The sequence below is a fragment of the Mobula birostris genome, chromosome 5, assembly GCF_030028105.1.
Source record: "Mobula birostris isolate sMobBir1 chromosome 5, sMobBir1.hap1, whole genome shotgun sequence".
Taxonomy (NCBI): Eukaryota; Metazoa; Chordata; class Chondrichthyes; order Myliobatiformes; family Myliobatidae; genus Mobula; species Mobula birostris.
The window spans coordinates 155,202,648-155,274,736 of record NC_092374.1 but is presented as its reverse complement, the minus strand read 5'-3'; the positions used below and the strand labels follow the sequence as shown (position 1 = coordinate 155,274,736).

At 42.8% G+C, this 72,089-nt stretch overlaps 1 protein-coding gene across 2 annotated transcripts; it reads right to left on the bottom strand.

Moving 5' to 3' along the window:
- Positions 1-19,370: 19,370 nt before the first annotated feature.
- On the bottom strand, positions 19,371-68,291 carry obi1 (ORC ubiquitin ligase 1). Of its 2 annotated transcripts, none has more exons than XM_072257296.1 (6): positions 68,165-68,291; positions 66,205-66,340; positions 61,708-61,799; positions 47,447-47,698; positions 35,108-35,196; positions 19,371-21,917 (listed from the first exon to the last, which is right to left on the bottom strand). In XM_072257296.1, the coding sequence occupies exons 1-6, from the start codon at positions 68,246-68,248 to the stop codon at positions 20,426-20,428; spliced, it is 2,145 nt and encodes a 714-aa protein (XP_072113397.1). In that variant the 5' UTR covers positions 68,249-68,291; the 3' UTR covers positions 19,371-20,425. The 2 variants fall into 2 exon arrangements, with proteins under 2 accessions (XP_072113397.1, XP_072113398.1); XM_072257297.1 differs by lacking the exon at positions 68,165-68,291 and adding an exon at positions 66,992-67,154.
- Positions 68,292-72,089: the final 3,798 nt, after the last annotated feature.

Sequence of the window (72,089 nt, the reverse complement as noted above, 5' to 3'; positions counted from 1 at the left end):
TACTTTTACAAGAGCTGGGATGCTTTATAAGACACTGTTGAGGCTTCACTTTGAGTATTGTGAACAGTTAGAAAAGGTGTACTGGCATTGGAGAGGTTGCAGAGGAGGCTCATAAGGATGATTCCAGGAATGAAAGGGTGATCATACAAGGAACATTTGATGGCTCTGGGACTGTACTGGCTGGAATTCAGGAGGATGGGTGGGGGGGGGGGGGACCTCATTGAAGCCTTTCAAATGTTGAAGGGCCTAGACAGAGTATATGTGGAAAGGATGTTTCCCATGGTGAGAGAGTCTAGGACAAGATGGCACAACTTCAGGATAGAGGGATGCCCTTTCAAAACAGAGATGTGGAGAAATTTCTTTAGCCAAGGGTGGTGAATTTGTGGAATCTGTGCCGCATGCAGCTGTGGAGGCCAGGTCGTTGGGTGTATTTAAGGCAGAGATTGATAGGTTCTTGATTGGACATGACATCAAAGGTTACAGGGAGAAAGCTGGGAACTGGGGTTGAGGAGGAGAGAGAAAAAGGATCAGCCATGATTTGATGGAGCAGACCCGATGGGCCAAATGGCCTAATTCTGATCCTATGCCTTATGGTCTTTTAAATCTCCTTTATACCCTCTCTATAGTATCCACATCCATCCTATGGTGAGGTGACCAGAACTGAACACAGTACTCCAAGAGTGGTCTAACCATTGTCTTATATGTTCTATGTTCTAACTCCTTTGCACTCTTCCTGAATGCCAACATCACAAAAGGAATCGCTTACATTAAATCCCAGACCACTCGACTTTACATTGCCCTACTAACACAGAAAAAAGCACCCCAAGGTGCTTCACATCTTTCACAATTCCAGGAACCTGGGTTCAGCCCTGACCTCAGGTGCTTTTTGGGTGGAGTTTGCAAATTTTCTCTGTGACCAAGTTGAATTCTCGTAGGGTGCTACAGGCTCCTTCACCATCCTAAAGAAGCATGGATCAGTAGTGTGACTGGCCACTGGGGTAGGGTAACAGAAGGAGGAATCAAAGATGCATTGATGGCTAAGAATGAGAGAGAATGAGTAGCAGGGATACTGAGAACTGAGGAGAGGAGAACAGGAGTAATGGGATTGATCATGGCCTAAATGGCTCTCTTTCATGTAGATATTAGTATACAATTATCCAATGAGATGTGGAACTGAGTCACATGATGCTGGAATACTGGTACTAAATGGTTGGTCAAGATAAAACTGCTGGAGAAATCCGGTGGCCCAGGCAGTATCTATAGAGAAATGGACAGTAAATTTGTTTTGTGCTGTGTCCTTTCATCTGAACTGAAAGATGATCAGAGATGGCCAGCAATGTTCCCTCTAATTTGTAATGACTTATGTGTGCAAAAATCTTGTGCTTTGCAATTTGATATATAGGGAAATTCATTCTAACAGCTAACAAAACACTGTCAATAAGAACTTTTATCTGCTCTGTGTTTGATTGTTTTCACTCATGTTCATCTTCACTCTCACAAAACATACCTAGCAGGCTTATAGTGGCTAATGAAGGATTTTCTCGTGGAGCTTTTGCATATCATCCATATGTGATTTGCTTGCTAAATGATGTTTTAAAAAGTCAAGATTCCAAATATCACTCCACTTCTTCCCACTTGCAAATTCTCCAGCAACTTTTGCATCGCGGCAGTGCATGCAGGTAATGCCAGTTTCTTCATCGTCAAGAAATATTTCTCATGGCTTCACATTTCTGACCTCATGAGCTTTCGCTGTAGCAGTTTCTATTGTTTCATTCAGTCATTCCACTTTAAATGAACAAGCAGTTCTTTTGCACTTCATGCCCTTTGCTTCTTTGGAATTTGACGTAATGAATCAATAATTTCTTCAATAAAAACAGTACAAATAACTCAGTTCTAAAATCTGCAGACAAATTATCACAAACTCCATGTTCTCAACACTGTCCACATCAAAAACCAGAAAAGGAAATATGATTGTATACAATCATGAAGTTTACTTAACATGCCAATGAAGTACAAGATGATAACCTTTTGAGTACAGTTTAAATTCCCTTGTGTGCTGGTAGCAAACGGTGTGCGCATGCACACACTTGCACACCTTAGAGGGAACATTGATAACCTTCATAAAGAGGTAACGGGAAGGGATAAAGCAAGACCTAGCCAGTTATAGGTGAATCCAAGTGAGGAAGGATGGCAGGCAGATGGAGAGGGAAGAGTGAAATAGTGACAAATTCTCAGAGGTGATAGGTGTGGCAACAAATTGCTCCAGATGACTGAACCTCATAGGAAAAGGAGGTGGAACGTGGGACCAAATAAGGGAGGTGGGGAGGGCAGATGGTAACAGTGGAAACATTGGGAGGATACCCAATGGAACAGTGTGTGAATGTTTGGCAAATGGAATGAGGCTCAATTAACCTATCACATGAATACATATATTAGCATTAGACTGTCACCTTACCATCAATGTTAGAAACATAGAAAAGCAACAGCACAATACAGGCCCTTCAGCCCACAAAGCTGTGCCGAACATGTCCTTACCTTAGAACTACCTAGGCTTACTCATAGCTCTCTATTTTTCTAAGCTCCGTGTATCCATCCAGGAGTCTCTTAAAAAACCCTATTGTTTCCACCTCCACCACCGCCACCGGCAGCCCATTCCATGCACTCACCACTCTCTGCGTAAAAAACTTAACCCTGATATCTCCTCTGTACCAACTTCCAAGCACCTTAAAACTATGCCATCTTGTGCTAGCCATTTCTCGGAAAAAGCCTCTGACTACCCACACGATCAATGCCTCTCATTACCTTGTACACATCTATCAGACCACCTCTCATCCTCCATCGCTCCAAGGAGAAAAGGCCTAGTTCACTCAACCTGTTCTCATAAGGCATGCTCTCCAATCCAGGAAACAACCTTGTAAATCTCCTCTGCATCCTTTCTATGTTTCCACATCCTTCCTATGGTGAGGCGACCAGAACTGAGCATAGCACTCCAAGCGGGGTCCGACCAGGGTCCTACAGAGCTGCAACATTACCTCTCGGCTCTTAAACTCAATCCCACGATTGATGAATGCCAATGCACTGTATGCCTTCTTAACCACAGAGTCAACCTGCATAGCAGCTTTGAGTGTCTTATGGACTTGGACCCCAAGTTCCCTCTGATCCTCCACATTGCCAAGAGTCTTGCCATTAATGCTATATTCTGCCATCATATTTGAGCTACCAAAATAAACCACCTCACGCTTATCTGGGTTGAAATCCATCTGCCACTTCTCAGCCCAGTTTTGCATCCTATCAATGTCCTGCTGTAAACTCTGACAGCCCTCCACACTATCCACAACACCCCCAACCTTTGTGTCATCAGCAAATTTACTAACCCATCCCTCCACTTCCTCATCCAGGTCATTTATAAAAATTACAAAGAGGAGGGGTCCCAGAACTGATCCCTGAGGACCAACCTCCATGCAGAATATGACCCATCTACAACCACTCTTTGCTTTCTGTGTGCAAGCCAGTTCTGGATCCTCAGAGCAATGTCCCCTTGGATCACATGCCTCCTTACTTTCTCAATAAGCCTTGCATGGGGTACCTTATCAAGTGCCTTGCTAAAATCCATATACACTACATTTACAGCTCTACCTTCATCAATGTGTTCAGTCACATCAATGTGTTGACTGTGTCATTTATGCTCCGGTGCGTATGTATCCACAAGGTCCAATTTTGTGAGTGGCTAGCAATATCCTGAGCCAATGGAAGCCATCTTGCAGCTCTTAATGAATCTTAAGTTATTTACGATCCTTAGCCCATCTCCTTAATCAACCTCTTTTACAGGTGTAAGCATGCACCTCTTGAGCAATTAGTGATGGCAATAAATGTTGCTATTGCAATAATATTCATCCTATTATATGAATTTAAAACAATTATAATAGATTGAAGTTGTTGTCATGTGTGTCCTAGGAACACATTTTGTAGAGCATTGTGCTTATCTAGCAGTGCTTGTTGATAGCTTATGCCTAATGTCTTCACTGATCTTGATAGAAATGTCATTGGGTATCCACAAACCACAAGTCAAGGTGAACGCAGGTGAGGCAATTAACAAGTTCATCTCACTGCAAAGGGGTTTGTTTTCAAGACCTAGGATGTTATACTCTAAGTCCTTTTTGAGACCACACCTAGAGTATTGAGTACAATGTTGGTTTTCTTTCCCAACTATTGACTTACATGGTATAAAGAGAACACAGCAATGATTTATCAAACAGGTTCCTGGGATGGTAGATCTATCATATGATAATAATTATGTGCAATAGGCCTCTCTTCTGCTGAGTATAGAAGAAATGAAGTGACCTCATTGAAACACAGAAAATCTTGCAGAGAGTGATGTTGGAAGATTGTTTCTCAGACTAGAGACCTGTGACTAGTAATGAGCCACAGGGATCAGTGCTGGGGCATTTTCTGTTTGTTAGTTATATGAATGATTTGGACGAGAATGTACAAGGCATGATTAAAGTTTGCAAATGATACCAAAATGGCTGGTATAATAAATAGGCATGGTACAGAAGACGGTTGCCTACCCAGCGCTGTGGTTGAGAACATTTCCTGCGGCTGGAGAAGAACTTGTATTGGGAAGGATGGAGACAGTTATCATGATCCTTGCAGGAACCAACTCGGAATGAGGATCCACTGAGAGATTTTGAGAAGCAAGGGAACAAATTAAAATATTGAAGCCAAGTGGTAATAATCTCTGAAATTTTACTCTCCATCACAATCACCATCAACACAAGGCTGTGTGCTTGGCCCCCTCTACTCACATTATACTTATGGCTGTGAGGCTCAGTTCACCTCCAATGCCACATTTAAGATTGCTGACAACACCACTGTTGTTAGTCGAATGAAAGGTAGTGATAAATCAGGTATCAGGAAATGTAGTGGAGGCTTGACTCAAATGCAGAGCAGCAGAGACGATTTAGCAGTGAGTGATAACTTTAATAACAAGCTGCAAAATAACGTCTCGGAGGGGGCATCACAAAACAGGAGAGAACTCACTTAACACGATAGGACTGCAAGGTAACTGAAGGCTAGGAGTGCAACTGGTTGAGATTGGCTGGTTCAATGAGTGAACAAAGATTGTGGATGCGAGCTGGGTTTAAATAGGCTGCAGGTGATGAGTTGGGACTGAGTGGCAGGTGACTCCTGATAGTGGGTTAGAGACTGGGGGGTGCCTGCCTGACAGAGGAAGATTGAAAATCTAGCTGAATGGTCTAACAAACTCTCACTCCATGTCAGCAGAATAAACAAATCTCATTATTAACTTCAGGAAACCAGAGATCCATGAGCCAGTCTTCATCAAGGGATCAGAGGTGGAGAGGGACAGCAATTTTAAATTCTTCAGCATAATCATTACAGAGGATCTGTCGTGCGTCCAGTACATAAGTGCCATTACGAAGAAAGCATGGCAGTGCATCTACTTTCTTAGAAGTCTACAGAGATTTGGCATATCACCCAAAATGTTGACAAAATTCTATAGATGCACAGTGGAGAGTATATAGTCTGGTTGCATCATGGCCTGGTATGGAACCACCTTGGAAAAGCCTACAAAAGGTAGTGGATACAATCCAGTTCATCACGGGTAAAACCCTCCCGGCTGTTAAGCACATCTACGTGGAGTGTTATCACACAGCTGAGACATTAAACTTGTAATTTTGTAATTACATTAATTTTGTAATCTTATTTGTAGAAAGCACTGTGCATGTGGCAGATCTGGAGATAACAGGATCCAGTAATTTGGGGAGCTTAAAGTAATTAAAACCACTGGAGGGAAAATACTGGAAGAATTAAAAGGACCTGAAGCCTCAAGACAAATCACTAGATTCCAAATTGAAGGCATTGATACCTCCTCGTGCAACTGCATCCTTGATTTCCTCACCAGCAAATCCCAGTCATACAGATTGGCAACAACATCTCCTCCACAATCACCATCAGCACAGGAGCACCACCAGGCTATGGACTTAGCCCCATGCACTACTTGCTTTATATTTCTGACTGCATAGCTAAGTTCAAGTCCAATGCTATATTCAGGTTTGCTGATGACATCACTGTTGATGGCCGAATCAAAGGTGGTGACAGATTGGCATATGGGAGGGAGATTGAAAATCTGGTTGAATGGTGCCACAACAACCTCTCAGGAGATTAGTGTGCAAACTTAAAGCACACGGTATTGGGGGTAAGGTATTGGTGTGGGTGGAGAGTTGGTTAGCAGACAGGAAGCAAAGAGTGGAAATAAACGGGACCTTTTCAGAATGGCAGGCGGTGACTAGTGGGGTACCGCAAGGCTCAGTGCTGGGACCCCAGTTGTTTACAATATATATTAATGACTTGGATGAGGGAATTAAATGCAGCATCTCCAAGTTTGTGGATGACGCGAAGCTGGGGGGCAGTGTTAGCTATGAGGAGGATGCTAAGATGATGCAGGGTGACTTGGATAGGTTGGGTGAGTAGGCAAATTTCATGGCAGATGCAATTTAATGTGGATAAATGTGAAGTTATCCACTTTGGTGGCAAAAATAGGAAAACAGATTATTATCTGAATGGTGGCCGATTAGGAAAAGGGGAGGTGCAATGAGACCTGGGTGTCATTATACACCAGTTATTGAAAGTGGGCATGCAGGTACAGCAGGCGGTGAAAAAGGCGAATGGTATGCTGGCATTTATAGCGAGAGGATTCGAGTACAGGAGCAGGGAGGTACTACTACAGTTGTACAAGGCCTTGGTGAGACCACACGTGGAGTATTGTGTGCAGTTTTGGTCCCCTAATCTGAGGAAAGACATCCTTGCCATAGAGGGAGTACAAAGAAGGTTCACCAGATTGATTCCTGGGATGGCAGGACTTTCATATGAAGAAAGACTGGATGAACTGGGCTTGTACTCGTTGGAATTTAGAAGATTGAGGGGGGATCTGATTGAAACGTATAAGATCCTAAAGGGATTGGACAGGCTAGATGCAGGAAGATTGTTCCCGATGTTGGGGAAGTCCAGAACGAGGAGCCACAGTTTGAGGATAGAGGGGAAGCCTTTTAGGACCGAGATTAGGAAAAACTTCTTCACACAGAGAGTGGTGAATCTGTGGAATTCTCTGCCACAGGAAGCAGTTGAGGCCAGTTCATTGGCTATATTTAAGAGGGAGTTAGATATGGCCCTTGTGGCTATGGGGGTCAGGGGGTATGGAGGGAAGGCTGGGGCGGGGTTCTGAGTTGGATGATCAGCCATGATCATAATAAATGGCGGTGCAGGCTCCAAGGGCCGAATGACCTACTCCTGCACCTATTTTCTATGTTTCTATGTTTAATATCAGCAAAACCAAAGAGCTGATTATTGACTACAGGACAAAGAAGCTGAAGGTCCATGAGCCATTCCTTGTTGGGGGAATTGGAGGTGGAGAGGATCAGTAACTTTAAATTTCTTGACATTATCATATCAGAGGGTCTGTCCTGAGTCCAAAATATGTCTTTACAAAGAAGGCACAACAATGTCTCTACTTTCTTAGAAATTTGCACAGATTTGGCATATCACCTAAAACTCCGATAAACTTCTGTAGATGCAAATTTAAGAGTATCTTGATAACCTGGTCTGGAAACACCAAAGCTCAAGAATGGAAAAGCCTACAAAAATTGATGGACACAGCCCAATCCATCACAGGCAAAGCCATCCCCACCATTGAGCAAATCTACAAAGAGCATTGGCACAAGAAAGCAGCATCGATTATTAAGGACCCCCACCATCTAGGCCATGCTGTCTTCTCTTGGCTGCATTCGTGAAGAAGGTATGTGTGCATTTGATCCCATACCACCAGGTTCAGAAATTGTTATTTCCCTGAAACCATCAGGCTCCTGAACCAGCATGGATAACTTCATTTACCTCAACTCTGAACTAATTCCACAACATACAGACTCACATTCAATGACTCTGCAACTCACCTTCTCAGTGTTATTTATCTACCTATTTGAACTTTTGTTTTGCACAGAGGTTGTTTGTCAGTCTTTGTGTATAATTTTTCATTGATTTTATTTTTCTGCCCTGCTGTGAATGCCTGAAAGAAAATAAATTTCAAGTATCTATATACTTTATCAAGTAAACTTTGATAATAAGTTTACTTTGAACTTTGAACTTTAGGAGAAGATAAATCTCTTGGCTCTGGTAGACTCCATGTCAGGGATTGGAACAAAGAAGCTACAGGGATAAAAGATGTATTAAGTTAGAGTCATAGTCATAGAGGAAGCAAACAGCATCTTTGGTGCAACTCATCATGCTAAGTCTGCAATCTAAGCTAGTCCCATTGCTCGCATTTGACCTATATCCTTCTCAACCTTTCATATCCATGTGCACTTCCAAGTGTCTTTCAGTATTCCCTTGATTGAGGAAGAGTACCAGGAGAACACAGTTATTTTTAGAAAGGAGGAAGAGAAAGAAATACTTATTTATTGAGATGCAGTATGGAATATACCCTTCAGGCCCTTCGACTCATGCTGCCCAGCAACCCCTGATTTAACTCTAGCCTAATCAGGGGACAATTTAAAAGGGCCAATTAATCTACCAACTGGGACATCTTTGGAATGTGGCAGGAAACCCATCAGTCACAGGAAGAACATATAAACTCATTACAGACAGCGGCAGGAATAGAAACAATATACCAGTTAGCCTTGATTCATTGTGGTTAGGTACTGGGATTTGTCTTTGCAAAGTAGTAACTTGGCACCTGAAAATTCATAATATGATTGACAGAGTCAACGTGATTGTTTCTGGAGTGAAAATTGTTTTGGACAAATTGAATGGTTTTCTGAGTGGGTACCAAAATGCAGCATATTTAAATTTTTAACAGGCTCCTTATAAGGTGCCACAAAAGGGTTGCTTTGCAGAATAAGAGTTTTTATGGATTGCAGTCTTGTGGTCTTAAGAGACATCCAAGATCCTGAGAGGCATAAACAGGAGAAAGTAGGCTATTTTCTCTAACTTGAGTGTTCAGAACTACAGATGATAGTCTCAGGATGAGGGCCATTTGGGAGAAATACTGAAAATCGTAAGGAATTTTCACATCAGAGGACTACATTTGTTCAGTCAATGCACTTTCAAGGCTGAGATTGATAGATTTTTTGGATTTACAGATACAGGATCTTATTGAGTGGTGGAGCAAGGCCTGGGCTTTTCCTCCCTCTGTTCATTACATTCTTACATTACTTTGATAGATTGAAGTACCTTCACCAAGAGATTTTTCTTTTATATGAAAATCTGAAATACAATCAATGCCAACAGCAATAAACCAAGAACCTGTCTGTTAACTCTGCAGTCAGGAGATTGCTGCCAATTATGAGGGCAGCAGCCTCATAGCAAGCAGCTGAACAGAGTTTACTGACTAGAAGATTCCATTATAAGGATACTCGTATGCTAGCAGCTTAGGAGAGGAACATAAGGATGTTTTGTAGATGTAGAGGAGTCAGATAAAGATTGCAGTGAAGATTGCAGTGAAGCAGTTCATGCTATGTGTGCACTTAATACTTGAAGAAATGTCAGGCTACCTGACGCTACTCCAAAACAAGCCTATTATAGCCATAAAGTCCTTTGTGAGTGTTTATGGTGATGAATATTTCCGATTCTTCTTCCATTTCTATCTGCAGGTAGGCCATTTGCTAAGTCCACTTTGCTGAGGGACCTCCCTCCAGAGAGATTTGCAAAGATATCCTCTATCCTGGGCAGAGTTTATTTATCTACTTTCAGCACTGGGTTGATGGCGACCTTAACATCACCACAAATCCTGGCAGACCCATTTTTCTTGGCTACTGGCACCACTGATGTTGCACTCAACGCAGAAAAGAATTCCTTTAGCCTCCAAGTGATCTAGCTCACTGGCTACTTTATCATGGATGGTAAGGGAACTGGACTGGCTTTGTAAAATTTGATTGTGGCATTTTCATTTAATGATATTTTACCCTTGCTATGTTTGAGTTTTCCAAGGCCATCCTTGAACACTGCTGTGCCATCCCCCAGTCTGCTTTCAGTTGACTTTATTGCAGGGGATGTGGCATGCAAATAGTGGAAGGATCTCCAATCCAGTTGTGGTTGTCTCAGCCAATCAGAGGACCACAATGCTGGCACTCTTGTTTTTAACTACATACAAGCCCAATGTGGCTTGTTGGTTGTTGAATTTCACTGTTACCAATATTATTCCCACAGCTGTTATACTTTCTCCAGTATAATTTCTAGGCTGGATAGCTGCAGGCTTCAGTTCAGTATTTTTGTAAATGCCATTTGAACTCATTTTGTATAATGACTAAATCAGATAAGCCAGTGACTAATTCCATTTTAATTCATTTGTCATTCACTCTGGTGTAAGCCATATTGCTCATCTCTTGTGGTTTTCACATAGTAAATCTCAAGTCTACTCAGTCCTGTGTCATTATCAGATTTTTCCTCAACAGCATGCAGATTAGCACTCTTTTTGAAACTGCACATTGACTTTGTTATATTTTTCTCTTCCCTGTGCAGTCCATTTATTTTTGGCTGTCCAACCTGCTCTTTGTATGTGTCCTTGGTTGCATTTTCTTCAAGTTTTACCTTTAAACCTGCATGCGCGTGCATGCGTGTGCGTGTGTCCCTGCTTCAACAATAACACAATTTGTTTGGCCAGGCAGGTTTCTACTTAGAAACTGCTGTTTTATTTGTGCTCACTTTCATTTGCAACTGCTACTCATTTACATCTCTGGCTGCTGTTTCCATTGATACAATTTTAACTGCTGTTGTAGTTGTGAGCTGTACAGCCCTTAGGAACCATCTTTGAATGATATTTTGTAAGATTCCACAAACTAAACAATCTCTTAGTGCATCATTAAGCCCATCACTAAACTAAGGTTGAATAATTTCTTCAATTCACCCACGTAAGTTAAAATAGACTCCCATTCCTTTTGATTCCCTTTATGACACCTAAAGCATTCTGCAATGAACAATAATTTCAGTTCTAAATGTTCCTGCATTACACTGATGATGTCAGCAAAGCTCATTTTGGCTGGTTTGGTTGAAGCTATTAACATCTAAGGCAAATATATGCTTTCCCTGTCATTGCACACAGCAACACTGCCAGTCATTTTTCATCGACTATTTTATTTACTAAAATATGCTCAATTTGTTCAGTATAATCATCTGTATCAGTTTATCTGTTGTACACTTCTATCTTTCTGATGTAGCCAGTCATTTCTCCTTTTTAAAGAATTTATTATTATTATCACCTGGTACTATCACCTGTTTATGAAGCAGTGGGCATATTTGTTGCTTGTTAATTTCATCTATTTTCTGGCTATTTTTAAAAACTCAAACTTTGCTCTCTCTTGGGAAGAAAACCATTCTGTGCTTCAACATGTATGTGGTCGTCTTGCGTTCATTTTAAAACTTACTCATTACTACCATTATGTTTTGTAACTCCAGAAACTAACTGAAGGAAAAACACAGGAGTCAGAATTCTTACCTACTTAGTTTTTCTTTTCCCCCTTTTTTTTTTAGTGTGGCAGTCACATATGGTGTGGTGGCATAACGACATATGCCATTCACTTACTTTTACATATAACCCTTAATGAATTATGTGAACTAAGGAATGCGTAACAAACAATGTTTTTATAATAGTGCTCAAATATTAGTTAATTTTGAATACACTATAGATGCCAGGAAGATTTATAAATTAATGATAAGGGTAGAGAATTGCTGTCATAAAATTTGTTGTTGAGAGATAGTAATGCAGTGTTAGATATATAAAATAATTACCCAGATACAAATAAATAAATAGTGCAAAAGCAGAACAGTGAGGTAGTGTTCATGGAGCACTCAGAAATCTGATGCTAGAGGGGAAAATGCTATTCTTAAAACGCTGCATGGACGTTAATCATACTGGTACCCAAGAACACAGCTTTATAAATAAAGTTATCGAGTACAAAAACAAGGAATACATGATAAAGCTTTATAAATTTCTGGAGTGACAAACAATCTAGTGGAGGAACTCGCTGGGCCATGCGGGGGATTGGGAGCAGTGGGAGGAGATGGCTGCATCTTCCATTTTTGGCTGCTGCCACTTGACTGCACCCCATCCCCCCCCCCACCAACCTAACTCAATCTGCTATTTAACTGCCTCACCACTCCCAGTCTCATCTTTAATCTTCACCCTCAGCCCTGATACAACTTTTTGACAATTTCTGCCCAAAGATGCTGCCAAGCTCCCCAGCAAATGATTCCAAAATCTGCATCTCATGTTTCCATTTATAAAACTCTGATTGGGCCACATCAGTATTGTGTGGATTTCTGGACACCTCTGTTTCTACGTTTGTAAAATATACAAAGGCTTTAGAAGGGTGATTTACCAAAGTGATTCCAAAGATGAGTGACTTTAGTTTTTAGGACAGACAGGAGAAGCCGGTACTGTTTTCCTTTAAACAAAAGAGATTGCAAGCAAATTAGATGGAAATATTTAAAATCATGATACAGAGGATGTATGAGTGGAGAAGAAACAGACAACAATGAAAGCAATTGAAAAAAGAACAAAAATAACAGGCAGAAAACTTCATACTGTGAGTGGTAATTGGTATATTATCGTCATATGTACCAAGATGCAGTAAAATCTGCCATCCAGTTAGATCATTCCAACCATAAACACACTGAGGAGATACAAAGGAAGAAGCGGTAACAGAATGCAGAATATCGTGTTACAAAGGACGTGCAGTACAAGAAGACAACTAAGGTGCAAGGGCCATCGGGAGAGAGTGGGTAATTGGAACTAGCTGAATTGAAGGATCTCAACCCAAAATGTCCATTGTTAACTTCCCTCCACAGATGTTGCCTCACCTGGAGTTCCTCCAGCAGTGTGGTTTTGCTCCAGATATCAGCATCTGCAGCCTCGTGTGTCACCAGTTTGAACTTGACAGGCTGAATGGTTCTTCTTTCATGTAACCATTCTTTAACAATGTGAAGTTAGCGCCCCCATCCATTTGCAGCACAGCAGGGTGTGTAGTTGCTTGCACTGGCAGCAGAATGTTGATCCAGCAACAAGGACTAAGCAGAAATATATTCCCAAAACAGAATATAATGTGACTCAGGTGATAATCTAATTACCTAATACTGCCAAAGAGGCTACAGGAGAGTTTGTAAATCGAAGGATTACCAGTGATAGAATAGTACAGTGCAGACCCTTTAACCTACTCCAAGATCGATCACTTCCCTCTTACAAAGCCCTCCATTTTTCTTTCACCCATGTCCCCATCTAAAAGCCTTTGTCCAAAAGGTACTGACAGTCCACTCCATCTTACTACAAGAACAATTCGGGGGCAGGATATTCTGGGACGAGGGTCTCAGCCATTGAGACCCAAGTGCTTTTCCATCATCTCTGAGGTACAAGTACAGAATTCAATGGAATTCTTTCCACCTCCCTGGATGAGCTGTTCCAACAGCACCCAGTAAAGTCAGCCTTATCCCAAATATAGCAATTTGTTTGATTGGCATCCCATCTGTCTCTCTGGTCATGCATAGGCACAGGACAGCTATTGATCAGAGATCCAGTGAAGGGGAAGCTGATAAATCCCAAGTACAAGTAGTCAGGTTGCCTCACACCTTGGTGCTTGTGTGCTACTTATGTTGTTTCTTTTCATTGCCCGAGCCTGAATATTATGCTGGCCCTACTGCATACTGGCATGAACAGCTTCATTACCTAAGGCTTAATAACTTGCCTCAGGCATGTCACAAATACTACAAGGAGATTGTTCTATCCCTCACACTGTGTATTATCAGAGTTCATAGATTTGCCAAATAACATAAAAGAAACCACTACACGGACATACCACTTTTGACTAGCTTGTACTAACAGGGACTTTATTTAAATTGTAATTTTCTTTGTGAAATGTTTAATGTATGCTTTTGTGAATGCTGCTTATATGCTATATCTGTGATGCTGTTGTACATACATGCACATGACAATAAACTTGACTTTGATCATTTGAACACACTGATCCTCCACCTCCTCATTTCCTCATCTTTCTCTCCAGCTGTGTGGAAGGGCAATGCACATATGCGTGGAGATACATAAATAGTCACCATGAAGTAGGACTTTTTTTTTACACTTTGTGGGTGTGTGCAGCTCTCGTCCAGGCTAGGCGCTGGCGGTATCCACAATCTTCCAGAACTGCAAGCCCACTTGTAGTATAGACTCTGCTGTAAAGGAGGCACTCTTTAATCTCAACTGGCCCCAGTATATCTGGTGTGCTGACAGGTAGCCATAGCTAATAACGTGACTCATTCGTGCAAACTTCCCAGCAACCTAGAAGTCACCACAAAGGTTTTCTAGTTGTAGTTACATGTGATGTTATACAATGAAATCCCTTGCAGTCCCAGCAGATCATGTGTTGAATCTTTCAAGGTGATTTGGATGCAACCAACTACTCTCTGAACCAAAGGAAGCCTAAGTTCTCAGAAAAAAACCCACAGGCATGCTCCTTGCTACTCTGTTCTATTCCCTTTACTTCAGCACAGAGCTACGAGCTTTACGCTACATGCACCACTAAAAAAAAGCCTATTCTTACCCATAAAGACTTTGCAAAGCATCACTTAGAAGATACTGTAAAGATGTGAAAGGGGGTCTTGTGGTCAGATGAGGCTAAAGTGGAACATTTTGGTCTCAACACTAAAGAGTATGTGTGATATAAATCTAATACTGTGTATCATCCAGGTAACATCAACCCTACTGAAAAGTATGTTGATAGTAGCACCATGTTATGGAGAAGCTTTTCAGAAGCAGGGTCTGGAAATCTGGTCAGGTTTGATGGGAAGATGAATGCTGCTAAATACAGGGAGATCCTGGATAAAAACCTGCTACCCTCTGCCAGAAAACTTAAACTGGGGAGGAAGTTGGTCTTTCAGCAGGACAATAACCCAAAGCACGCTGTCAGAACCACCATGGAGTGGCTTCAAATGAAGAAAATTTGACATCCTCAAGTGGCCCAGTCAGAGCCCTGACCTTATCCCGATTGAACATCTTTGGCAAGACCTCAAGATTGCTGCTCACTGCCGCTTCCCAACTAACCTGGCACAACTTAAGCAATTTTGCAGGGAGGAATGGATAAATCTTGCTCCATCACATTATGCAAAGCTAATAGAGACGTACCCTAAAAGACCACTGGCTGTAATGGCAGTGAGAGGTGGTTCAACTAAGTACTGAGCAAAGGGGGATGAATACTTTTGAAGTGCTGACATTTCAGTTTGTGATCTTTTAGTTTTTTCATATTTTTCCTGCTTTTTCAGCTCCACTGTGAAACAAAGAAGCATGTGATTCACAAATAAAAATTCTCAGTTGAATTGGTCAAAATCCCATTTGTAATACTCATTTATGTGAACAAAAGGGTTGGGGAGGGGTGAATACTTACAAGGCTCTGTATGTGATGCTTTGTGTTTCATTGCTTACATCTTGGCTATCGAATGTCTGCATTACTTTTGTTCCAAGTTCAAATGCTCAAAAGCAGAACATTTTCAAAACAGGCAGGAAGTACTGTAATCAGAAAACCACACACCTCCATTAAAAAAATGTGGCAATATTCCTACATTATATATATATATAATCCATTTAAATTTTAATATGGATTGTGTACTGATTAATCAGAGACCTTTAAAGGGCCACTGCTGATGAGTTCTGCTTTTACAAATCTTCTCCTGAATGTGGGATACACATACTTCATCCTGGTTTCTTGTAGTATCAAAGGCCTTGCCAATCCACATCCCATTTCACACACCTTCCCTCTAGCCCCCTTTGCCTTGTTCCTGCTTAATATTTTGACTTTCTCATTCTGTTGTAGCAGAGGTCAGTACAAAAAATTAATGGTGGATTTTATACCATTGTTCACACAGGATAGGAGCGATTCCGCCAAACTGAGGCAGTAAGCAAAATGCTTGGGTTTTTTAACAAGTTAAAATATTTCCCCATATTGAAGAATATATCTTTACCGTTCCATATCTAACTAGCCTGAATTGCGATTCTAAGTGTTGCCTGCTAATCTTAACCACCATCATCTGTACTGCAATTCAGGCAGCATCTGTAGAAAGAGAAACAATCACTGATTCGTCTAAAATTCTTCTGAATGCAATAAACGTAATGGTTGGAACAAAGCCAGTGTCTCTGAAACAATTTACCTGTTAAAGAGCAGTTAAGCCCCTTCATTTAACGTGTTGTAAATGTTCTAAATTCTGTGTAATATTCCACAGTGTGGGCTACTGGGAAAGCCAAGGCTCAACAATACAAATGAGTAAAGGTCATGTTGGAGGGAGGAGGAAGTGGAGAATGGAGAGAGTATTCTGTGTGGATTATGTGCATGTTCTTCCTGTGTCAGAGCTGAGGTGAGGAAAGATCTTGGAAAGGTCAGGAACTGGCCTTATCGAGGTGGCAGACCCAAAGCCAATGGGCAATCTAAAGCGCCAGACTAGATTGAAATAGCCAGTCAGAGGTGAGAGATTGGCCGGTTTGGCTTGCCCCTCCACAGGGTTTGCTGAACTGTGTGCTGGACCGAGGCCTTCTGAACCAGCTGCAGTGATGCCTGGCATTGAGAACTTCAGTTCTGAATTCTGTTTGCTAGCTTTATTCTTTACATAATTTTGTTTCTTTCTCTCTATCTGCACATTAGATGTTTGATGGCCTTTTGTTTTTAATGGATTCTATTGAGGTTTTTTGTTTCATGGCTGCCTGTAAGGAGACAGGTTTCAAGGTTGTATAAAGTATACATACTTCGATAAAATGTACTTCGATTGCTTGGTTTTTCTCCAAGTACTCTGGCTTTCTCCTACATCCAAAGATGTGCAGGTTGGTAGGTTAACTAGTCACTGTAAATTGCCTCCGGTGTTGGTGGCTGACTCTAGCATAAAATAGATTGTGAGCAGTGAAAAATCAATAGGCTTAAGGACCATTTTGGTGTTGCACAACTCTATAAATTCAAATGGATTAAAATGATTAAAGATTGATTCTGTTCCTTCCAATATTTCCACCTCAATATGTATTTCTGTTACTAATTATCTTACTTATGATGAATTCTTGTGATCACACCAGAAATCCTGTCATCTGAATGACAGAATATTGTGGACACCAGTAATATCTACTGTACAGGCCTGTAACTAATTGCTAGCATTACGAAGTACTCTTGGACATGGTAAAACAGGATTGCAAGATCAGTAGACAGAGGGCAGCCATATTCATGGAATATGTTTGAAAAGAAATGATAAGAAGTTGGAGAAAATCCAACTTAACCAATAAAAGTTAAGATTTTTTGAAGAGATCTTTTCTGCGTGAATATATTGAATTGAAACTGAATTTTGTCCTCAGTTGTCCGTGATCATTGATGCTGGCCCTCAACCACATCGCCTCCATTTCCCAGATATCTGCACTTATTCCATCTTCCTAGCGCCTTAATAGGGGTAAAGTTCTTCTTGTTTTTATCTACCACCCCCATAAGCCTCTGCATCCAGCACATCATTCTCCACAACATCTACCATCTTCAGTGGGATCCTACTGCAAATCATATCTTTACATTCTCCCATCCTCCACATCCTCCAGGAATCATTCCCTCCATGATTCCCATGTTCATTCATCTCTCCTCATTGATTTTCCTCCTGGCACTTATCCCTGCAGGTGAAACTTAATCTCCTTCAGCACAGGTGCACCAGAAGACTATGCGCTTAGCCCCTGATCTACTTGCTTTATACTTATGAATGTGTGGCTAAGCACAGTTGATAAGGAATCAGCATTTAGGAGGGAGATGGAAAATCTGGCTGAGTGGTGTCATAACAACAACCTCTCAATCAATGTCAGCAAGACCAAGGACTGATTATGGACTTTAGGTGAAGAAAATAAGAGGTCCGTTAGCCAGTTCTCAGAGGATCAGAGGTGGAGAGGGCCAGCAACTTTAAATTCCTGGGTGTTACTAGTTCCAAGGACCTGTCCTGGGCCCAGCACGCAAGTGCAATTATAAAGAGAGCACAGCAGCGCCTCTACTTCCTTTGGAGTTTGTGGAGAGTATATTAACTAGCAGCATCACAGCCTAGTATGGAAAGAGGAATGCCTTTGAACAGAAAATCCTTCAAAACCCCATCATGGGTAAAGCCCTCCTAATGATTGAGCACATCTACATGAAATGCTGGCGCAGGAAAACAGCATCCGTTATCACGAATCCCACCATCCAGTGGCATGCTCTGTTCTCACTGCTGCAGTCAGGAAGAAGATGCAAGAGGCTCACGACTCACACCACCAGGTTCAGGACCAGTCACTACCCCTCAACCATCAGGCTCTTGAACAAAAGGGAATAAACTTAATTTGCCCATCATTCAAGTGTTCCCGCAACCTATGGACTCGCATCCCAAGGACTTTTCATCTCATGTCCTCGGTATTTATTGCTCATTTATTTATATTATTATTTCTACTGTTTGCATTTGTACAGTTTGTTGTCTTCTGCAGTCTGGTTGAACAATCTAGTTGGGCAGTCTTTCCTTGACTCTGCTATAGTTACTATTCTATCGATTTGTTGAGTATGCCCACAAGAAAATGAGTCTCAGGGTTGCAAATGGTGACATACATGCTGATAAATTAGTTTGATAACAAACTTAGATTGAAATTTGAAGAGCTACACCTGCCCCTTCACCACCATACAGGGTCCAAATAGTCCTTCCAGGTGAGGCAACACTTCAGCTGCAAGTCTGCTGGGGTGATCTACTCTATCGGGTGCAACCACTTCTACGTTGTTGAGACCCGACATCTATTGGGGAACCTCTGTCGACCACCTTTGCTCCATCCACAGCATACATAATTTCCTGGTGGTCAAACATTTTAGTTCCACTGCCCATTCTCAATCCGACATGTTGATACATGGTCTCCTCAACTGCCACCCATGTTGGAGGAATAACAGCTCATATTCCACCTATGTAGCCACCAACCTTATAGCATGAACTTCAATTTCTCCATCCCCTCTCTTTTTGTATTCCCTATTCAGGCTCCACTCTGAACCCTTTTTCCGCTTCTCACCTGCCTATTACCTCCCTCTGGTGCCCCTCTTCCTTCCCTTTCTCCCATGGTCCAGGTTCCTCCATCTTCAGCCTTTACCTTTTCCACCTCTAACCTCCCAGCTTCCTACTTCATAACCCTCCCCCATCTTCCCCCTCACTTGGTTTCACCTGTCACCTTGTAATCCTTCCCCTTCCCCAACTCATTCTGTCTTCTTCCTCCTTCCTTTCCAGTCCCGCTGAAGGGACTTGGCCTGAAACATCGACTCTTTATTCCTTCCCTCAGGTGCTGCCTGACCTGCAGAATTTCTCCAGCATTTTGTGTGTGTTACTCTGGATTCCCAGCATCTGTAGAATATTCTGTATACGAATACATTTTCATTGATTCAATATTTAAGCAAAGACAAACAGATTTTTTTAATATTTCTATAGAACATTAAATGATTAATGCAAGAAAACCCCAGACAGTGCAACATATTCATTCTGATTCCATTTGGTGGGAAACAGGATTTTACTGAAGACCACATTTTGTCCACTTCTGTACCCAAGAATCAACTTGAAAAAAAATTCGCAGATTCCAGAATCTCTCGTTCAGAATTTGCCCATTTGTGTATCATTCACGCTGCTTCCTAAACCAAGAATGCTTTTGCAGAGGTCCTTAACTTTCACCAATAATTCTTTATGCTCAGTTGTCTGACAAATATAACAACCAGTCTTAAAAGGAATACATCACTTCGACAAGTATCCTTTTCCAATACGACTGTTTGAAGGATAAATTGCTCACTATAATTAATGGTGAATGGACTGCAAATTATGTTCAAAACTGCAATATAAGGGGAAAGGAAGACCAGTGAACTATATACAACAATGGACTACTCCCCTTTTAGCACTAATACTCATACAAACAGAATTTCAGAAGCATATTGGTATATCTGTGGATTAAGCACCAGACTTTCAACACATTAGCTTAAAGCACACTGAGCTGGGTATTGCATTCAAAAATAGTTGCCTAGCTTACTTTCATTTGCCAATTTGAAGTGGTTGTAGTAGTTTTCCAGCCTGAATGATTTAACTGCAAAAAACAAAGAAACAGCATTGCAATTGCATTTGATACATATAGCTGATATTCTGTTAATGGACTCCTTAGAACTTAGCTTTCTTCCCATCTAATGAGAGCTTTGTTGTCGGCTGTTGGATTCCATGAGCAGGAAAGGTGCACCCATCAGGAGTGTGTCATTGTGCTGTCCCGGATAATATGTTACATGATAATAAGACAGTTGGGGATGGGGGAGAACAGACAAACTACGAAGATAAGATGGACTCAAGATTCCACGGGGGGGGGGGGGAGAGAGAAAAAGAAGATTGGAACGCGCTAAGAGTTTCAACATAGAAAGTCTTTTTTTGAGGATTTAGATGGACTGGACAAGTCCTCGCCATAACTCGGTGGCTTCCTCTTGATGGTAAGGCACCTGTTGACTGGTTCCAGCATTTGCTCACTTTCAGACATTAAATAGTTGTTCCACAAAGATGGTTTCTTGTGCTGGAGGACAGATAATTCTGAAGGCACTGAAAGGAATGGTGAACTAAAACTGCAAGGGAAAGACCGTTTTTCTTCTGAAGTTTCTTCCTTTTGGCTTGAGGTAACCGAAGATACTGTGAGCAATGAAACTGCGTTTTTCGCCCTGCTCTTTATCTGATCTCCAATGTCAGAGATGGGATTTTGCCTCATTTTCTGCTCCAATCTTTTCTCAGCTTCATTCAAAAGTTCCGTACACTGCACTAGATCTGATGACAAAGATACATCCAAGTCAGAGAGATCTTGGGACAACACAGAGCACTGGGGATTTTGAGTATTCTCAGTTTCATCCAACATGAAATCCAGTTCAGATATCTTTTCTCGATAGGCTGCATCCATTGACGTCTCACTGGAAGTTCTGGAACGCTGACCGTTATTCTCAGCAAGGGAGGGACCATCAAGAACTGGACTACATATTAGATCAGGCATTTTAGCTTTCAATTTGGTGTCATCATACAGAGAAGTCTGAAAGCTTTTTCCTAAGTTATCTTTATGAGCATTTCTATTAGGACCAGACTGACAATCCCAAAGCATCATGCTTTCAGCGGCAACACTGGCATTCTGCGCATGACCATTGACATTCGGCTTTGACAAAATCTGCTCCTCAAAACATGCATTTCTCCAGCAAGCATCATCAAAACAAAGTCTTCTCAAGTAGCCCAACTTCTTGTCTCCATCTCTCTTTTTCATCAGGGGACTAGCTTCGTCGTCTGTGCTGTCGAGGTGCAGTCCGCCTAGTGACATGGACGGCGTGCAGGGGCTTGGCAGTTCAAACTGGATCGCGCTCTCATTCGCGGACAAGGTGCGTTCCTCATCCTTCACATCAGACTTCAGGCAACGTAACACATTCTCAACAGTGGCTGTAGCTAAAGCTCTATTGTCAGCAGGGGCTTGTTTATTCGGGATAGACTCACACGCAGTTTGACTTGTACTTTGGTGGGAGGAGAGGGCAAAGGGTGATTTCGCACTATCTAATTGGCTGACAGATGACTGCTCTATTTCACTGAGGCTTCTCCTCAAGGCCATAATCCTCTTTTCCTGCGGGTCATTGTGACAGTCCCACAGATCGCCGCCACTTCCATTTTCTCCATGCTGACCAGAACCAGATGGTGACTCTGAACAAACTCTCCCACCTTTGTTTTCACTTTGCTCACACTTTCTCTTCAGCCGCTCCATCTGGAACTCCATATCCTCGATGTACTTGTCACTCCTTTCCAAAGCCCTCTTTAGTCGGCTTATCTCACGTTCACATTGTTCCACTTTGGACTGAAGGGCAGCCACTGTGAATCTTCCAAATCTGCAAGCAGATAGAAACTGTTTGTGAAAATGAGGACAGACACTTTTTTTTAAAAAAATCTAATTCTTACCTTTCATCTCTGGCCAGATGCAAAAGCATAGAATAAACTGCATGCAAATGGTTTATGCAAAAGCTGGTTGCTAATGAAAAACTTTTGAACTCATGCCCTCTGCTTTCCAAAGCAACAGCTGCAACAATCTCCAAGATCTCATTGCAGCATGCAGATGACAATTATGTAAAGGTCCTCCCTGGGTGGAGCCTGTGCAGTTGTAAGTTAGAAATCTACAGAAACAGAGTGAGGGTCACAGAAGCGGCGGAGACGGTAGCGGGAGCAGGCGAGGGAAGAGTGGCCATCAATTGACCTCACTGACTCTGGGAGACAGTGAGTCTATTCAGCTCTCTCAACCCAGCCTGGGAGTGGTGCTGATGATGCGGGAGGGTGGGCAATGGCAGAGAGGGGATGTGGAAAGGCCTCAGCCCCACGTGGCAGGGGATACCAGCAAACCTGCAGCAGCCGGCAAGTCCATTCCACTGTGCTCTCGAACATGGCAGGTGTTTGTAATCAGGAGAGGGCCTGTCTGCTTGAGTTTGGGGGCTGAACTCCAAATGTTTGCCGACTCAGGCACTCAAGTAAAATAGGAGGCCACTCGGCCCCTGCTGACCTTCCCCCGTCTCATTCTGCTTCCGAGTCAGTTCTCTATAGCCCTCAATTCCTTGATCTTCCACAAAACCATCTGCAGGTCCTCCCCAGGTGATGGACAGCCTGTACACGAGCGAGTGCTTGGGAGACTGGCAGCATAAACTTGCTGGCTGCTGCAGGGCAGCAGGTATCTTCTGCTGCCTGAGAACTTGGTCCGCGGCTGCATTACCGACTTGCGTACATTTCACAGGAATGGAACCCTGCCGCAACCTGGGGAAGAATTCCATAAATACCTTCCATTTAAAGGCCCGCCAGTGACCTGGAGCCCAGAAATTGACAAGCCTCTATGTGATTCTTGCATGTTGGTTATAAGTGCTTACCCCAGAATTATGCAAGTATATCCCTCGCTCAGAATTCTTCCACTTGTGGAAATATAGGCATTTCTCCCTCGGATCTTATGTTTCAGTAAGACTGCCCTCCCCCTATTTCTCCCAAACTCCGAAGAATACAGACTGAATAAGATCACAAAGTATTTCAATGGTGGTAAGCAAATGGACTGCCCTATGATTTACATTGCCTGCCTAATCAGACTATTGTTTGACTGATGAGCCACACTGGCAGTGGAATAGTCACTACTACATGTGAAGCTGACCAAGGGGTGCTCGGATTGTGATCTACTTAATACCACTGGGAAATTTTAGGCATATGTATTTCAATCTGAAACCCAAGCAAACTTAGGAGAACTGGGTGAGGCGGTTAACTTCATTGTAAAATTGCACACCCGCATTTTCACTGAACAGAACTATTTTATATCTCATGCTACATCTATATTTCTGTTTTTAATTTAACTATCTGCATTTTATTTAGTGCCCTCCCAGGTCATTAATTGTGCAAACGATTATTGCTATAAAACATGATTTACACACTATGTTAATACCCCACTCATAATTTCTGACTCTAACCTCACTAAGAGCTTTTTAAAATGATTGACATTGTTACACAGTCAACTGATAAAAAGCCTGTTTTCCTAAGTGACAGACAGTGAACATGCACAAAAAGAGTTCATTTGATGCATTAGTGGATCCTTTCAATGAAAGCTGAGCTTCAAACAGCTTGATTGACAATGAAAGATTGCTGAGAGATAATTTTAAAAAACTAACATGGCTATTGCATTTGAACAAGTACTCTGAGATGTACATACATCAGTATTCTGCATTAAGAACAAATCCCTTGTCTCAAACAGTATGAAATGATTTTCATCTCACTCACACACACATGCAAGATGGATCTAAATTCATAACCTTTGGGAAAATCTACATGTCTTGATTCATGTTGGATAGCTTCTCCTGCATTTGATCAAAAAATAAAATCACTACCTTGCCAAAAAAGTGTCTGGGCATTCCTGGAGCAATGACTGAGCAGCATTCAAGAATGAAGGCAAACTTACAAAATGATAAATTGTCTTTCTGCTTTATTCTACACACTTCTCAAACTAAAGCTACAAATCAAAGTAGCAAATATTTAAGGGCTACAATTTTGGATGTACAAACTACTGGATTAATTTTGAGTAATCCACATTAAGTACGAATGTGAGGTACAGCTTCAGAGAAGGTCAATCTAAAAGTCTACACGACAATATTAAGTAAAAGGATCAAGAACTCAAAGAGTTTGGTTGCAAATGTGTGGAGAGGCAGAAGTTTAGGGAGGAAATTCCACAGCTTGGAGCCAGTAGCCAAAGGCACACCATCAGTGGAGAGATCAAGTTAGGCATCATCATAAGGTCAAAACTGGAAAAATACAATGAAAAGTTAATTAAAATATAGGGATAAGTAAAGCCATGTAAGAAAAAAAAAGTTGAGGGAAAAGCTGAGGAATTGCTCAACCGAAATCCATTACAACTGGTCGTAAATGAAGCAACAACATTACATGGGTTTCAGGGACAAATTTACAAATGAGGTACAATTACAACAAAGCTGGGGTGACACAGAGCAACTCAAAAAGCAAGCTCTGGATCTCCTTGTTTAACTCCACAACTGCAAACTCTAGAAGGTACAGCCCAATTCATTTAACAGCGAGTACTCCTTCATCAATACGAGGTAAAACCCAGGATAGTCAGCCGCCATCCAGTAAGAACATAGAACAGAAATCTACAGCACATTACAGGCCTTTCGGCCCACAATGTTGTGCTGACCAGGTAACCTACTCTAGAAACTGCCTAGAATTTCCCTACTGCATAGCCCTTTAGTTTTTCTAAATTCCAGGTGCCTATGAGTTTCTTAAAAGACCCTATAATATCCACCTCTACTACCATCACTGGCAGTGCTTACCATGCACCCACCACTCTTTGTGTGAAAAACTTACCTCTGACATCCCCCATGTATCTACGTCCAAACAGCTTAAAACTATGCCCCCTCGTGTTAGCCCTTTCAGGCCTGGGAAAAAACTCCAACTATCTATATGATCAATGCCTCTCATCACCTCTATCAGGTCACCTCTCATCCTCCATCGCTCCAAGGAGAAAAGGCCAAGTTCACTCAACCTATTCTCATAAGACACCCTCTCCAATTCAGGCAACATCCTTGTAATTCTCCTCTGTACTCTCTCTATTGTATCCACATCCTTCCCGTAATGAGGTGACCTGAACTGAACACACTACTCCAAGTGGGGTCTAACTAAGGTCTTATGTAGCTGTCACATTACCTTGCGACTCTTAAACTTAATCCCATGGTTGATGAAGGCTAACACACCATATGCCTTCTTAACAACACTGTCAACCTGCGCAGCAGCTTTGAGCGTCCTATGGACATGGACCTCAAGATCTCACTGATCGTCCACAGTGCTAATAATAGAAACATAGAAAACCTACAGCACAATACAGGCCCTTCGGACCACAATGCTGTGCTGAACATGTACTTACTTTAGAAATTACCTTGGGCTACCCATAGCCCACTATTTTTCTAAGCTCCATGTATCCATCCAGGAGTCTCTTAAAAGACCCTATTGTTTCCACCTCCACCACCGCCACCCCATTCCACACAGTCACTGCTCTCTGCATAAAAAAACTTACCCCTTACATCTCCTCTGTACCTACTTCCAAGCACCTTAAACCTGTGCCCTCTCGTGCTGGCCATATTATATTCTGTCCTTAAATTTCACCAAACAAAATGAACCACTTCAGTTATTTGGGTTGAATTCCACCTGCTACTTCTCAGCCCAGTTCTGCATCCTGTCGACGTTCCACTGTAACCTCTGACAACTCTCCAGACTATCCACAACATCCGCAACTCGTGTCATCAGCAAACTTAGACCACAAGATCATGAAACCTAGAGGCAGAACTAGGCCATTCAGCCCAACAAATCTCCCCCATTATTTGATCATGGCTGATTTATTTTCCCTCTCAATCTCATTCTCCTGCCTTCTTCCCATAATCTTTGACATCCTTATGAATCAAGAACCTATCAACCCCTGCTTTATATTTACCCAAATACAGCCTCCAAAGCCATCTGTTACAATGAATTCCAGACTCAGCAACCTCTGGCTAAATAGATTATGAAGGCATTAGACAGGAACCAAGAGCAGCTAATTGGGAACTTTTTTTTCTGGCAAATCCACATCAGAGATCTGGAGTGTGTTGAAAGATCAACTGCACAGAGTACAGGAAAGGTATGTTCCTATTAAAAGGAAGGACAGGGATGGAAAGATAAGAGAACCTTGGATGTCCACAGAGGTGATGAATTTAGTCAAGGAGAAAAAGGTAAAGTATGCAAAACTTCAGAAGTTAAGATCAAAAAAACATGAGGAGTAAAACGAAGCCATAAAATAACTAGAGGGAATTAGGAAAGCCAGGAGAGGCCATAAAAAGTCCTTGGCAAGTAGGATTAAGGAGAATTCAAAGACATTCCATACATACATCAAAAGCAAGAGGTTAACTACTCTTACAACAGGAATTCTGCAGATGCTGGAAATTCAAGCAACACACATCAAAGTTGCTGGTGAACGCAGCAGGCCAGGCAGCATCTCTAGGAAGAGGTGCAGTCGACGTTTCAGGCTGAGACCCTTCGTCAGGACTAACTGAAGGAAGAGTGAGTAAGGGATTTGAAAGTTGGAGGGGGAGGGGGAGATCCAAAATGATAGGAGACGACAGGAGGGGGAGGGATAGAGCCAAGAGCTGGACAGGTGATAGGCAAAAGGGGATACGAGCGGACCATGGGACAGGAGGTCCGGGAAGAAAGACAGGGGGAGGGAAACCCAGAGGATGGGCAAGAGGTATATTCAGAGGGACAGAGGGAGAAAAAGCAGAGTGAGAGAAAGAATGTGTGCATAAAAATAAGTAACAGATGGGGTACAAGGGGGAGGTGGGGCCTAGCGGAAGTTAGAGAAGTCGATGTTCATGCCATCAGGTTGGAGGCTACCCAGACGGAATATAAGGTGTTGTTCCTCCAACCTGAGTGTGGCTTCATCTTTACAGTAGAGGAGGCCGTGGATAGACATGTCAGAATGGGAATGGGATGTGGAATTAAAATATGTGGCCACTGGGAGATCCTGCTTTCTCTGGTGGACAGAGCGTAGATGTTCAGCAAAGCGGTCTCCCAGTCTGCGTCGGGTCTCGCCAATATATAAAAGGCCACATCGGGAGCACCGGATGCAGTATATAACCCCAGTCGACTCACAGGTGAAGTGTTGCCTCACCTGGAAGGACTGTTTGGGGCCCTGAATGGTGGTAAGGGAGGAGGTGTAAGGGCATGTGTAGCACTTGTTCCGCTTACATGGATAAGTGCCAGGAGGGAGATCGGTGGGGAGGGATGGGGGGGACGAATGGACAAGGGAGTTGTGTAGGGAGCGATCCCTGCGGAATGCAGAGAGAAGGAGGGAGGGAAAGATGTGCTTAGTGGTGGGATCCTGTTGGAGGTGGCGGAAGTTACGGAGAATAATATGTTGGACCCGGAGGCTGGTGGGGTGGTAGGTGAGGACCAGGGGAAACCTATTCCTAGTGGGGTGGTGGGAGGATGGAGTGAGAGCAGATATATGTGAAATGGGGGAGATGCGTTTAAGAGCAGAGTTGATAGTGGAGGAAGGGAAGCCCCTTTCTTTAAAAAAGGAAGACATCTCCCTCGTCCTAGAATGAAAAGCCTCATCCCGAGAGCAGATGCGGCAGAGACGGAGGAATTGCGAGAAGGGGATGGCGTTTTTGTAAGAGACAGGGTGAGAAGAGGAATAGTCCAGATAGCTGTGAGAGTCAGTAGGCTTATAGTAGACATCAGTGGATAAGCTGTCTCCAGAGACAGAGACAGAAAGATCTAGAAAGGGGAGGGAGGTGTCGGAAATGGACCAGGTAAACTTGAGGGCAGGGTGAAAGTTGGAGGCAAAGTTAATAAAGTCAACGAGTTCTGCATGCGTTCAGGAAGCAGCACCAATGCAGTCGTCGATGTAGTGAAGGAAAAGTGGGGGACAGATACCAGAATAGGCACGGAACATATATTGTTCCACAAACCCAACAAAAAGGCAGGCATAGCTAGGACCCATACGGGTGCCCATAGCTACACCTTTAGTTTGGAGGAAGTGGGAGGAGCCAAAGGAGAAATTATTAAGAGTAAGGACTAATTCCGCTTGACGGAGCAGAGTGGTGGTAGAGGGGAACTGACTAGGTCTGGAATCCAAAAAGAAGCGTAGAGCTTTCAGACCTTCCTGATGGGGGATGGAAGTATATAAGGACTGGACATCCATGGTGAAAATAAAGTGGTGGGGGCCAGGGAACTTAAAATCATCGAAAAGTTTAAGAGCGTGAGAAGTGTCACGAACATAGGTTGGAAGGGATTGAACAAGAGGTGATAAAACAGTGTCGAGGTATGCAGAAATGAGTTCGGTGGGGCAGGAGCAAACTGAGACAATAGCTCGGCCAGGACAGGCAGGTTTGTGGATCTTGGGTAGGAGGTAGAAACGGGAAGTGCGGGGTGTGGGAACTATAAGGTTGGTAGCAGTGGATGGGAGATCCCCTGAGCGGATAAAGTCGGTGATGGTGTGGGAGACAATGGCCTGGTGCTCCTTAGTGGGGTCACGATCGAGGGGTAAATAAGAGGAGGTATCCGCGATTTGTCGCTGTGCCTCGGCAAGGTAGAGGTCAGTACGCCAGACTACAACAGCACCCCCCTTATCGGCGGGTTTAATAATAAGGTTACGATTAGTGCGGAGGGAGTGGAGCGCAGAGCGTTCCGAAGGAGTGAGGTTGGAATGGGGACAAGGTGCGGTGAAGTCGAGACGGTTGATGTCCCGTCGGCAGTTAGCAATAAAGAGATCCAGAGCAGGCAGAAGACCAGAGCGGGGTGTCCATGAAGAAGAGGAGGGTTGAAGACGGGAGAAGGGGTCAGTGTTAGCTGTGAGGAGGATGCTAAGAGGATGCAGAGTGACTTGGATAGGTTGGGTGAGTGGGCAAATTCATGGCAGATGCAATTTAATGTGGATAAATGTGAAGTTATCCACTTTGGTGGCAAAAATAGGAAAACAGATTATCTGAATGGTGGCCGATTAGGAAAAGGGGAGGTGCAACAAAACCTGGGTGTCATTATACAACAGTCATTGAAAGTGGGCATGCAGGTACAGCAGGCGGTGAAAAAGGCGAATGGTATGCTGGCATTTATAGCGAGAGGATTCGAGTACAGGAGCAGGGAGGTACTACTACAGTTGTACAAGGCCTTGGTGAGACCACACCTGGAGTATTGTGTGCAGTTTTGGTCCCCTAATCTGAGGAAAGACATCCTTGCCATAGAGGGAGTACAAAGAAGGTTCACCAGATTGATTCCTGGGATGGCAGAACTTTCATATGAAAAAAGACTGGATGAACTGGGCTTGTACTCATTGGAATTTAGAAGATTGAGGGGGGATCTGATTGAAACGTATAAAATCCTAAAGGGATTGGACAGGCTAGATGCAGGAAGATTGTTCCTGATGTTGGGGAAGTCCAGAACAAGGGGTCACAGTTTGAGGATAAAGGGGAAGCCTTTTAGGACCAAGATTAGGAAAAACTTCTTCACTCAGAGAGTGGTGAATCTGTGGAATTCTCTGCCACAGGAGGCAGTTGAGGCCAGTACATTGGCCATATTTAAGAGGGAGTTAGATATGGCCCTTGTGGCTACGGGGATCGGGGGTATGGAGAGAAGGCTGGGGCAGGGTTCTGAGTTGGATGATCAGCCATGATCATAATAAATGGCGATGCAGGCTCGGAGGGCCGAATGGCCTGCTCCTGCACCTATTTTCTATGTTTCTATGGGTCATCGGTGGGGGTGGAAGAGTCCTTGCCGAAGAAGTAGGCTCGGAGACGGAGACGGCGGAAGAAAAGTTCCGCATCGTGGCGAACACGGAACTCGCTGAGGTGTGGGCGAAGGGGGACAAAGGTGAGGCCCTTATTGAGAACAGAGCGTTCTGCCTCAGGCAGTTGAGGTCGGAGGGGATGGTAAAGACACGGCACGGATGAGAGCTCGGATCAGAGGGGGGAGGGGGGTGGCTGGGGGTGTCAATGGAGACAGGAGGGTTGGGGTGAGAGGAAGATGGAGCCTCTGAGGGCCCAGGAGTTGACGGTGGGATCTGAGGAAGATGGGGCTGCGGAGTGGTGGTGGGGGAAGGGGAGACGGGAGTCACAACAGCAGCACATAAAGACCCGGCCTGGAGTTCAAGGCTGGAGTCGCAGTTGGTGGTTGCGCAATCGCTGTGAAGCTAAAGATGTAGCTATGGGCACCCGTATGGGTCCCAGCTATGCCTGCCTTTTTGTTGGGTTTGTGGAACAATCTATGTCCCGTGCCTATTCTGGTATCTGTCCCCCACTTTTCCTTCGCTACATCGATGACTGCATTGGTGCTGCTTCCTGCACGCATGCAGAACTCGTTGACTTTATTAACTTTGCCTCCAACTTTCACCCTGCCCTCAAGTTTACCTGGTCCATTTCCGACACCTCCCTCCCCTTTCTAGATCTTTCTGTCTCTGTCTCTGGAGACAGCTTATCCACTGATGTCTACTATAAGCCTACTGACTCTCACAGCTTTCTGGACTATTCCTCTTCTCACCCTGTCTCTTGCAAAAACACCATCCCCTTCTCGCAATTCCTCCGTCTCCGCCGCATCTGCTCTCAGGATGAGGCTTTTCATTCTAGGACGAGGGAGATGTCTTCCTTTTTTAAAGAAAGGGGCTTCCCTTCCTCCACTATCAACTCTGCTCTTAAACGCATCTCCCCCATTTCACGTACATCTGCTCTCACTCCATCCTCCCACCACCCCACTAGGAATAGGGTTCCCCTGGTCCTCACCTACCACCCCACCAGCCTCCGGGTCCAACATATTATTCTCCGTAACTTCCGCCACCTCCAACGGGATCCCACCACTAAGCACATCTTTCCCTCCCCCCTTCTCTCTGCATTCCGCAGGGATCGCTCCCTACACAACTCCCTTGTCCATTCGTCCCCCCCATCCCTCCCCACCGATCTACCTCCTGGCAATTATCCATGTAAGCGGAACAAGTGCTACACTTGCCCTTACACTTCCTCCCTTACCACCATTCAGGGCCCCAAACAGTCCTTCCAGGTGAGGCGACACTTCACCTGTGAGTCGACTGGGGTGATATACTGCGTCCGGTGCTCCCGATGTGGCCTTTTATATATTGGCGAGACCCGACGCAGACTGGGAGACTGCTTTGCTGAACACCTACGCTCTGTCCGCCAGAGAAAGCAGGATCTCCCAGTGGCCACACATTTTAATTCCACATCCCATTCCCATTCTGACATGTCTATCCACGGCCTCCTCTACTGTAAAGATGAAGCTACACTCAGGCTGGAGGAACAACACCTTATATTCCGTCTGGGTAGCCTCCAACCTGATGGCATGAACATCGACTTCTCTAACTTCCACTAGGCCCCACCTCCCCCTCGTACCCCATCTGTTACTTATTTTTATGCACACATTCTTTCTCTCACTCTCCTTTTTCTCCCTCTGTCCCTCTGAATATACCTCTTGCCCATCCTCTGGGTCCCCCCCCCCCCCCCGTCTTTCTTCCCGGACCTCCTGTCCCATGGTCCTCTCGTATCCCCTTTTGCCAATCACCTGTCCAGCTCTTGGCTCTATCCCTCCCCCTCCTGTCTTCTCCTATCATTTTGGATCTCCCCCTCCCCCTCCAACTTTCAAATCCCTTACTCACTCTTCCTTCAGTTAGTCCTGACGAAGGGTCTCGGCCTGAAACGTCGACTGCACCTCTTCCTAGAGATGCTGCTTGGCCTGCTGCGTTCACCAGCAACTTTGATGTGTGTTGGTTAACTACTCTTTGTGACTTTTATAAAAGACCTGGATGAGGAAGTGGAGGGATGGGTTAGTAAATTTGCTGATGACACAAAGGTTGGGGGTGTTGTGGATAGTGTGGAGGGCTGTCAGAGGTTACAGCGGGACATTGATAGGATGCAAAACTAGGCTGAGAAGTGGCAGATGGAGTTCAACCCAGATAAGTGTGAGGTGGTTTATTTTGGTAGGTCAAATATGATGGCAGAATATAGTATTAATGGTAAGACTCTTGGCAGTGTGGAGGATCAGAGGGATCTTGGGGTCTGAGTCCATAGGACGCTCAAAGCTGTTGCGCAGGTTGACTGTGTGGTTAAGAAGGCATACGGTGTACTGGTCTTCATCAACCATGGGATTGAATTTAGGAGCCGAGAGGTAATGTTGCAGCCATATAGGACCCTGGTCAGACCCCACTTGGAGTACTGTGCTCAGTTCTGGTCGCCTCACTATAGGAAGGATGTGGAAACTCTTTCTAGAGTGAAGAGGAGATTTACAAGGATTAGGGAGCATGCCTTATGAGATGGGTTAAGTGAACTGGGTCCTTTCTCCTTGGAGCGATGGAAGATGAGAGATGACCTGATAGAGGTGTATAAGATGATGAGAGGCATTGATCGTGTGGACAGTCAGAAGCTTTTTCCCAGGGCTGAAATGGCTAGCACAGTTTTAAGGTGCTTGGAAGTAGGTACAGAGGAGATGTCAGGGGCAAGTTTTTTCTTCCTTCCTTGCAGAGAGTGGTGAGTACATGGAATGGGCTGCCAGTGATGGTGGTGGAGGCGGATACGACAGGGTCTTTTACAAGACTCTTGGACAGATACATGGAACTCAAAAAAAAAATAGAGGGCTATTGGTTACCCTCGGTAATTTCTAAGGTAAGGACATGTTCGGCACAGCTTTGTGGGCCGAAGGGCCTGTATTGTGCTGTAGGCTTTCTATGTTTCTCTAACTAGAGAGAGGGGAAGACCACTCAACGATAGGGCGGGGGGGAGACATTTACTTGGAGGTGGAGAATGTGAGTGAGGTACTTAATGAGTACTTTGCTTCAATATTTACCAAGGAAAAGGACATGGGGGACCAGAAGATCAATACTGAGTGTATAAATATGTTAGGGTGTTTAGAGGTCAAGGAGGACGTGTTGGGTCTCTTAATGAGTTTTATGGTAGGCCAGTCCCCAGAGTCTGATGGGATTTACCCTAGGTTATTGAAGGAGGCAAGAGACGAGATTGCTGGGGCTTTGACCAGTATCTTTGTGTCCTCTACAGGCACAGGTGAGTTCCTGGAAGACTGGTGAGTGACTCATATTGTACCTCTACTTAGATGGGATCAAGCGAAAATCTTGGGAACTATAGACCGGTGAGTCTATGTCAGTTGAAGAATATCGCCGGACAAAATTCTTTGGGATAGGATACTGTGTGTGGGCATTTGGAAACCTGATTAGGGAGCGCCAGCATGACACTGTGAGAGGCAGGTCATGACTTATAAGCTTGATTGAGTTTTTTTGACAAGGTGACGAAAGAGATTGATGGAGGTAGGGCAGTGGATGTTGTCTACTTGGATTTTAGTAAAGCATTTGACAAAGTCCCTCATGGGAGGCTAATCCAGAAGGTTAAGATGCACGGGGTCCACAGTGAACTGGCTGTTTGCATTCAGAACTGGCTCGCATATAGTTGAGCTGGAGGTCTGTAATTACTGGCGCTCCACGGGGATTTCTTCTGGGACCTCGGCTGTTTGTGGTTTATATAAATCACCTGGATGAAAATGTAAATGGTAGGTTAGTAAGTATGCGGATGATACCAAGATTGGTGGAGTTTTAGATAGTGTAGAAGACTGGCTAAGAATACAGCATGGTATAGATCAGTTGCAGATATGGGCAGAAAAATGGCAGATGGAGTTTAACCATATAAATGAGAGGTGTTGCACCTTATGGGCAAGGAGCAGTTAAGGGCAAGATACTTAATGGAGTTGCTGAGCAAAGAGATTGGGATTGAAATTAATAGCTCTTTTAAAGTGGTTACACAGGTCGATAAGGTGGCTCAGAAGGCTTATGGATGCTTGCTTTTATTAGTCGAGGCACTGAGTTCAAAAGTCAACAGGTTATGTTGCAAATTTATACGCCTCTGGTTAGGCCACATCTGGAGTATTGCGCGCAGTTCTGGTAGCACTATAGAATGGATGTTGAGGCGTTGAAGAGAGTGCAGAAGGGTTTTCCCAGGATGCTGCCTGGAATAGAGGACATGTGGTATCATGAGATGTTGGACAAACTTGGGTTGTTTCTTTGGAGTGGCAGAGGCCAACGGGAGATATGATAGAAGTTGATAAGATTATGAGAGGCACAGACAGAGTAGACAGGGAGTATCTGTTTCCCAGGGTAGAAATGCCTCATACCACAGGGCATGCATTGAAGGTGAGATGGGGTAGATTCAAAGGGGATGTAGGGTAAGTTTTGTTCACTCAGAGTGATGGATTCCTGGTATAGGCACATGGGTGTGAGGAAGATGAAGGATATGGACATTGTGTAGGCAGGAGGGATTCCTTTTTTTTGGGGGGGAGGGGGTTTAAAATTACTTTTCAGCTGGTCTGGCACGACATTTTGAGTCAAAAAGCCTGTTCCTTGCTGCACTATACTATGTTCTAACCCTGTTCTAAAGGGACGTCCTTGTTATCTGAGGTTGTGCCCTTTGTTCCTAGATTCTCCCACCAATGGAAACATCCTCTCTACATCCACTCTATCTACAGTTTATGTAGAACTGCCGTAGCCTGGGAAAATCTGATGGATTTAGTAGTGTCTGCGACCAGCAAATAAAATGGACAATAGGTTCCTGGAGCTGTGTACTGAAAAACCAGATGCTGATTAACAAACGAGAAAATCGGCAGATGCTGGAACATTCATTCTGGGTATCTGAAGTGCGAGTGCGAAGGAGGTGGTTTGAAAATTATACGTAATTCAAAGGAAGCATTGTAGATACACTGTAACTATAGAATTGTCCTGCTGTTACCTTTGATCTTTAGCATATAAAATGTCATGTAATATCAGATTGAACAGGCCTCTTCCTTCAAAGTGTGTCTCATTTTGTCCAATAAAAGACTGCTTTTATCTACCAGCCGCACCTCCCCGGTGACTTTGTTCACACTGCAACACAGTACTCGGGTAACAGTTTGCACAAGAGTGGGAGGGAAGAGACAGAGGGAAGATAAAGCTGACAACTAATCTTGTTATATTTAGCACAGCCATCATACATACTTTTGTGGTGATCTACTCTCCACCTCAGCCTTCAGATGTAAATTCTCCCTCACAAGATCACCATTTTGAATACGAAGTTTTTGGTTTGCCTAAAGGAAAAAAAAATTAGAAACATTAAAGCATTGTTACAGATACTGAAGGGGTACATCATAATTTGCACCAAATAGTCAACATCAAAATAAAATTCACATGCCCACCTTTCCAAGGTTCATTATGCACATGATCTTCTTCCAACACACAAAGTTCAATTTAAGTTAGATTTTACAAATGAATATTTTATGGAAAAATGCAGAATATGCTTTTGATACTTCATTGGCAGCTGAGAGTTAGCTGCAAGACATCAAGGGAATGCACTAATGGTAAAATCATGTTTCTTGCACAACTAACTGATTTGAATGGAGTACGCAATGACAATGTGTCTACATCAACGGATTTGCTCAACAGCTATTAAGAAGAGAGGAAAAGCATTAATTTAAGTTTCATGTTGCATTAGACTGAATTTAATGCCAAAAGGTGATGCTTGAAATGCAAGTCTATTTACACAGCACACAGTGACCTTTCTTCCTGTGGAAATAGATGATATGACGTAATGTTTCACAACAGCATAACATATCCTCCAAGTCTCATTCCATGGGCCCTTGCAGTTCTGCATTAAATATCACCCTCCTTTTCATGGCTTTGGTACATATTACTGCAAGAAGAACCACTATAAAATCATCAGCAATGTTGGACTGTCGCCAAATCCAACTCTGATTAGAAGGCAGTTGTTAATTAACATACCGATTGATTTCCTGAAGATCAGCTTCTTTTCTTGGCCTACACTAACTGAGAAGAGAGTGCGAGTGGCCAAGTTCAATTAAAACCAACAGGGAAAATTAAGTAGTTCAGCACGCATGCACTGTCAATTTGAATGTAATTAGGTTAACTCTCTACAGCACTTTCTTCCAGGGAATGCTCCAAAGTTATATCCACAGCTAAGTGGAAAGAGCTAGAAAATGCTCAAATGGAAAAGTCTGGAAGGAGAATAATAATGCAAACATGTCTTGAGAAGAGTCGGAAAACTCCATGCTTTAAAATGCCTAACATCAAGATGTTAAAATTTGAGCATGTCTTAAGTCTTTGGGGGCAGAAGCATGCATAGAAATGAGAAAATTGACTCAACAAGGTCCGGCTTGCATCCACACCCTACCTAAACAATCCCTCACACACACTTCCACCTCTAGCTCTAGCAATATAACCCATTTATCCTTTCTCCTATCATATCACTTTAACGGGAAGTCAAATAACCAGCTATACTATCCACTTTGACTATTGCAAATAAACACAAGTCTTGGTTATGCGTCCACTGACGCCAGCCAATCTCTGAAGAGTATTTTTAATGGATAGTGTCATCTGTCTTGTAAAGACACTACCCAGAAGGCGGCAACGGCACACCACTCCTGCAGAAGAATTTGTTAAAGACAATCACAGTCATGGAATAAACATGATCGCCCACATCATATTACATAGCACTTTACGAATAAATGGACTCATCAATCCCAAAACATTACCTCTGCTTCCCTCTTTCTATTGGCGCAGCCTGACCCGCTGCGTATTTATAGCACTTTGTTTTTACTCCATGTAGTAAAGAATTCCACAATCTTGCCACTATGAATGAGTCTTTTCTTAAACCCTGTGTTGTGTATGTGGCCTGGTTACACAACAATGCTATTAATAAAAACGCTGAAGACGGGAACTAAGTTTCATGGTGCTTTACTGGCAGAAACTGAACTTGGCACACACGTACAGATCAATATGCGCTGAACAGTGCATGCAATGACGTGTCCCTACAACATAAAGTAGTCCCTTATTATACTGTAGGCCATACAATACACTCCTCCCCTTTTTATTTTAATAGTGTATCAACTGTTTTTTTTATTGGGTCGCTATGCTAAACAAATATGTCTACCCTTAACATACAAACGCCTACCATTTGTTTACTTAGTAACTTAATAATATCAAATCATAACAAAGTAACATAATATCAAATTATAACAAACCTTTTTTTTTTACTTTTGATCCAAGACCCATTTATAACTAAAGTCTCGGGGGGGGGGGGGGGGTCTTCTCTAGATTGCGCGGCACTGAAGCAAATAGGTCTTCACTAGATTGTCTGGAATAAATTAAACAATCCACAAATTGGCAGGTTCCAGCCATAAACAGTAGTCACCTCTATCTTGCAAAGATGATGAAAGCAGAGTGAAATCCGTGAAAAGGTGAATGTTATTCTTAAAAATATGTACAATCATCAAAACTGAGATGGCATTGAAAATTGTCTTCAAATAGTGTGTTCTTCGTCTGTCAATAAACTTGTTTGTTTTAATAGATTTCCATATAAAAGTCATGAACAGTTGACCTCTGAGCGTAGGGAATTAAGAAGGTGTGTGTCTCCAACTTGCTAAGAGTTCTAGGCAGCAGATTGCCTCCATATAATGAAGATTCCTCTGTGCAGCTGTCCTAGATATATACACATCTTTGTGCTATCACTTGTCTTCCTTACCCATATCTCATTTGTTCCAACTGAGCTAATTATACAGCCAATCTTCGTATTCTCCTTAGATTCCAAATAGATAGCCTGACCTTTTATGATACCATCTCTTATCGTAATATAACTTTCCATCTTCTATTCGTGCTTCATATCTTTTTACTGATGATTCAGCAGGAGTGCTGGGAAGATGCTCAGAAGACAGAGACGCTGGTCTTTTTGGAGATTTAAGCTTATTGAGAGATCGCAGATCTTCCATTATCTGTTCATCTGTTAACAAGTAATTTAACTGCACAGGTGCAGGTTTTCGTCTTTAGTAACTGGAACAGGGTCATTAGGTCTCCTCCTTAATTTCCTCATCATTATTGGCTTTACCTCCATAGAATCTCCTGTGAGTTTCATTGTTAGTCTCTCATTCTCAATCATCTTTCTCTTTTCTTCTAACAACCTTTTTATCTTCAAATTCTTTCACTGCTGCTTTCTTCTCTTTAATATAATTACTTTCCACTTGTCCTGTCTCCAGTTGCAGAAAAAGCTCTGCATTTCGTATTCTTTCCTCGTACTGCTGATCTAGTTTCTTCATCCTTTTCTGATACTCTGCAAAGTGCCTTCCTGTAACTGCTGTAGCTGTCTTTTGAGAGATGTCAATTTCTCCTGGAACATCTGCTCTTTTACTTCCAGGTAGTCTTCATCATCTTGCTTATTGGCAATATCTGTCTCCCCTGCATCCTCTGTATCTTCATCTGAGTCGCGGCCACGGATATTGTGTTTGTCCTCATCATCGACGCTGTCTAGCTCCTCCTCATAGTTATAATAGTCGACAATGAGTGAGAGGAGAGCTGTCGACATCTTCCCTGCCGAGTTGCCCTCCTTTGTTGACATATCTAGTGCCTTGATGGTATAACAATCCAGCTGGATTTGCCCGAGCCATTCACGTCCCAGCAACTGTGGTCCTCCATTTTTCAGTACATAGAGGTTCAGCTGCTGTGTTTTGTCTCCACAGGTCACTGTAACTTTAATTTTACCTTTGGGATGCACTTTCTGTCCTGTGTTAGTCTTTAGCAGTAGTTTAGTTTGTTTCAGAGGTATGTGCGAAAACAGTCATTTGTAGTCGTGTACAGAGATCACTGTTAAAGCTGAGCCTGTATCCAACTCCATTTTCAGTCTCACACCCACCACTTGTGGAGTGATCCATATTACTCTTCAATCATCTGTCTCTTTCACGCTCAGAAGTTGCCGACAAGACAATTCACTTTCATCAGAGTCGTTTTCATCAGAACTGCCTTCTTTTTATTTTGTGTACGGGTTTCCCCCGCCATCTGAAGGTAGAGCGTTCCTATGAAACGGTTTGTAAGCCGAAATGTCGTAAAGCAAAGAAGCAATTACCATTTATTTATATGGGAAAATTTTGTGAGCATTCGCAGACCCAAAAATAACCTACCAAATCATGCCAAATAACACATAAAACCTTAAATAGCAGTGACATATAGTAAAAGCAGGAATGATATCATAAATACACAGCCTATATAGAAATACTTTTCCACAATCATTACTGAACTGTTCTCCGGAGCGAAAATCTCATGCAAGCGCCGTCGGCAGAAAATCTCACGCAAGCGCTGTTAGCAAAAACACGCACAAGCGCTCTCCAGTAGCCTTTGAGCTATGAAGCTGCCAAATCATACCAAATAACACATAAAAGTACACAGCCGATACAAGGTAGAAATAATGTATGTACAGTGCAGTATCACTTACGGGAATTGGTTCAGCGCCGAGCACACTGATGATGGTGTGTTAGACTGAGTCGGAGTTTGGGTGGTGCAGTGGCCCCCCACCCTCCAGGCCGCCAACCGATACATTTCTGCGAAGCATGCAGGGGTCCAGCGGTAGCCGGGAGGTACACAGCACATCTTTAAGAAAAAAGCCGAAACATGCTAATTGATTAGGTGCCGCCCGTAACTGTCAGCCCAGATCAGTGCCGATTTCCGATTGCATCGTCTCTGATCTGGGCCAACAATTACGTGTCGGCGGCACCTAATTAATTAGCATGTTTATTTTGGCTTTTTTCTTAAAGATGTGCTGTGTGCCTCCCGGCTACCTTTGCATTCTCCGTGAATCAGTATCTGTCCATGGCCCGGGGGTTGGGGTGGTGGGACACTGGGGTGTCATTTCGTCATCGTTGTCTGTTTCCATTAGGGCAGGCAGCTCATCTTCTCCTATGACTGCCCACCTCGATGTCAAAGGTCGAGGTTCGTCATCTGCTGTGGCTGATGTGGAAGGCTTGCTTGACTGCTGAGCCTCGCGTATTTTTCTATCACACAGTTCTTTAATAAGGACTCAAACCATCCTGCAAATATCCCCTAAACCGACGTACCCTTTCAAAATTAAAGTCGTACTTTATCATTACTCATTCAGTTTCAATTGTTATCCTTTTTTCTTCCAATCGCATCAGCTCTTCATCTGTCAGTTCTTGGTGATGGGATGCCAAAACCTCTTCAACATCATCTTTGTCAACTTCCACAAGCCAAACTCACGTTGTCCTTACTTCGTTCACCACGATCAAAACACTTAATTATGTCTAGTTTTACCGTAAGTGTAACACCCTTACAAGCTCTTTCAGGCTTTTCCGATACTATAGAACTCATCTTGCAAACGGCTGCTCACAGGCTCATGTTTAAACAAGAATCCGGGGGAGAGCGGCTGCTCGGGGCGCGCTGCCTTTTATCGCGCACTGATTTTTTACCGTGCGCTGAATTTTTTTTTCCATAACAGTGAAAACACCTTCTTAAAGTGAAAATAGGGTACTAATGTAGGTCTTTTGTAACAGTGAGGTTTCGTAAAGCGAACGTTCGAAAAGTGGGGGACACCTGTACCTTGTATTTTCCTTTCTGGGGTTTCTTGTTTCTCTGTATTTTGCCCTTTTTCTGCTGTTGACTAGCTTTGCATACTCTGCCAATGTGGCCCTGTTTGCCAGTTTCTGCATTCTTTGTCTTTAAACCAACAGTCATCCAGGTCATGTGTCCTGTTCCCACAACAGTAACATTTCTTTCCTTCATTCCTGTTCAGTGACATTTTATTTGCGGCATATTCCAGAGAATTTTGTTGTATCTCGGAAGCACCCCGTGCTGCTGTTTCTGTTGATATTGCAATGTTTAGCGCTTTTTTGAATCTAAGGTCTCTTTCACACAGAAGCTTCTTCTGTGTGGTTTCACAGTGCATGCCACACACTAAGCTGTCCCTCAATGCATCCGATAGACCAGCTCCAAATTGACAATGTTCTGATAATTTGTGCAATTCAGCACAATATTCAGAAATGTTTTCATTTTTGCTCTGATTCCAATTGTGAAATTTAAATCTTTCAGCAATGACTAGTGGTTTGGGGTCTAAATGCTGTCGGAGAGTGTCTACTATTTGCTTGAATGTTTTGTCAGCTCGCTTTTCAGGGGTTAACAAGCTCCGTAGCAGGCCATATGTTTCTGCTCCCATAATACTGAATAAGACGCTGGCTTTCTTTTCATCCTTAACACCGTTAGCCTCACAATGTAACTCCACTCTTTCAATGCAAGTTACCCAGTCTCCAATCCCACTATCAAATGCTGTAATGGTTCCAATCATCGCCATCTTTGCTATATTAATTAAGCCCCGTTCTCCCCTTATTTTCCTTTTTGACTCACATGTCCTTTTTGCTCGTGCCATGAGCACATTCTGTCTAGATGTGTGTGTGTGTGTGTGTCGCTCCTTTTTATCTCCCTTCTGGGGCAGGCAGACCCTCAGCCCCTGGGGGTCAGCGCCAGCTGTGGTCATGGCTGGACATGCTACGGCTCTGACTGTGTCTCTTGGTCTCCTGACGTTCCCGACCCCGGCTGTGCTCCTGCTTCCTTTCGGACTTGCGGCCTCGCTCTGCCTCCTTCTCCCACTCCTTGGCTCATTCCTTGCGCTCTTCTTCTGAGTGTCATTATCAATTAAAACATGGCATTCCAATACAATTCACCTCGTCGCCAATTTGTTGTGTATGTGGCCTGGTTACACAACAATGCTATTAATAAAAACGCCGGAGACGGGAGCTAAGTTTTATGGTGCTTTACTGGCATAATCCGAACTTGGCACACATGTGCAGATCAATACACGCCAAATAGCACATGCAATGATGCGTCCCTACAACATAAAGTAGTCCCTTATCATACTGTAGGCCATACAGTACACCCAGCTTTGGTTTGGTTGGACAAATACAGCAGCCAAGATTCATGGATTAAAACATGCACAGAATTTTTGGATACAGATTAACGTCTGGCTTTCTGATAGAGTTCTAATGGTTGTTTCAGCAATCAAAATTTAGAAGGTTATGCACAAGTCATTTCCATTTTGTGAAAGATTATTAATATTGAATTTCACAGAATTTATAACCCGGGCTTAAAAATTTTCCTCGATTTGAAACCCAAATTGCTATAGAGAAGGCCAATAGATATTATATGAATCACATGACAAACAGTAGATGAGTGTGTGGAGAGTGTTTGAATTCATGATGGGAACTGATATGGAGTGGATATGGAAAGCTTCTGCCAACCTAGACAAGCTACTAGCAGGGAATATTGGATCTGAACTTACACTTAAGCCCTCCATGAATTTAAAAGCCTGCACTGCACAATTTACAAAACCCCATGACTTACATGTGGCAGAATATGAAATGCAAATTAACTATCCAAATTTCATTGTTTCAAAAATATAAGTTCAGTGATTGCCGTGGTAAAAGAAATATATTTTTTCATCTCACTCTGACTTACTTGGTATTGTAGGCATGATGGGTTAAGTGGAGCCTTCTCTGCTAAGTGACTCTGTGATGTTAATGTTAATTACCTCAAAGGCCTTGCAATGATTTTAATCACTTCTTCCACACTTCACTATTACAATCTTGTATCATGAAAATAAAGGCACAACAGTGAAAGAAAACACTAGTATGATGCATTATTGAATGAGCTGGAGTAAAGTTTCAGATGTAGTGAGCTTGAATGTTCACTTTTATTGAAAATAAAATGGGTCTGTGCAGATGATAAGGCAGTAAACAAGCAATAAAACAAAACAGACAAAGCGGATACGCGGAAATCTGCAGATGCTGGAAATTCAAGCAACGCACACAAAAAATGCTGGTGAACGCAGTCTTTTTGTGAGACTAAGCGGATAATTCTTTCAGAGAATAGCATGGGAGTATTGTGCTTAACAAACTTATTTTTTCCTATATAATTCTTATAATTAACAAAGGATATTTAACAATATAATCTCAAAGGCCTTTCGGATTATGTACTTGCAAATGGGTTAAATTACACTAGCGCCATGGTCAGCATAGACATGGTGGGCCAAAGGGCCTATACATGATTGTTCTGCATTCTAAATGGTAAAAGGGTCACAGAAATGGTGATAATTGTGAAAAACTTATTAGATCAGGAATAAGGGGACAATTTGCACATTGGCTAGCCAGCCAGGCTAGACAGAGTTAAATGTTGATTATTCAGAATGGCAGAGACTGGAAGTGGAACTTCAAAAGGGCAAGTGTGAGACCATTGCTGTTCACAATTTATATCACTGATTTATACTTTAGAACTCATAAATATGCACTCCAGGTGGGAAAAGGATAAGAAATAGTCAAAGAGACTGCAACAAATTAAAAACAGAATAAACAGACAATGCACATAGAATTTGATAAATGAATTTCATTGCATATCCAAAATCAATACCTCTTAAGAAAAATAAGCAATCCGCAGGTTACTTGGGGCAACATTAGCCTTTAAGCAAAACACACAAAGTGCTGGAGGGACTCAGCAGATCAGGCAGTCTCTATGAAGGGAAATGACTGGTCAATGTTTCAAGACCATAAGACACGAAGAAAAATCAGACCATTTGGCCCATCGAGACTGCTCCGCCATTTAATCATGGCCGATCCTTTGTAGGTTGACGGCCTTCATCAGGACTGAAAAGAAAGAGAGCAGCTGCACTCAGAGGTCTCCTCTACATCGGTGACAAAGACTGGGATGATCACTTCTTTGAGTACCTTTGTTCTCTCCACCTTAACAGCGAGGATCTCCTGGTGGTCAGCCATTTTAATTCCACTTCCCTTTCCCACAGTGACATGTCTGCTCATGGATTTCTCTACGGCCAAGTTTAAGGCTAGATACATATTAGAAGAACAATACCTCATAATCTTGTCTTGGTAATCTGCATTTTGATGGCATGAAGATCGATTTCTAATCCCTGGTAACTACTCCCCTCTGATACCCCCACTCCCTTTTGGTTTTCCTTATTCTTCAAGCACTTTCATCCTTTTCTTTCTCCTCCCCCACCCTCATGACCTGTTCATCACCCAAACCTTCCATCCTCTTGTTCCCCACCTCCTTCCCTTTATTCTGTGGTCTACTGTCCTTGGCCTATCAAATTCCACCTTGTTCAGCTTTTTGCCTCTTCCACTTATCACCCGCCAGCTCGTTTCTTCTGCCCCCTCTCATTTATCTTTCTACCCTCTTTATTTCCAATCCTGATGAAGGGTCTCAGCTCGAAATGTCTACTGTTCATTTCTCTCCACAAATGCTGCCTGACCCACTGACTTCCTCCAGAATTTGTATGTGTTGCTCCAGCACCTACAGTCTCTCTTTTGTCTCCATTAGCCTCCATTCAGAGGGGCAGAATGGAAAAAGATAGTTATGCTAAGTGTATTGATCAATGGCCTTCATTCCACACCTCTCATTCACCCTGGGCCTGGTTCCTCCTATTATTTTAGGTCTTTTATCTTCGATGAAGGATACAAAATGTATCCAATTTTGTTATATTCTTCTTCCCCGATATTATGTATCCTGTCTCAGGAAACAGGAACTTATATCCATCAGGACAGGACAAACATTGCAATCTGTACGTTTCAAAATGCCGAAGGGGTTATTCAATAAAATGGGGAGAAATACGACAGCCATCAAAAAAGAATCAATTAGGGTACTCTGGAGAGGTTCTCTACCTAGATTTCGGCGAGACTATCAAACTCTCGCAACACACTTAAAAGTTGCTGGTGAATGCAGCAGGTCAGGCAGCATCTCTAGGAAGAGGTGCAGTCTGGCCTGCTGCGTTCACCAGCAACTTTTATGTGGGTTGCTTGAATTTCCAGCATCTGCAGAATTCCTGTTGTTTCCTATCAAACTCTCCCTACTCGGAAACAGCAAGGCACAGAGGAGAGAATTTAAAAGGAACACACTCAAAGTGCTGGAGGAACTCATGGGCCAGGCAGCATTTATGGAAAAGAGCAAACATAACGTTTTGGGCTGAGACCCTACATCAAGTCCTGACTTGACTTGTACGTTTAACTAATTTCTTTCTTCGCTTAAGAGTGTACTGAAATTGAAATATGCAATAAGTTCCCAGAGTAAGTGGCTAAGACAGGTACAATAGTAACATTTCAAAGTCTTTTGGCTAAGTATGTGGATAGGAGGTGTTTGGAGGGATACGGGCCAAATGTGGGGAAAAGGAATTAGCTTGATGGGCTGAAGGGCCAGCTTCTGTGCTGTATTAGTCTGACACTCTACTGGATAAAATGATAGGTAAGAAAGGTTTTTAGTTAAAATGTGTGTGCACTCACATCCACCCTAATATGTATGGGCATCACCTCAATTCTGTGCAGAGATAACAGGAACTCAGATTGTCGGAACAGAGGAGAATAAGAGCAAATGAAATAATGTTGATTAAAATTGCGGTTTTGTAAATAGGGTGATACGGGCCAGCTGGTGGCGCAATGACATCGGCGCCGGACCCTGGAACGGAGGTTCCCGGGTTCGAATCCAGTCGGGTCCGCTCCCGAGTACGCTTTCCATCCGCACCGGGTTGAGTGTTGAGATTGCAACTCGACAACGTATAAAACTGAAAAATACTGCGAAAATGTGAGGAGTGGCGCACCACATAGTCTCTCTCTCGCTCTGCGCCTTGTAAAAGCCATGAAAAAGACATCATTATGCACGCACAGACGCGCACACAGATGCATACGCAGAGACTCGCACGCACGCAGGCACACGACAAAAAACAAAGTAAATAGGGTGACACTCCGCTGAAAGCATGAACAATGATATATAGATTTAGAGCAACACACACACACACACACACACACACTGCTAGAGGAACTCAGTTCGTCAGGCAGCATCCATGGAAGGGGAGTGAACAGTTGACGTTCTGGGCTCCTGAGTTCCTCCAGCATTTTGTGTGTGTTGCTCAAGATTTCCAGCCTCTGCAAAATGTCTTGTGAATGTAAAGGTTTAGACTGTTGTGATCTGCAATGTACTGCCTGAAATGTCAATAGAACCAGACACAGCAAAGTCAAAAGGGAAACTGGAACAGGAAAATGTCATTGGTCAAGTAAGGAAAGTGGGTCAATTTGGAGCTTGTTCCAAGAGCTGCTGCAGGCAAGATATACCCATTGATTTCCTTTGTGCTACTTTATGGTGATGCAGCTTTGCAGCTCTAGGGACAAGCTTTAATTCCAACCTTCAGTTCAGTGTGGGTTTCCTCCAGACACTCTGGTTTTCTCTTACATCCAGAAGGTTAATTGGCTGTTAGCATAGACAAAAAAGAATTGAGGGGAATTCATAGACTTGTTAGGAGAGAATCAGTCGCAGGGCTTCAAAAAAAAAATAAAGTGGGGAGCTAGGACTAATGAGATTGCTCTCCTAGGAGATCCTAGTGACCAGTGGGTCAAATAATCTTCTTCTCTGTCTAAATGCGCAAGTGACAAGTTAAATAAACTAACTTGCATTTTACCTGACGTACTTGGCATATCAGATACACTTTATATCTATTACATGGATGACATGTAGTAATCCTATCAAAATTAGATAAATAAAACAATACACAATTTATAAAAGAAGATTTATAAAACTAACTGCTTTCTCATTAGCGGATTATGGAATTCACTGGCGATACCTCTATCGCCCTTGGGCAGGAATGCTATGCCACTTTCTGGTGAGGTCACCCACAGGGTGACCTTGAGGGCGATGTTCCACGGCTTGGATATAGGAACAATAAAGTGTGTTTTTGGGGCAGAATGGCACATGGATGGTGGTGCTCCCACTTGTAACCCAGACCCTTAATCTAGTTATGCCTTATTTACCTATTTCCTTTCTTGGAGAATTTAGGAAGCAAATTTATAGAATTAGGAAGTAAACTGTATAGCAGTACCATACAAGTTTAGAAAAATTTGCTTATAATCATTGATAGAGTGATTACACAGACAGCTACACACAAGATATAGAAACTTGTTTTTTTTAAAATTGCGTTTACAATACACATTTAGAAAGTATGAAGAGAAAGCAAAGCATGCACAGGGAAAATAATTTGGATAAATCCAATTATAGGTCAACAACAAGGAACGGTAATACAAAAAGGGAAATTCAGAAAGAGATAAACATAAATTTCCTTCTTCCATCAGTTGGGATAAACCTGGAAATTATAAGCTAGTAATTTTTCCATTAGTGATAGGGAAACCAGCCAGCCCCTTGCACGCTTTCCAACCGTGCTGGGTTGAGTTTTGAGCTAGCAACTCACCTCATTAAAAAACAAAAGTGCTAAAGAAACAGCAAAAATTGCCTCCCAATGCCCCACACGGCGTGAAAGGAACAAGAGGTGATAGGAAAGTTGTTGAAGAAGATTGTGAAGAACCAACTGATGTTCACTTTGAAATGCAGGGAATAATCAGGAATAGTCAACATAATCTTGTGCAGAGGAGACCTGTACAATTCTGTGATAAATGCAGCATTTACTAGAAGCTATACTCCAAATAGAAATGTAAAGAGAATACATACTTGCTTGAGTTTGTCTAAATCCACTTTTGTTTTCTCGTAGATCTCGGTGGCTGCTTTGAGCTTGGCTCTCCATTCCTGCTGACTGGTCACGCCAGAGGCACCGCTCTGATTAGTCAAGCTCTGCTTTTCACCATCATCTTTACTGCCCGGTGGCAGTGCCACTGGATCGAGGACAGTCTTTAGCTGTGACTCCAGGCTCAGATTTTTGCCACGAAGTTCTTCAATTTCTTTCTGCAAGGACTCAATTTCTTCCTAAGTGAGAAAAGACCAACACGGCTTCAGAAATGGTTACCAAGAAATGGTTCAGAATACCTTTCCACTCTCACATTCTGTAAAGAATTCAAGTATTGAATGGACACCAAATGGGGTTACTTTAACCAAAATAATATCTTGGTGCTGGTAAAAGAAATAGAAATGGACCATAATTAAATAAGGAAATAAAATAAACACCAAAGTTATTAGATAGTTTCACTGCTCCACAAACAACTCCAAAATTACTTATTAATTTCTTGCAACATAAATCAAGTTTCTGTTCAGAATTTTTACCATATGAAAGGTATAAGGAGTGCTCTAGACTAGTGTCTGGACTTCAGAAGGATGAGGGGGTATCTTACTCAAGCCTACCACTAGGCCTGGATACCACGGATGTGGGACGATGTTTCCAATACTTGGAGAGTCTAAGATCCAAGGGTAAATCCTCAGAATAAAGGAACGCCCCCTTAAAAGTGAGGTGAGGAAGAATTTGTTCATCCAGAGGGTGGTGAATCTGTGGAACTTCTTGTCTCAAAGGGCTATGCAAGTTTAAAGACACAAGAAAGTCTGCAGAAACTGGAAACACAAAGCAACACACACACAAAATGCCGGAGGACTCAGCAGGTCAGGCAGATTCTATGGAAATGAATAAACAGTCGAAGTTTCGAGCCAAGACAGGCCTGAGAAGCAAAGAGGAAGATGTCAGAACAAAAAGATTGGGGGGCTGGGGGATGGAGGGAAAGAGGCAGGCTGAAAGGGGATAGGTGAAGCCAGGTGGGTGGCAAAGATTGAGGGCTGGAAGAAAAAGAATCTGATAGGAGAGGAGAGTGGACTGTAGGAGGATGGGACCCAGTGGGAAGTAATCAGCAGGTGAGAAGTCAAAGGTCACAGTGGGGAGTAGAGGAAGGGGGTGGTATGTTTTCTACGTATGCAAAGTCATTGCATATATATGCAAGGCAAAGCAAGTTTATTTGTATAGCATTTTTCAAACACAAGGCAGCTCAAAGTGTTTTACATAAAACAAGATATAAAAATGAAACATCAAATTTCAGATAATATAAAGAGAATAAAATCACATAAAAATAAAGAAATAAAAGTTATAGCACAGGAGATTCTAATTAAAAAGCTACAGTGAAAAGTTTTAAGCCTCAATTTAAAAGAGCTTAAAGCTGGGGCACACCTCAGATCATCTGGAAGGTCATTCCAGATATGTGGAGCATAATAACTAAAAGCTGCTTCACCATGCTTAGTTTTGATCCTGGGGACTGTAAGCAGACACACCCCAGATGACCTGAGTGCGGGAAGGTTCATAATGCAGCAAGAGATTGGAGATGTATTTTGGCCCTAGAACATGCAGTGCTTTATAAACCAGTGGTAATATTTTAAACTTAATCCTCTGATGGACAGGAAGCTAGTGTAGTGATATGAGAATTGGAGTGATATATGCTCTACTTTCTTGTTCTCAGTGAGGACTCTAGCAGCAGTGTTCTGAATGACCTGCAGCTGTCTGAAGGATTTTTTTTAAAAACAGGAGACCTCTGAAACAGAGACCATTACAGTAGTTAAGCCTACTAAAAGTAAATGCATAGATGACTTTTTCTAGATCTTGCTGAGACATAAGCCCTTTAACTCTCACGGCATTTTCAAGACCATAGTAGGCTGACTTTGTAATTGTCTTAATGTGATAGAGTCAGAGTCCACCGCCACACCAAGGTTTCTGGCTTGGATTGCAGTCTGTAATGACAGGGATTCTCAGTGAGCACTGACTTTTAATCATTCTTTTTTGATGCCAAAAACAATTTTTTTCAGTTTTCTCTTTGTTTAACTGGAGGAAATTTTGGCTCATCCAGTTATTTTTTAGTGACTGTACAGGACCATAGTGACTTGATGACATTGTTATATACACTTATACACCTGAGTGTTATCTGCTTAATTATGGTAAGATATTTTGTTGCTTACCATGATTTGAGCTGGAGGGAGAATATACATGTTAAACAGAAGGGGCCCTAGTATGGACCGTCGAGGCACTCCATTTCTGTTTGGTCAAATATGCAGCTACCAATCGATAAAAAAAGTCTTTGTTCTGCAAATATGACTTAAACCACTTTAGGACTGTACTGGAAAGACACACCCAGTTTTCTAGTCTGTCCAGTAATATGCCATAGTCAACTGTGTCAAAAGCACTTACATCCAGTAGAACCAAAATTGAAATTTTACCATCATGTGATTTAAAACCTTAACCAAAACAGTCTCAGTGATACGGTTTTGAAATCCAGACTGGAAAACATCCATACAGTTGCTTAGTGCCAAAAAGCTGTTAAGTTGCTAATAAGCAACTTCTTCAATAGTTTTATTTATACATGGTGAGTTTTATCTAGGCCTGTAGTTATTAATTACTGAGGCATCTAGGTTGTTTTTTTTAAAAAGAGGCTTAATAACTGCAATTTTCAGGGCTTTCGGGAAGCAGCCTGATAGAAGAGAAGTGTACAAAATGTCTGACGCTATGCAACTAAAAACATTTTTCAAAAAGGTTGGAGGTAAAATGTCAAGGGAGCAGGAGAAAGATTTCAGGTGTAGCACAATTTCTTCTAAAGTTTTACAGTCAATAGGTTTCAATTGTATCATCTTAACTAAATTAGTTGTGAGTGAAAGGATAACACTGACTTCTGACCTGATGACACTGACAGCATGTCTAATCTTCTGAATTTTGTCAGTAAAAAAGAATGCAAGATCATTACATGACTTTGTAGATAGAAATTCAGGTGCTACTGATACAGGAAGATATGTGAGCCTATCAACTGTAGCAAATAAGGCACTTGCATTATTGTTGTTTTTGTTTATAATATCAGAGAAGGACTGCCTCGCATGTCTCAACTCCAAGTTATAGATGCAAAGAGTTTCTTTATAAATGTTGTAATGGACATGGTGTTCTGTTTTCTGCCACTTGCAGTCAGCTTTTCGACACTTTTTTTTGGAGTTTAACCAGTGAGGTGTTTCTCCATGGTGCTTTTTTCTTCCCAGAAAATACCTTTACATTTTGGGGAGGGGGAGTGTATCAATGATGTGTGTAACTTTAGAGTTCAGATGGTCTACAAGATCAATTGAGAGGCCGGAGAAAGGGCAGGTGTGGGAGAAGAGGCATATGTGAATAATACTTGGTGTTTTCCGTGATATACTGTTTTGTGATTACCGCTGTTTGAGCGCTAGTGGATAGAGACATAGTAATTTTAAAGAAAACACAAAAATGATCAGAAAGAGCCACACTGGTTACCACAACCTCAGAAGTGCTAATACCTTTGGAAATGAGATCAAGGGTGTGGCCCTTTCTGTGTGTGGGCCCTGTCACACGCTGTGTCAGTCCTTAGATGCAGAGATTGATACGTTCTTGATCGGCAATGGAGTTAAGGGATACAGACAGAAGATGGGAGAACGGGGTTGCAAAAAATAAATAAATAAATTAGATTGAATGGGAAGCGGACTTGATGGACTAAATGGCCTAATTCCACTCCTATACTGTACAGTCTTGTATTTGAACATCAGCCTTAGCTCACATGCAGCAGTCCCAGCAAGTGAGAAAATGGAATTTGTTTACATTGGCATTGCCCAATACAATGAGACACTAAAAGCTGAGATTCTCTCACCCTTCATGTGAGCATAAGACACAAGAACATTTAAGAACATAAGAAATAGGAGCAGGAGTAGGCCATCTGGCCTGTCAAGCCTGCTCCACCATTCAATAAGATCATGGCTGATCTGACCAATGACTCATCTCTACCTACCTGTCTTATCCCCATAACCCTCAAATCCCCTACTATGCAAAAATCTATCTAACCTTGTCTTAAATATATTTACTGAGGTAACCTCCACTGCTTCATTGGGCAGAGAATTCCACAGATTCACCACTCTTTGGGAAAAGCAGTTCCTCTTCATCTCTGTCCTAAATTGACTCCCCCGAACTTAGAGGCTATGTCCCCTAGTTCTAGTCTTACCTACCAGTGGAAACAACTTTCTTGCCTCCAACTTACTTATCCCTTTCATAATTTTATATGCTTCGATAAGATTTCCTCTCATTCTTCTGAATTCCAGTGAGTACAGTCCCAGGCGACTCAATTTCTCCTCATACTCTAACCCCCTCATCTCCGGAATCAACCTGGTGAACCTCCTCTGCACTGCCTCCAAAACCAGTATATTCTCCTTCATGTAAGGAGACCAGAACTGCAAGCAGGCTCCAGACGCAGCCTCACCAGTACCCTGTACAGTTGCAGCATAAACTCCATGCTCTTAAATTCAATCCCTCTAACAATGGCCAACACACCATTTGCCTTGATAGCCTGCTGCACCTGCAAATGAACCTTCTGCAATTCATGCACATGCACTCCCAACTCCTTCAGCAGAGCAGCATACTGAAACCTTTTACCATTTAAATAAGCTAATCTTCCATTTTTCCTTCCAAAGTGGATGACCTCACATTTACCAACATTGTACTCCATCTGACAAACCCTTGTCCACGCACTTAACCTATCTTTATCTCTCTACAGACTCTCCATATCCTCTGCACAATTTGCTTTTCCACTCAATTTAGTGTCACCAGCAAGCTTAGATACACTACACTCTGTCCCCTCCAGCACAATGCTCACTGCTGATTGCCAACCAGAGGAACACCATGTACCCCAACTTCCTGCTTTCTATTGGTTAACCAATGCTCTATCTATGCCAATGCATCATCCCCAACTTTATGCATCCTTATCTTATGGATAAGAATTCCATACAGCACCCTATCGAACCCCTTCTGGAAATCCAAGTAAGTAATGTCCATCCGTTCTCCTCTATCCACTGCGCTCATTATATGCTCAAAGAACTTCAGTAAATTTGTCAAACAGGACCTGCCTTTGCTGAATCTATACTTGCATCTGCATTTCATACCAAGGGGCTGGAGACTACCTAGACGGTATATGAGATGCTGCTCCTCCAACCTGAGTTTAGCCTCATCATGGCAGTAGAGGCCATGTATGGACTTGGTATGAACACAGAATTCTCCAACTTCCAGTAATTCTCTCCCCTATCCCTATTTCACTCTGCCCCCTCCCCCAGCTGCCTATCACCTCCCTCATGGTTTCGCCTCCTTCTACTACCCATTGTGTTTTCCCCTATTCCTTCTTCACCTTTCTTGCCTATCACCTCCCTGCTTCCCCACCTCCACCCCTTTTTCTATCCCCTTACTGGTTTTTCTCCCGGAACCTACCAGCCTTCTCCTTCCCACCCTCCCCCCACCTTCTTAATAGGGCCTCTGCCCCTTCCTTCTTCAGTCCTGACAAAGAGCTCCGGCCCGAAACATTGACTGATCTTTTCCACGGATGCTGCCCGACCTGCTGAGTTCCTCCAGCGTGTTGTGAGTGTTGCTTTGACCCCAGCATCTGCAGAGTATTTTGTGTTTACAACTGGCCTATAGTTACCTGCCTTTTGCCGACACCCTTTTTTGAACAGTGGCGTGACCTCTGCCTTCTTCCAATCTGCTGGCACCTGCCCAGAATCCAAGGAATTTTGGTAAATTATCACCGAAGCCTCTACTATAACCTCTGCCATTTATTTCAGTACCCTGGGATGCATTCCATCAGGACCAGGGGACTTGTCCATCTTTAGGCCCACAAGTTTACTCAGCACTGGAAGTCCTCCAGCTTCGTCCTTGGCCACCTTCATATTGGCAGGGTTCTGGGCTTCCTTCATTGTGCCAGTAGCTTCCTCTCATTTTCCACAACTGTCAGTCATGCAAATCTCCGGTGAAGACTCAAGAATACCGTCACACACAGATATAGGATTCTTCATTACAGTTTCTGTAACAATTTCTTTTTGACCAGTCAGGGTTTTTTCCCTGAGCTGAACCCCTGAACCTGGGAGACCAGCGGACCTCTTAGTCTAGCCTCTCCCCTTTTTCTGTTTGGTGTGGGTGACCCTCCCAATAGCCAAAGCACAAGGCCCTGACTCCAGTCAATATAGCTCTCCGGGTCAAAGCGGCACGCACCCCTCTAAACCTTAGGACAAGTTTGTGGTCCTCTTGGATGGTCCCTGTACAATGACCACTGCAAAGTCTATACATTTCAAACAGACCATAACCAACATACCTCTTCCACTCAGAACTGGTTTTGATACCAATTACATAACCTGACTATGCCAAACAGAGATATGAGTTTGCAAATCTCTTACTTTACGTACTTAGAAGAACTATTCCCTAAGAAAGTAAACTGTAACAAAGCAAGCAATAATTAAACAGTAATTAAAATTTGTCTCAGGATATCTAGTTGTGAAGAAACAAAATTCAATCAAATTTTAATTAAAACTTGAAGCTTTGCAGTTTTTGAAGTACAGACCAATCTCAGTTGAAAATACTTATGAAGATTTGGAAGAACAAGAATAGAGCAAAGAAGTGGCGATCACAGTAATTTGGAAAATCAGGATTTGTTCTGCACAAGGGGCAGAAGGCTTGCTGTTATCCCCATTGCTTTCAATTATGGAACGGCATTTCAGATTTCTCTTTGTATACACACACAGCAGAAGCCAAATGTGGAGAATTCTGATTGCTCCATATATATTTGATTTTTTCCATTTTGATTCTTTCTTCTTCTCATCGGAGTTAAGAGAGGCGGGACTGCGCAGGCGTGTGACATCGGGCAGTGAAGCGCGGAAGATTTAAAAGGAACACAACCTTGTACAGCGGGCAGCGTAGTGAGCCGGGAGCAGAGAGAAGGCTTAGGGGCTTTGGCGGAAATGTGCGAGGCAAAGTAGGTTTGGTTTTCAATTTTTCCTGTTATTTGAAGAAAGGGGGAAGTATGAGTGTGAGGGCAGCTTGTTGTTCTCAGTGTCGGATGTGGGAGTTCCTGGAGTCTCCTAGCCACCCGGACGTCCACATCTGAGCCAGGTGCGCCGAACTGCAGCTCCTAAGGCAGGGGTCCCCAAACTTTTTTGCACCGCGGACTGGTTTAATATTGACTATATTCTTGCAGACCGGTCGACCGGGGGGGTGGGGAATGTTAATCACCACCGGAATATAGGTGATAAGTCAACTATAAGTCACTTATCAATGGCTAATACACTCAATTTCGTTTCTAAAAGGGTTTATATAACGGATTTAATATTAAACACGGTGCACATTTTCCTCACATGAATATAGTGATAAGTCAATTATAAGTCATAAGGGGGTTCCTATGTCCAGTCTATTCCGCAATTTAGTTTTTGTTGCATTCATTGCAGAAAACTCCGCTTCACAGAGATATGATCTTGGAAATGGAAGCAACGTTTTCAGTGCTTTTGTGGCTATCTCAAAATATTCAGCCTTGACTTTGATCCAGAATGCTGGCAGAGATGTTACGTCAAAAATACTCTACAGCCCATCGTCAGTTGCAAGCTCGAGGAGTTGATCTTCTTTCCGTGCTGACATGGATGATTCACCGGGGACATTCACAAATGGGTCACGGACCCATTCATTTGACGATGATGAGGATGTTCTACGAGGCTGTGGTGGCCAGTGCTATCATGTTTGCTGTTGTGTGCTGGGGCAGCAGGCTGAGTGTGGCAGACACCAACAGAATCAACAAACTCATTTGTAAGGCCAGTGATGTTGTGGGGATGGAACTGGACTCTCTGACGGTGGTGTCTGAAAAGAGGATGCTGTCCAAGTTGCATGCCATCTTGGACAATGTCTCCCATTCACTACATAATGTACTGGTTGGGCACAGGAGTACATTCAGCCAGTGACTCATTCCACCAAGATGAAGCACAGAGCGTCATAGGAAGTCATTCCTGCCTGTGGCCATCAAACTTTACAACTCCTCCCTTGGAGGGTCAGACACCCTGAGCCAATAGGCTGGTCCTGGACTTATTTCATAATTTACTGGCATAATTTACATATTACTATTTAACTATTTATGGTTCTATTACTATTTATTATTTATGGTGCAACTGTAACGAAAACCAATTTCCCCTGGGATCAATAAAGTATGACTATGACTATGATTATTTGCACATCTTGGGTCATTTGCGGTTGGGAAGTAATGCTTGAATTCTGTCGACAGCGAAGATAGGTGTTCGCGCACCAGCTGTGAGCCTCAGTCTCTCCCAAATTCCCAGCTAATGTTGGGAACATGTCAACTATGCCCCTGTCCACTTGCCGTCCCCACAGTTCCAATTTGGCTGTGAAAGCAGACACTTTATCTGCCAACTAGAAGACCGCTGTCATTCTCCCCTGAAGTGACAAATTGAGTTCATTGAGCAGGTTGAAGATGTCACACAGATAAGCGAGTTTTGCTATCCACTCCTTGTCACTGAAGTGTGCTGCCAGAGCTGACTTTTTTCTTGAAAGAAATCTCTGTAACTGTTCTCTTAACTCAAAAATCCTGGCCAGGGCTCTCCCCCTTGAATTCAGTGTGTAAGAGAAGGCGTTTGTGCTTTTTATCCATTTCCTCGCAAAGCTGCTCAAAAAGACGTGAGTTAAGGGTTTTTGCTTTGGTGTGACTGATAACTTCAACAATGTCACTCAATACGCTGTTAAGATCAGGTGACATTTTTCGGCTAGCCAACATTTCCCAGTGTATGACACAGTGTGTAGACTGGCATTCAGGAGCAAACTCTGTCTCGGGTAGTGAAACCAGACTTGTTAAGCCGTTCCAACTGCTGTGCTTCGATGTCCCCCGCTATGTCATCGATTCTCCTTGAAACTGTGGTTGCTGAAAGAGAAACCTGTGCCATCTTGTTAGCTGCAGCTTCTCCCAACAGTTCACGGCACGTGTCCTTGGCAGCAGGCAGAATCAATTCTTCACCAACAGTGAAAGCCTTCTTAGCCTTAGCAATATGGCTAGCCACTAAGTACGACGCTCTCACAGCAGCAGCATTTGTGCAGGTGGTGACTCTCAGCACTTGCTTCTGTCCCGCTTGCTCATGTTCTTTCCACTCAAAAAACTCAACGGGCTTGTCTTTAAGTGCAGGGTGCTTGGACTCAAGATTCCGAAGCAGTTTTGAGGGCTTCATTGCCTCATTAGACAGGTTGTCTCCACATATCACACAAGGGGGCTTGGAACATGCGAGTCACCGGTCGCAAAAAAGCCATATTTTATGTACGACTCGTCGTACTTTCTGATGAAGGAAGCTTTCTTTTTTTTGCAGTCTCGGCCTCAGCTGTCTGTGTTATCATCATCGTTAGGCCTTTTATGTCCCCTACCATCTCTTCCAAAGAAACTCTCAAGCGATGTTTGTTTTTTACTCAGAGTAGTTGTAGGTTAATGACCGACTGATGACCTCGCGTGCGTTCAAGTTCAACAGTGGGCGTGACAGGGAATGAGAAAAGGTACAGTTGACTCATATCGGGACCCATATCAGGAGCAGGAGAAGATGGTGGCGCGACGCAGTGCACGTAGCCTCTCCGGTGAAATGATATCGTATTTCTAAGTAGGATGCCGTGCAAAATTGATTTGATGGAGACAGCCATGACAGCACGGAGGAACATCTGGATTAACTTCTGAAATGCCTGGTTCGCTGCCGCTGCTACTGTGCAATCGAGAATCTCCGGAGGGAAGGCCCCAAAATCCTCGGCTTTGCCTGCTGCTGGCGACCGGGGCTGAAGTCAAAGTGTTCGGCAGAAATGGTGCTCGGTGTCGGAGGGCTGGTCGGAGCTCGAAGTTTGCGGACAACTCAGAGCCGTACTGTGGTCGGGTATGGCAGGGAGAGTTTTCTTCCTTCTCTCGTCTACGTGAGATGTGGGACTTTTGAGAGACTTTGAACTTTTTGCCATGCTCATGGCTTGTTCTTCATCAAGTTACTGTATTGCTTGCACTGTTGTAACTATATGTTATAATTATGTGGTTTTTGTCAGTTTTTCAGTCTTGGTCTGTCCTGTGTTTCTGTGATATCACACCGGAGGAATATTGTATCATTTCTTAATGCATGCATTACTAAATGACAATAAAAGAGGACTGCGTGTCCTCATAATCTAATCTAATCTAATATCATTTCCTCGCGGCCCGGTGGTTGGGGACCACTGACCTAAGGGAACTGGAGCTGCAACTCGATGGACTTCGTCTGGTCAGGGAGAGTGAAGAGTTACAGGCAGGTGGTGACACCGGGGCCACGGGAGGCAGACAAGTGGGTCACGGTTAGGAGGGGGAAGAGAAAGAGTCAGGTACTAGAGAGTACCCCAGTGGCTGTACCCCTTGACAATAAGTACTCCTGTTTGAGTACTATTGGGGGTGACAGCTTACCTGGGGGAAGCAACAGTGGCCGTGCCTCCGGTACAGAGTCCAGCCTTGTAGCTCAGAAGGGTAGGAAAGGGAAGAGGAGGGCAGTAGTAATAGGGTACTTGATAGTTAGGGGGTCAGATAGGCGATTCTGTGGACGAAGTCAGGAGACCCGAATGGTAGTCTGCCTCCCTGGTGCCAAGGTACAGGATGTTTCCGATCGTGTCCAAGATATCCTGAAGTGGGAGGGTGAGGAGCCAGAGGTCGTGGTACATATAGGTACCAATGACAGGTAGGAAAAGGGAAGAGGTCCTGAAAGGAGAATATAGGGAGCTAGGAAGGGATTTGAGAAGAAGGACCGCAAGGGTAGTAATATTGGGATTACTGCCTGTGCCACGCGACAGTGAGAGTAGGAATGGAATGAGGTGGAGGATAAATGCGTGGCTGAGGGATTGGAGCAGGGGTCAGCGATTCAATTTTCTGGATCATTGGGACCTCTTTTGGGGCAGGTGTGACCTGTACAAAAAGGACGGGTTGCACTTGAATCCTAGGGGGACCAATATCCTGGCATGGAGATTTGCGAAGGCTACTGGGGAGACTTTAAGCTGGAATGGTTGGGGGGTGTGAATCAAATTGAAGAGACTAGGAGAGAGGAGGTTAGTTCACAAACAGAGAAAGCTAGCAGACAGTGTGTGAGGGAGGATAGGCAGGTGACAGAGAAGGGGGGCGTTCAGACTGAAGATGTAGGGAAGAAGGAAGAAAAAGATAATAAAGTTGTTTGCACCATTAGGGATAAACAGAGAGTAAGAGGTGGAGAGTTTCTTAAATGCATCTGTTTTAATGCTAGGAGCATTGTAAGAAAGGTGGATGAGTTTAGAGAGCATGGATTGATACCTGGAAATATAATGTTGTAACTATTAGTGAAACATAGTTGCAGGAGAGGTGTGATTGGCAACTAAATATTCCTGGATTTCGTTGCTTCAGGTGTGATAGAATCGGAGGGGCAAGAGTGGGAGGTGTTGCATTTTTGTCAGGGAAAATATTACAGCGGTGGTTTGGCAGGATAGATTAGAGGGTTCGTCTAGGGAGGCTATTTGGGTGGAATTGAGGAATGGGAAAGGTGTAGTAATGCTTATAGGGGTGTATTATAGACCACCTAATGGGCAGTGAGAATTGGAGGAGCAAATTTGTAAGGAGATAGCAGATATTTGTAGTAAGCACAAGGTTGTGATTGTGGGAGATTTTAATCTTCCCACACATAGACTGGGAAGCCCATTCTGTAAAAGGGCTGGATGGTTTGGAGTTTGTAAAATGTGTGCAAGATAGTTTTTTGCAGCAATACATAGAGGTACCAACGAGAGAAGGGGCAGTGTTGGATCTCCTGTTAGGGAATGAGATAGGGCAGGTGACGGAGGTATCTGTTGGGGAGCAATTCGGGTCCGGTGATCACAATGCCATTAGTTTCAATATAATTATGGAGAAAGATAGGACTGGACCCAGGGTTGAGATTTTTGATTGGAGAAAGGCTAACTTTGAGGAGATGCGAAAGGATTTAGAGGGAGTGGATTGGGACAATTTGTTTTATGGGAAGGATGTAATAGAGAAATGGAGGTCATTTGAAGGTGAAATTTTGAGGGTACAGAATCTTTATGTTACTGTTAGGTTGAAAGGAAAGGTTAAAAGTTTGACAGAGCCATGGTTTTCAAGGGATATTGGAAACTTGGTTCGGAAAAAGAGAGAGATCTACAATAAATATAGACAGCTTGGAGTAAATGAGGTGCTCGAGGAATATAAAGAATGTAAAAAGAATCTTAAAAAAGAAATTAGAAAATCTAAAAGAAGATATGAGATTCCTTTGGTAAGTAAGGTGAAAATAAATCTAAAGGGTTTCTACAGTTATATTAATAGCAAAAGGATAGTGAGGGATAAAATTGGTCCCTTGGAGAATCAGAGTGGACACTATGTGTGGAGCCAAAAGAGATGGGGGAGATTTTGAACAATTTCCTTTCTTCGGTATTCACTATGGAGAAGGATATTGAATTGTGTAAGGCAAGGGAAACAAGTAGCGTAGTTATGGAAACTATGATGATTAAAGAAAAGGAAGGAATGGCACTTTTAAGGAATATAAAAGTGGATAAGTCTCCGAGTCCTGACAGGATATTCCCTGGGACCTTCACGGAAGTTAGTGTAGAAATAGCAGGGGCTCTGACAGAAATATTTCAAATATCATTAGAAACAGGGATGGTGCCGGAGGATTGGCGTACTGCTCACGTGGTTCCATTGTTTAAAAAGGGTTCTAAGAGTAAACCTGGCAATTATCAGCCTGTAAATTTGACGTCAGTGGTGGGTAAATTAATGGAAAGTATTCTTAGAGATGGTATATATAATTATCTGGACAGACAAGGTCTGATTAGGAACAGTCAACATGGATTTGTGCGTGGAAGGTCACGTTTGACAAATCTTATTGAATTTTTTGAAGAGGTAACTAGGAAAATTGTGGAGGGTAAAGCAGTGGGTGTTCTCTATTTGGATTTCAGTAAGGCCTTTGACAAGGTTCCACACAGAAGGTTAGGAAGGTTCAATCGTTAGGTAATAACATTGAAGCAGTAAAATGGATTCAACAGTGGCTGGATGGAAGACGCCAGAGAGTAGTGGTGGATAACTGTTTGCCAGATTGGAGGCCGGTGACTAGTGGTGTGCTCAGAGATCTGTACTGGGTCCAATGCTGTTTGTCATATACATTAATGACCTGGATGATGGGGTGGTAAATTGGATTAGTAAGTATGCAGATGATACTAAGATAGGTGGCGTTGTGGATAATGAAGTAGGTTTTCAAAGCTTGTAGAGAGATTTAGGCCAGTTAGAAGAGTGGGCTGAAAGATGGCAGATGGAGTTTAATGCTGATAAGTGTGAGACGCTACATTTTGGTAGGACTAATCAAAATAGGACATACATGGTAAATGGTAGGGCATTGAGGAATACAGTAGAACAGAGTGATCTAGGAATAATGGTGCATAGCTCCCTGAAGGTGGAATCTCATGTGGATAGGGTGGTGAAGAAAGTTTTTGGTATGCTGGCCTTTGTAAATCAGAGCATTGAGTATAGGAGTTAGGATGTAATGTTAAAATTGTACAAGGCATTGGTGAGGCCAAATCTGGAGTATTGTGTACAGTTCTGGTCACCGAATTATAGGAAAGATGTCAACAAAATAGAGAGAGTACGGAGGAAATTTACTAGAATGTTACCTGGATTTCAGCACCTAAGTTACAGAGAACGGTTGAACAAGTTAGGTCTTTATTCTTTGGAGCGTAGAAGGTTGAGGGGGGACTGATAGAGGTATTTAAAATTATGAGGGGGATAGATAGAGTTGACGTGGATAGGCTTTTTCCATTGAGAGTAGGGGAGATTCAAACAAGAGGACATGAGTGGAGAGTTAAGGGGCAAAAGTTTAGGGATAACACAAGGGGAAACTTCTTTCCTCAGACAGTGGTAGCTGTGTGGAACGAGCTTCCAGTAGAAGTGGAAGAGGCAGGTTCGATTTTGTCATTTTAAAAAAAAATGGATAGGTATATGGACAGGAAAGGAACGGAGGGTTATGGGCTGACTGCAGGTAGATGGGACTAGGTGAGAGTAAGCATTCGGCACAGACTAGAAGGGCCGAGATGGCCTGTTTCCGTGCTGTAATTATTATATGATTATATGAAGAAAAGTTTGATTTTTGCGGCTTAAATGAATTCAAAGTCATTAAGATGCTTCTAAATCCACTTCACTGATGAACACGTGCATTACCTCATATTCTTTATGTAACAGTTCAAGCCTGGTTTTTCGAAGGGATCGCTTGATTGATGAACTGTCACAATTTTCTGCTCCATCTGATCCACCTGAATAAGAATTAAATACCAATCAGCAATTGTGCCCCAATAAAAAGTAACATTTGATATAAGGCCTTTATATCCATTTCTCCCACAAAAGGCCAAGGACCATTAGAAATTCCAGTTTCACATCCTGCCTCTCCAACTCATTGTCTACAGCGAGGCAGTTAGATTTTCTACTTAGTACCAAATGTAATATCACACCCACCAGAATGAAATCTGAGCCATAAGAACAAAACTAAAAGTTAAACATTTGTCAGTGTAAATTAGAAATGTAAATTTGGAACCACAACTGAATATAGTCACAATTAGTGAGAGACCAAAGTGCAGTAATTACACTTTGAATAATACAATCACTGTACTATATTACTGTCATATGCATACCTAGTCTATAACAGTAATAAATAAGATATTAAAGAAACTCATTGAGTCAGGCAGCATCTGTGGAGGGAAATGGACAGTCCACATATCAGGTTGAGACCCTTCACCTGGAGAGGGTGACAGAAGCACCAGATCCGCTGTTGCTAACTGCCAGAGACAACATTCTTCACAAACACACATTGAAACTGCAGGGAGAAAGATTACAAACTGCACAAGATGTAATGTGACAGACAAGTCCTTTGTAAGATTCTAAGCTTTTGGTGAAAGAGACTGCATTACATCAAATGGTGAAATATGAAAATATGTGAAAAACTAAAAGCTACAGTTGATTTTATTTAAATTTGTTAGTAAGACAGCTAATACTAGTTTATATAAATGGAAGGACTCAGATTTATTCATTTAATTACTCCTGGAAATTTTCTTCCAAGTAATAATGAAAAACATTCAGGAGTCAAAGGAAAACAGGAAGCAAATTATATTTTGAGCTCTGTAGAAGGACACTAAATACAGCCGAACACAAATAAAGAATAAGAAGAGCAGAATTTCTGTCCTTCCTTTATCCAGCATCAACAAACTGCTTCTTTACTTTACAAGTTACAGAACAATTACCCAGTGTCATTGGCCATGTGATGGCCCTTGCTTCTCAGATAGTTGTGATAAAACTTGACTTCATGTAAAGGTTCTCAGGTTAAGCCACTTAATTTTCTGTGGCCTACACACAATTCATAAAGTTCTTTCCAAACTATATTTTGAAAACAGAACAAACTAGAAACACAGTTTATACAAGCAGATGCATTCTTTTTCTCATACTGATGCAGCATTGCTTTTCTAGAAGGCCCTTCTGTTAAGCTAACATAGAAACAATGTCCATAGACTCTTCAAAATTACTACACAAGGTGGTTAAGGCAGCGTATAATCTGTTTGCCTTCATCATCTGGGGGACTGAGTTCAAGAACTGAGAGGTAACGTTACAGCTCAAAAAATTCTAGTTAGACTAAACCTGGGATATTGTGTTCAGTTCTGGTTGCCTCATTAAAAGAAGGATGTTGAAGTTTTAGAGACAGTGCAGAGGTGATTTGCCTGCATTAGAAAACATGGCTTATGAGGACACCTGATAGACGTGTATAAAGGCATTTTCAGTGGGTTGCAATCATTGCGAGAAGATGTTCATTGGTGAGGCAGCACAAGGTTTAAAAAGAACTCAGGGCCTTTTGGAACTTTTTGGCAAGCTGCAATTGGCAGGGGCTAAAAAAAAGAAATGAGGTGTAAGAAGATCAGCCAGTGGACAGACTCTGCCTTAACAGGCTGGAGCTGAATATGCTCAGGGTCATCCAGGAGTCTGACAAACCTCAAGATGAGACCCTTCCCAGAGTGCAGGCTTCAGATAGTAAATGGGTGACCACCAAGAGAAATAGAAGGGAAGGCAGCAGTCAGTGCAAGGTTTCCCTGTGGCCTCAGCAACATGTATTGAACATGAGTTGAAGCAAACATGGGGCAAAATCAAAAAGGGTGATGAATTCAGGACTGAAGGTGTTATATTTAAATGTACAGTATACAGAATAAGGTAGATGATCTTGTAGAGCAGTTAAAGAGATTGGCAAGTATGATGTTGTGGGCATCACTGAGCCATGGCTGAAAGAAGATCATAGTTGGGAGCTTAACATCTAAGATACACATTGTATTGAAGGGACAGACAGGTAGACAGAGGGGGTGGGGTAGCTCTGTTGGTTAAAAAATAAATAAATCCTTAGAAGGAGGTGACATAGGATTGGAAGACGTATCCTTGTGGATAGAGTTGAGAAACTGCAAGGGTAAAATGACCCTGATGAGAGGTGTATATAGGCCTCCAAACAGTAGCCAAGATGTGGAATGTAAATTACAACAGGAGATAGTAAAGATAACAATAAAGGCAATGTTGTGATAGACATGAGGAATGTCAATACGCAGGTAGATTGGGAAAATCAGGTTGGTGCTGGCTCCCAAGAGAGGGAATTTGTAGAATGCCTACAAGATGGCTTTTTAGATCAGCTTGGGGTTGAGCCCACTAGGGTAAGAGAATTCTGCATTGGGTGTTGGTAATGAATGAAATTTGGTTAGGGAGCTTAAGGTAAAGGAATCCTTAGGAGACAGTGATCATAATATGATAGAATTCATCCTGCAATTTGGGAGGGAGAAGATCAGGTCAGATGTGTCAGTATTACAGTGGAATAAAGGGAATTGCAGAGGCACGAGAGAGAAGCTGACCGAAGTTGACTGTAAGGAGACATTATCTTGGATGATGGCAGAACTGCAACGGCTGGAGTTCCTGGGGGCAATTTGGAAGGTGCAGGATAGATGCATCCCAAAGATGAAGAAGGATTCTAAAGAGAGAATAAGGCAACTGAGGCTGACAAGGAAAGTCAGACAGCATAAAAGTAAAAGAGAGGGCACATAATATAGCAAAAATTAGTGGGAAGTTATAGGTTTAGGAAGCTTTCAGAAACCAACAGAACACATCTAAAAAAGCCATAAGGAGAGAAAAGATTAAATCTGAAGATAAGCCAACCAACAATATCAAAGAGAATACCATAAGTCTTTTTTCAGATACATTAAGAGTAAAAACGTGAAAGAGAGGTGAGAATGGATATCAGACCACTGGAAGATTAAATGGAGAGGTAGTGGTGGAGCAAATAGGAAATAGCAAACAAACTAAATAAGTATTTTGCGTCAGTCTTCACAGTGAAAGACACCAGCAGTATGCCAGAAATTCAAGAGTGTCGGGGACAGAAATGAGTGTAGTTGTTTTTACAAAGATGAAGGTGCTTGGGAAGCTGAAAAGTCTGAAGGTAGATAAGTCGTCTAGACCAGGTGGATTACACCCCAGGGTTCTGAAAGAGTATCTGAAGAGGTCGTGGAGGTACTAGTAATGATCCTTTAAGAATCACTGGACTCTGAGAATGGTTTTGGAGGACTGCAAAATTGTAAATGTCACTCCCACTCTTTAAGAAAGCAGGGAGGCAGAGGAAAATTATAGGCCAGTTAGTCTGATGTCAGTGGTTGGGAAGATGTTGGAATCCATTATTAAGGATGAGGTTTCAGGATACATGGAGGCACATGATAAAGCAGGCCAAAAGTCAGCATGGTTTACTCAAGGGCTGAGGTAACTAGTAGTGTTCCGTAGGGGTTCTATTGGGCCCGCTTTTCGCATTATTGCTTGAAGTCAGTCATGGAAGTACCTTCACAACATGGGTTTGATGGTTCTGTAAGTAGTATTTCACTTCTTTCTTCAGGGTATAGGTATAGAGATAGGCAATAAGTGTTGTCCTTAGTGGTAGTTTCTACATGCTGTAAATAGATTGTAAAATGAGCACTGAAAGATAAACTGGATGGGGTTAGTTCAATGATTAATGTGTTGGAGTCTTTAGTGGAAAGTTAATTCTGACCATTTGCTAACAAGACTTGCTCCCATACATTTGTTAAGGAGGTATAATTTCTACATTTGAGGAAGTCTTTTTAAAAATAGTTTGACATAATTACAGGTTTTCATACGACTTTGGGATGCACGGTGGTGACTTGCATTGATTAACAATGCCCACCATAATGAAACGCTGCTGACAGCCCAATACGCTATTCGGCAAGAATCGATGTATAACGTTTTGTATTTACCTGGTAGCAGTTACCTAAGAAGCAGCATAGTATTTTGTTGCACAAGTTGCTCACTTGTAATTAACACGGAACATAGAAGAGCACAGGCCCTTCAGCCCACAATGTTATGCTGACCTTTTAACCTACTCCCACTATCAAACCCTGCTCCTCTATACAGCCTGCAGTCCTCTAGTTTTCTCTCATTCATGTGTCTATCTATGTCTCTAATTGACAATAATAAATTGGCCAGAACTGCCACTGAATAGTAGATTCCAGGCACCCACCACTCTTAAGAGAAAGAGAAGAAAGATTGAGACTGCTTTTTAAAAAAAAAATAATTAGACCTTTTACCATTCAACCAGGAAAAGAAAATGCACTAAGCAAATTAAAACACTGAAAGGACACTTACCTAACACTTCCTTGTAAGGATTTTCAGATGTAATCGGAGTCCTACAAGTTGGACACTGGGCACTGTTTTTCAACCAAGATTCCATGCACGTGAAGCAGAAGACATGGTTGTTTGAACAGATAACCGGGTGACGGACCTAAAGGGTAATAATTAAGGTTACGACACTCATAAATTTGACCAGTCTGATCAACTGTGGCACACAAACTTAGGAGCAGCATGAGAGTATTCGGCCCTTTGAGTTGGTTCCGCCATTCCAACATGGCTGATTTATTTTCCCTCTTAACCCCATTCTCCTGCCTCCTCCTCATAACCTTTGACACCTTTACTAATCAAGAACCCATCAACATCTGCCTTAAATATGCCCAATGCCTTGGCCTCCACAGCAGTCCGCGGCAATGAATTCCACAGACTCATCACCCTCTGGATAAAGAAATTCCTCTGTTCTAATGGGATGTCTTCTACTCTGAGGCTGTGCCCTCTGATCATAGGCTCCCTCACAAACATCCCATCCACGCTTTACTCTGTTTAGGCCTTTCAATGAGATTCCCCCCCCCCCCCCTCACCTCACTCATTATTCTGAACTGCAGCGAGTACAGGTGCAGAGCCAAACATTACACAGGACTCTAATAATCTATTGATACATTACTGAACAAGTCCATAAATTACTGGCAACTTCTTAATTTTGTTCCCTGTATCTAACCCAATGGAAGAGATTTAATAAATATAAACACACAAAATGGCAGTACTTAAACCTGATTTCTATAAAATTAAACTTGAAATGGCTCACGTTAAGTCCCCTATCAAAGTCATGTGTTCATTCCATTCCAGAGACTTGAACATATAAACAAGACTAGAACTTTACTTCAGCGTGGAACCTTCTTCTCTGAGGTTTTAAACCAAGTTAAGTGGAAGTAACGAATTAAATGAATAGGGACCTCTACTGATTTCAGCCAATTCTTTTGTTTGTTTCACTCAACACTTGCAACAGATTATCTGGCCAGATGTGTCAATTTTTTTCTGTAAATATGACACCAATTAGGTATATGCACTTTAAAAATCCAACATTGGCGGCACACGAGTACAAAACATATCAATCTAACGTCTTTAACTTTTTTAAGCACGTCGGCAGACTTGTATACGCACAAAAAAGTTCCCCCCCCCCGGAAAAAATGTTCTAGATTTTATGATAAAAGCCTTGCTCTATCATTATCAATTGTTTGTGGAAATGCTGCTCAGACAAATCGACCCGTTGCCATAACAGCCAAAACAATTCAAAAGAATTTCATTTGTCGCGAGCCGGGACGTTCTGGATTGAACAACGCACGGCCTGTTAACCTTTGTGCAACACGAGTGCTGCCGTAAATTACAAAGTATGGTGTTAAAAATGTTTGAAGTATATAAATCATTTAACTATTCATTCACACCTATGAAAAAAGTGAATTTGAAAACAGTTCTTGGCAAAGCAAGGTAAAAAGCACTTAAAAAGACACTCAAATCTCTGGGCAAAATGCACATAATATAACTTCTGGAAAGTGCTCAATCTTCTTTACAAAAAAAAACAAATTCAAATTCAAAAGTTTGCCAGACGTTTGGAGCTACAAGCACACACTGCGTTTCGGCCGACTAACATAGCAATACGGAAGTGGAGTCTAACCCAGAATTCACGAGTTCTCTTCATTTAAAACTTCAAATGGCTCAACGTCTACATTGCAAGTTTACAGTGCACCTTTAAAAAAATACCCCATTCCATCTTTGGAAAACTAACAGCAAGTCTCATTTTTTTTAAAACCTTCTTACAGATATTTTAATCATCTGTACCTATATGAACATTGGTAAAATTAAGACGAGATCTAGCTTGCAAAAGAGGCGCAAGGGAAGGCAAGACTTTGGGGGCTACTTTGTAACAATGGGGGCTCCGTCTGCGGACTGTTGCTCCTCTCCCCGGTTGCGAGTACATTACCTTCCCCAGACAGATCTGGCACGAGATGGGCAGCGTGAGATTCAATGTAACATTCTGAACGTTCTGAACCGCCGGCTTCTGCATTGTGCTTGGAATTCCGCCCTGGAGCACGCGACCCGAAACAAGCCGACCGGGAGCGCGCGACACGCACTCTCGCTCACCCCGCCCCCTTCCTCTCCTCTCTTCTCTTCGCCTCGCCTCGCAGCAAGCGCCGGAATCTGCCTTCGTACAGCGGAGGTCGATTTGTAACCGCTTTCTTTGCAGCAGTACCGAAAAAAAGGCAAAGATCAAAATGGGGATGCATTAAACTAGGGATTCCCAAACTTGGGTGGACGAACCCCTCGGTTAATGGTATAGGTCTATGGCGTGAAAAAAGTTTGGGAGCCCCTGCATTAAACAGTAAGAATAGCATTCAACCGTTTTGAATACGACTTTTTAAAAAAAAACGAAAAGCGAGCACTTTAATGAGGTTATATTTTGTGTGTTTTTGAGTACTGGGTGCTCCTAAATGAACATTTACATTGGCAAGCGCCGCTTTCAAATATATTTTTCTAGTTTTGGATGAATAACATTCTGATTATATGATCTTTACACTTTAAATTTTTAACACCGTATTTTGTAATTTACGCTAAGTACACGTGTTAAAGGTGATCTAGGTTATTTTGAATTGTGTTGGTTGGTGGAACGCTGTGTTAAATTTTAAAACAAATCCTGAGATCTGATACAAGATTTTAAAAAAAAAGGTGTTACATTCAGGTCTGCTGCAGACTGGTAAACATCTCTGCACTCAAAAATGATATGCGTGCACGCTGCAAATCCACAGGTCCCAGGCATGAGTTCAAATCGCAGCACAAGCTACACAACAGCTCATCATCTAAGTAGCATTTTTATTTTTTAAAATGGCTCTTATAATGGCGACAATGAAAAAAATTCATTGATTCTGTTGTGTTTCTTGTATTTACAATGATTGTCCACAAGAAAATGAATCTCAGGGTTGGAAATTGTGAAATACATAGAACATAAAATAGTACAGCACAGTACAGGTCCTTCGGCCCACAATGTTGTGCCGACCCTCAAACCCTGCCTCCCATATAACCTCCCACCTTAAATTCCTCCATATACTGTACCTGTCTAGTAGTCTCTTAAACTTCACTAGTGTATCTGCCTCCACGACTGACTCAGGCAGCGCATTCCACGCACCAACCACTCCCTGAGTGAAAAACCTCCTCTAATATCCCCCTTGAACTTCCCACCCCTTACCTTAAAGCCATGTCCTCTTGTATTGGGCAGTGGTGCCCTGGGGAAGAGGCGCTGGCTATCCACTCTATCTATTCCTCTTATTATCTTGTATACCTCTATTATGTCTCCTCTCATCCTCCTTCTCTCCAAAGAGTAAAGCCCTAGCTCCCTTAATCTCAGATCATAATGCATACTCTCTAAACCAGGCAGCATCCTGGTAAATCTCCTCTGTACCCTTTCCGATGCTTCCACATCCTTCCTATAGTGAGACGACCAGAACTGGACAAAGTACTCCAAGTGTGGCCTAACCAGAGTTTTCTAGAATTGCATCATTACATTGCGACTCTTAAACTCTATCCCTCGACTTATGAAAGCTAACACCCCATAAGCTTTCTTAACTACCCTATCCACCTGTGAGGCAACTTTCAGGGATCTGTGGACATGTACCCCCAGATCCCTCTGCTCCTCCACACTACCAAGTATCCTGCCATTTACTTTGTACTCTGCCTTGGAGTTTGTCCTTTCAAAGTATACTACCTCACTCTTCTCCAGGTTGAACTCCATCTGCCACTTCTCAGCCCACTTCTGCATCCTGTCAATGTCTCTCTGCAATCTTCGACAATCCTCAACACTATCTACAACACCACCAACCTTTGTGTCGTCTGCAAACTTGCCAACCCACCCTTCTACCCCTACATCCAGGTCGTTAATAAAAATCACGAAAAGTAGAGGTCCCAGAACAGATCCTTGTGGGACACCACTAGTCACAATCCTCCAATCTGAATGTACTCCCTCCACCACCACCCTCTGCCTTCTGCAGGCAAGCCAATTCTGAATCCACCTGGCCAAACTTCCCTGGATCCCATGCCTTCTGACTTTCTGAATAAGCCTACTGTGTGGAACCTTCTCAAATGCCTTACTAAAATCCATGTAGATTACATCCACTGCACTACCCTCATCTATATGCCTGGTCACCTCCTCAAAGAACTCTATCAGGCTTGTTAGACGTGAACTGCCCTTCACAAAGCTATGCTGACTATCCCTGATCAGACCATGATTCTCTAAATGCCCATATGTCCTATCTCTAAGAATCTATTCCAACAGCTTTCCCACCACAGACATAAGGCTCACCGGTCTATAATTACCCAGACTATCCCTACTACCTTTTTTGAACAAGGGAACAACATTCGCCTCCCTCCAATCCTCCAGTACCATCCCCATGGACAACGAGGACATAAAGATCCTAGCCAGAGGCTCAGCAATCTCTTCCCTCGCCTCATGGAGCAGCCTGGGATATATTCCATCAAGCCCCGGAGACTTATCCGTCCTGATGTATTTTAACAACTCCAACACCTCCTCTCCCTTAATATCAACATGCTCCAGAACATCAACCTCACTCATATTGTCCTCACCATCATCAAGTTCCCTCTCATTGGTGAATACTGAAGAGAAGTATTCATTGAGGACCTCGCTCACTTCCACAGCCTCCAGGCATATCTTCCCACCTTTATCTCTAATCGGTCCTAACTTCACCCCTGTCATCCTTTTTTTCTTCACATAATTGAAGAATGCCTTGGGGTTTTCCTTTACCCTACTCGCCAAGGCCTTCTCATGCCCCCTTCTTGCTCTTCTCAGCCCCTTCTTAAGCTCCTTTCTTGCTTCCCTATATTCTTCAATAGACCCATCTGATCCTTGCTTCCTAAACTTCATGTATGCTGCCTTCTTCCACCTGACTAGATTTTCCACGTCACTTGTCACCCATGGTTCTTTCACCCTACCATTCTTTATCTTCCTCACCAGGACAAATTTATCCCTAACATCCTGCAAGAGATCTCTAAACATCGACCACATGTCCATAGTACATTTCCCTGCAAAAACATCATCCCAATTCACACGGGCAAGTTCTAACCTTATATCCTCATAATTTGCCCTTCCCCAATTTAAAATTTTCCGGTCCTCTCTGCTTCTATCCTTTTCCATGATAATGCTAAAGGCCAGGGAGTGGTGGTCACTGTCCCCCAGATGCTGTCCCACTGAGAGATCTGTGACGTGACCCGGTTCATTACCTAGTACTAGATCTAGTGTGGCATTCCCCCTAGTCGACCTGTCAACATACTGTGACAGGAATCCATCCTGGACACACTTAACAAACACTGCCCCATCTAAACCCTTGGAACTAATCAGGTGCCAATCAATATTAGGGAAGTTAAAGTCACCCATGATAACAACCCTGTTATTTTTGCACCTTCCAAAATCTGCCTCCCAATCTGCTCCTCTGTATCTCTGCTGCTACCAGAGGGCCTATAGAATACCCCCAGTAGAGTAACTGCTCCCTTCCTGTTCCTGACTTCCACCCATACTGACTCAAAAGAGGATCCTGCTACATTACCCACCCTTTCTGTAGCTGTAATAGTATCCCTGACCAGTAATGCCACCCCTCCTCCCCTTTCCCCCGCTTTCTATCCCTTTTCAAGCACTGAAATCCAGGAATATTGAGAATCCATTCCTGCCCTGGTGCCAGCCAAGTCTCTGTAATGGCCAGTACATCATAATTCCATGTATGTATGCAAGCTCTCAGTTCATCACCATTGTTCCTGATGCTTCTTGAGGTACACACATTTCAGCCCTTCTACCTTACTGTCTTTACACCGTTTATTCTGCTTCTCTTTCCTCAAAGCTTCTCTAT

Excerpts from the sequence above, each read along its gene's own strand:
- obi1 (XM_072257296.1), bottom strand. The coding sequence starts at position 68,248 with ATGCAGAAGCCGGCGGTTCAGAACGTTCAGAATGTTACATTGAATCTC. Across the intron at positions 61,800-66,204 it reads TCCTTACAAGGAAGTGTTAG|GTGGATCAGATGGAGCAGAA; the intron begins GTAAGTGTCCTT and ends ATTCTTATTCAG. Across the intron at positions 21,918-35,107 it reads GAGAGTAGATCACCACAAAA|ATTTGGAAGATTCACAGTGG; the intron begins GTATGTATGATG and ends ATCTGCTTGCAG.